Source organism: Sus scrofa, chromosome 18 (genome assembly GCF_000003025.6).
Source record: "Sus scrofa isolate TJ Tabasco breed Duroc chromosome 18, Sscrofa11.1, whole genome shotgun sequence".
In the NCBI taxonomy this organism is placed as follows: domain Eukaryota; kingdom Metazoa; phylum Chordata; class Mammalia; order Artiodactyla; family Suidae; genus Sus; species Sus scrofa.
The window spans coordinates 32,925,554-32,985,466 of NC_010460.4; the positions used below are offsets into that span (position 1 = coordinate 32,925,554).

General features: G+C 36.0%; 1 protein-coding gene and 1 pseudogene across 2 annotated transcripts; both read left to right on the forward strand.

Moving 5' to 3' along the window:
• Positions 2,551–35,331, forward strand: TMEM168 (transmembrane protein 168). Of its 2 annotated transcripts, none has more exons than XM_005673235.3 (5): positions 2,551–2,684; positions 7,135–8,387; positions 19,588–19,730; positions 22,127–22,401; positions 31,779–32,409. In XM_005673235.3, exons 2-5 carry the CDS (start codon positions 7,260–7,262, stop codon positions 32,324–32,326), a joined length of 2,094 nt encoding a protein of 697 aa, XP_005673292.1. In that variant the 5' UTR covers positions 2,551–2,684; positions 7,135–7,259; the 3' UTR covers positions 32,327–32,409. The 2 variants fall into 2 exon arrangements, with proteins under 2 accessions (XP_005673292.1, XP_003134813.3); XM_003134765.6 differs by lacking the exon at positions 2,551–2,684 and adding an exon at positions 2,788–3,012 and having other exon boundaries at positions 31,779–35,331.
• LOC100737268 lies at positions 45,727–59,388 on the forward strand (annotated as a pseudogene).

Sequence of the window (59,913 nt, forward strand, 5' to 3'; positions counted from 1 at the left end):
TCAGTCGGGGTCCCATGTGATAGATTAGGCTGGGGTGAGGTGACATCCGTGACCGGTATAGAAGTTTCTGATGTAATTCAGGGTCAGGACCACAACTAGGGTAGAAACAATGGAAGTTGACAGGAAATCACAAATCTGAGAAATACAGTGAATGAAAATAAACATTTGGCCTTTACATTTGTCAGGTCCTTTTAGTAAATACTGGTAGGCTTCAACAACTAAGGATTGATGAGCACTACCCATCTCTTCCCTTGGTACTAGGTAGTGTCCTAGAGTGAAAGCAAGTCTCCGACGTAATGCTAATCAAGAAGCAGGCACAAAAAAAAAAAAAAAAAGTACACAAATAATATTTTGTGACAGAGTACTAAACAGCAGTCTAGTTTCTTGATAGGAGTCAGTCTGCTAGACCCAGCAGATATATTTATTCAAGGACAGAAGTGCCTCTTCAATATTCTAGCCAGACATTTATCGTGATCACCAGTTATTTCCACAATGAAAAATTCTGATCTTTTATGCTAATTAATATACCCCTAGTGCACTTGTGCATCCAGCTCTGTAGTGACGATTCCTGATTAATGTCTTTCAAATGCTAATTACCTACCCTAGAGTGTGCAGATGAAAGTTAACTGTGAAACATATACACATCTCACTTAAGTATTCTAAAATATACCGACAAGATAACAAGCATTGAAAATGGTTTCAAGGTCACACGGCAGAGGATATCATGTTTGAGGAAGACAAAAAGCTTTTTCAATGAGGGGTCTTTGTGGTAAGGAACAGAAAATAGCTATGGCTGATTTAAATGGGAAATAAGTTGATTAGAAAATATCCGGTAGCTCAAAGACTGTTGGAGCTTGAGGCTTAGGCCTGCATGGCCAAGCCTACAACTAATAACAGATAACAGAACTGATGGGAGAAAGCTCTGGGGTTGCCCTCACTACGCACAGGCATCTTGAATCAATGACCACTCATACTGAATGCCTCTGCTAGAGCCACTCTCACTACTGCCCCAGGAGCTTACCTTGCTACACTCCAGCAGTTACTCAGGGAGTGGAGTTTCGTGCCTGCTTTTTTGAGTCAATAGCTGCCAGCTGGTGCACATGATTAACTGAGTAAGTATTTGGCATTTCAGTTTCAGCTACTAGACTCCTAAGGTGGGGTGTGTGTGTGTGTGTGTGTGTGTGTGTGTGCGTGTGTAGAATTCCCAAGTGGTGGAATGCAGAAAATAAGTAGATAAATGTCCATTAAAGGCAAGTTGAATTAGAAATGAATGACAATATATTCAAGTAGAAACATCTAGCAGGTGGGGTGGAAATGTGACACTATTCCCCAGAGAGCTAGAGTTACAGATTTGGGAGTTGGGTACTGATTGAATTGTGAGTTGGGAGTCTGGAGAGATTCAAACACAAACTTTTCATTTGCATATGAGGAATCTGCATCTGAGAGTGCTTTATCACTATAAATGTGCTGCCCACCCCAACCCCCCAACATTTATTAACTGAAAAATTAAAAAATTCATATTAGAGGAAATAGGATAAGAATATAGACAACACTAATAGAAAATTAGTGGAAGAAGAGAACCAGTGATTGTTGGGGACCTATTGTGCTTTTTATTTTTAAATGAAGATTTAAGTGCCAACTATATGTCAGGCACTATGCTAGGCCAACTTAATGGTAAGCAAAACTGGACGTGTCCTGCAGCTGGAGAAACTGAAACAGGCTGGAGTGCACAGAGTTGGGGAAATGTGGCGAGAGGTCAAGTTAAGCTAAAGGTAAAAAGGAAGTAGAAGACACAGCAATTTGTCTGTACTTGTATAAAGATTTTGAGCTTTATGCCAAAGGGGTTAAGCTATGTAAAGGTTATATGGCAATTTTTACATTCATCATCTCATTTAATCCCTACACAACTCTGTAAGGCAGTATTAGCATTCTATTTTCATATGCAGAGACTGGAGTTCAGAAAGACTGACCTCCTAAATGCTATAAATAGTAGGAAATGATAGTGGGGGCAGACGGCTGGCAGGCAGGAAAGGGCTTCTCGGAGAGGGAGGGAGAATTCATACTTTTTAATGATGCCAGAAAAACAAAAAAAACAACAGTGTGTCACCAAATATTCACAACTTTGCAAGCAAGGTTTCATTACTATTTTTTAGATGGAGAAATTTTGGTCGCCCTTAGAAAGCGGAGAAACTGCCTTTCAAATCCCAAGACCATCAGCTCCACAGCTGCTGTGAAACGCTGCTTCCGAAAAACATCCCCTGACGTTCATTCGGTAGGTTTTAGATACAAATGAGAATCACCCCGGCATCTGAAGGACCCTCAGGAAGCGGGGCCAGTGAGTGGGTAAAAGTCAAGACCGGGAGGTGTATTAAAGGGAGTCTTAATAAGAAAAGGAGGCATGAAGGGCTCTGAAGGAGAGCCTAAGGAGCTTGAGCTTTAGCCAGACCGCGGACACAAAGGCATAGATTATGCGATACATATTAAAGAGCAGCAACGCCTCCTGCAGTATTTACAGTACTCAAGTAGCCCGCCCGTCCTGTCCCAGTTTCGGTCCAGCCCGAGGCGGCGGCCTAGATGCTTGATGGACACGGTCGGCCAGATCGTTTGCGGTTTTCCAGCTCCCGCTTTCCCGCGGAATTCAGGTCTCGCCAGGGCTCGGAACACCGGCTCAGCTGGCGCCGTAGGTAAGGCCAGAAGCGTTCGCTCAGCGTCCCGCGCCCCTGGGTCCGCCGCGGGGGCGGGGAGGGGGCCGGGCCTGGGCCGGGTCTCCGGGAGGAAGCGCGTCGCGCGGCTTGACCCCGGCGGCGTTCCGTACCGTCGCGGCTTCGGCGGCGGAAACATGGCGGCCGTGGCCGGGCCGGTCGTGGAGAAAGTTTCCGACGAGAGGGGCCTGTGCTAGAACGTGCAGCCTCGGGCCGTCGCCTCCCCTGGCGTGTCGCCTCCCTGCTCCGAGTAGCGGGCTCAGCCCTAAATCTCTCCCTTTTCCGTGTTGGCCCCAGAGACGACTCCGAGGTAGGAGAGAGTGTTGGTGGCGGCGGTCGAGTCAGGAAGGGGGCCCAAGGGGGTCATCGGCAGGTTGGCGAGACCTGGGCACAGATACTGCCCAGGGCTCCGCGTGGTGCAGGTCCCAAGCTCCGCCCAGCCGGCCTCCCGAGGCGGGGATAGGGATACCGGCCCGAGGAGATGTCGATGGTGAGGGGTGGAGAATGGAAGGCTGGGCGCCTCTCGTTAGCTGCGAGTGGTTCCCCAGTCAGCTGAGCGCCCAGTTTTGGTTGCCTTCTCCCAAAGTAGAAGACAGCCAGGCTCCTTCTTGGGCCTTCCACATCTTGTTAGGAGGAGGCAGAATGGAAGAAGAATTGCAGTTGCTGCCCTATTGCTGAGGAATTTAATGTTCACGGAGCCATTCTTCTTGTCTGAGATGAGTCCAAAGAGTTATTATCATGAATTCATAGAAGCAAAGCACTGGAGTTCCTCGACTCCGTGCACAGTAGCTTCTTTCAACTTTTGGCACTCCGCATAGATGGGACGGAAATCGTTTCAGAGTCAAAAAATGTTGCACGTGATAGAGTGTGTCTCGGACTCAGTAAACCCTTCTCCCGAAGTAGGACAGAAAGAGAACTTGTTGGTTTGGGGGAAGTTGGATGAGTTAAGTGAAGGCTGGAGTAAGGCGGACAGAGAAACAAAACATTGATGGAAACTCCCTTAGCTCTGTCACTTCTTAACTGTGGGGTATTAGAAAACTTGTTTATTCTCTCCTTATTAATATGTGTTCTATAGCTGGCACTGTTATGAAATAGTTATTTCTGTATAAGTCCCTATTTCTTCAACAGATACTTGGTACCAAACTTTCTGCTTAACAGTGGATGTACAGTATTGAAGACAGACTTTCAGAGACCAAGTACAGGGATCAAATAAATGGGTTTAGGGTGATCACCCTAAGAAAATGGTTTAGGCGGAGACTTGAAGGGAGGAAAGAGCCAGGTGTGAGGAATGGGGTGGGGCCAGGAGGAGGGAAAGGAGTGCACCTGGAAGGGAATAGCATTAGTGCAGTTCACAACTGAAAGGTCAGTATGGCTGTAATACAGAGTTCAAGAAGAAAAGTGTTAAGAAATAAGTAAGGTCAGCTATAATGGAAAAAAATAAAAATCATTATTAAAAAATAAAAAAAAAACAAAAAGAAATGAGGCAGGAGAGTTACTCACATCCAACAAGGAGAGCCTTGTAAGGCATTTTAAGTTTAGACTTTTTTGCTTAGAGTGATGAGAAGCGGTTGAAGGGTTTTATGTAGCAGAATGATGTGACAAATTGTTATAAAAAAGGATATTTCTTGGAGAAGGGCAAGAGTGAATACAGGAAGACATTCAAGCATGAGATGATGACGGCCAAAATTGGAATTGTGACTCTGGTAATGGAAAGAAGTTGAAACATATAGGAGGTGTGTAGGAAGACGAGTGGACGGGACTTGGTGAGAATTAAATGTAGGTGGGGAAGGAGAGGAGAGTTGGAGTAGGATAGAGGATTTTATAAAACAGACTCTGGCAGTTACTAAGTGTATAGTGAGAAAAGCCTGGGCTTTGGATTGAACATCCTAAGGATAGATTCAGAATGAAGAACCTGTGAGGTGATGGAGAAGGAGAGACCACTGAGTTAGGGAAAGAAATCTGGAGACTGGTCTTTGGAAGCTAAAGAAAGAGCAGGTTTCAGAAGGTGAGAGGAGTCAAAAATGTTAGAGGTTGTTTGAAAAATGTGCAGGATAGTAAGTGGAAAGTACCCACTGGATTTAGGAATTTACAGGTTATTTAAGAACTTGGCAGGGCAGTTTGTTGTTGTGTGGTTTAAAACCCTGGTTTAGTTGGTTTGGTATGAGAAGTAAAGCCATCAGATATTGGCTGTCAAGAGGTCAGAGGATTAAACCTGGAAGAGGAGATGAGGATTAGTGAGGATTGTTTTAGTTTTGCTGTTTCTGTGTTTTGGGTATAGTTTTTAAAAAGAGCTTTGTAATTGTTTAAGTGCTAATGGGTAAGAGAAGAATGAAAGTTGGAAGAGAGAGGAAAGAGTGTGAAGTTCTGGAAGAGGCAGAGGGGAAGAGATATGCCTATGGCATAGAGTTAGCCTTTGGAGTTCCCTTCGTGGCTCCGCAGTTAATGAACCCAACTAGGATTCATGAAGATGCAGGGTCGATCCCTGGCCTCATTCAATGGGTTAAGGATCCAGCATTGCTGTGAGTTGTGTGTGTGTGTGTGTAGGTTGAAGACGAGGCTCAGATACCATGTTGCTCTGGCTGTGGTGTAGGCTGGCACCCGTAGCTCCAATTCGACTCCGAGCCTGGGAACTTCCATATGCCTTTGGGTGTAGCCCTAAAAAGCAAAAAAATAAAAAAAGAGTTAGCCTTAGGGAAGGGAAGCTTTTCTTTCCTTGAATCAGGAGATGTATTAAGAGGTGGGTTTGTAGTGTTGAAAACTCAAGTAACCCCTGTTTTGATGACTCCATTGGAGGCAAAGTCATCTGGTGAGAATTTGGTGGGAAGTGGGTGTCAAAGATTTGAGGATAGGTAAGAGATGTTTGGACAGTCACAGAGAATAAGAGAACGTTGACCAGAGAATCACAGAAGTATGTCTCATGAATTAAGTGGCAAGCATTTAGCCAGGGGTGTGTTTGTGTGTTTTCTCCAACAGTGTTCAGTCATCTGAGCCCAAACTGTACTATCAATTCTTGGAGGATATATATTCCAACATATTTGTTGAATGATTATATAACCCATAGAAGTGATGTTTTAAAAAATGCAGTGCACCCTAGATACTATCAGTTTCTTATATGTAAGTGAAAAGATAAAACCTAAATATACTGAAGGAAGGTATTTTCTTCAGTGGTGTGTGGTATCCTCAAGTAAGAGATGATTGAATGAAAATGTAATTGAGGAAAATTAGCATTCCAAGTTAGTTAATAAACAGCTATAGAAAATATACTTTCTGAACATGTAAAATTAGTAATAATACTTGGAACCTCTCAGAGACCCTAAAGTTGTCACCCAGTGCCATTTTTCTCCAGCCAAATAGGTAATTAAGGGTTAATTTCAGGTTATCTCATGTTTCTGTTGGGTCTGTCTTTTAGTGTCCTGCTATTAGAAAGTATAAATAAGCTAATCACAAACCAGTTACTTTCTGAGTTTTTATCTGATAGTTCTCTATGGATATTCAGTGTAACCATGAGCTTTTGCATGGATCATTTCTTCTGAAATAGCACACTAGAAAATTTGAAGAATTACACAGTATATTTAAATTGTTTTTTGACTGTCATGTTTGAATTGCAACTTGAAAGGGCACTTAAGGTTGAAATAATTATCTGGGTCCTTTAACAAATAATTGTTGTGGTAACTTTTTAAAAGTTAAAGTTATAGTTTTTAATTTACTTTATAATAAATACTGGTCTGCATTCCAGCTTTACAGTTTTGACTAGAAACATCCAGAATTGGTTTGCTGCAGAGATTGTATTTAGATTTAGGAAGTAGGTTTGATCGTCAAAGTAATTTAGTAGAGATAAAAGCTCATGGAGGATTAATACATCAACCTTAATGGCTAACTTTAATACAGTTAAACTTCTAGTCAGTTTATTAAACAATGGCAAGACTAAGATTTTTTAGCATTTTAGAAGTGACTTGTGAAAAGATGTATGGGATTTTTGGCAGGAAGTAATGGTGCTATTATTGGATACTGATGCTTTACAAATTAGAAGTGATGATGAAGTCCCTCATTTCATTTAAGCGTTGAATAGCTTTCTATTGTGACAAACCCATCAGCTACAGCTCCGCTAACTTGAATATCCCATCTTTCCCTGTTACTGAAAAACCAGATAATTGGAATTAAAATGGATTAGGTGAATCCCTCACTATCTCTGGAGGAACACTTTCATTGATGCTTAGTCATAAAATTCTAGTGTATGATGGTAGAAAGCACTGCCATTTTGTTCAGCTAAACTGCAGAGTTTTTAAGCCAGAGACAGAGATAGTTACCATTAAGGTACATGCAAATCAGAACAAACCTTATTTCTCACTTACTCATTATTTTGTATAAAGAAGACATATGTGAAAGGTAAATTACATAAAATTAACAATGAAATATTTTTTCTTCTTTTTAGATCGCTATAAACAAATCCCACCCAAGAAAATGCTGAAATAGGAGTTCAGATACATTGGATTTGCTGGATGAAATACAAGCAGTTAATTTTTGTAAAGTGGGGAGAAAGCCCAAATTAACAGATTAATGTGTAAATCACTGCGTTATTGCTTTAGTCATTGTCTCTATTTAGCAATGACAAGACTGGGAGAAGTAAACAAAGAAGTAAACATGCATTCTTCAGTGCGTTATCTTGGCTATTTAGCCAGAATCAATTTACTGGTTGCCATATGCCTAGGTCTTTATGTAAGATGGGAAAAAATAGCAAATTCTTTAATTTTGGTCATTTTTATTCTTGGTCTTTTTGTTCTTGGAATTGCCAGCATACTCTATTATTATTTTTCAATGGAAGCAGCAAGTTTAAGTCTCTCCAATCTTTGGTTTGGATTCTTGCTTGGCCTCTTATGTTTTCTTGATAATTCGTCCTTTAAAAATGACGTGAAAGAAGAATCAACCAAATATTTGCTTCTAACATCCATAGTATTAAGGATACTCTGCTCTTTGGTGGAGAGAATTTCTGGTTATGTCCGTCATCGACCCACCTTACTAACCACAGTTGAATTTCTGGAACTTGTTGGCTTTGCCATTGCCAGCACAACGATGTTGGTGGAAAAGTCTCTGAGTGTCATTTTACTTGTTGTAGCTTTGGCCATGCTGATTATTGACCTGAGAATGAAGTCTTTTCTAGCTATTCCAAACTTAGTTATTTTTTCAGTCTTGTTGTTTTTCTCTTCATTGGAAACTCCCAAAAATCCGGTTGCTTTTGCATGTTTTTTTATTTGCCTGATAACTGATCCTTTCCTTGACATTTATTTTAGTGGACTTTCAGTAACTGAAAGGTGGAAACCCTTTTTGTACCGTGGAAGAATTTGCAGAAGACTTTCAGTTGTTTTCACTGGGATGATTGAGCTTACATTTTTTATTCTCTCAGCATTTAAACTTAGAGACACTCATCTCTGGTATTTTGTAATACCAGGCTTTTCCATTTTTGGAATTTTCTGGATGATTTGCCATATTATTTTCCTTTTAACTCTTTGGGGATTCCACACTAAATTAAATGACTGCCATAAAGTATATTTTACCCATAGGATAGATAATAATAGCCTCGACAGAATCATGGCATCCAAAGGGATGCGTCATTTTTGCTTAATTTCAGAGCAGTTAGTTTTTTTCAGTCTTCTTGCAACAGCAATTTTGGGAGCAGTTTCCTGGCAGGTAAGCTTATAGTTTGTTTATTATGTGAATGTATATGATATGTGATTAAATGCTTGCTTCAGTGGTTGAATTATTAGAATCGGAAGATTGATGTTCCTGATTTCAGAAGTTTTTTTTTTTTTTTTTTTTTTTGGCACTTATTTAATTTCGTTCCTGGAATTGAAGTACTTAATGAATATGAATATTGACAGGATAATTTCATTTGATCTCTAGCAAGAGATACCAAAATGTTGGGATTACCCAGCATGTGACATGCCTCCTACTTTCTGATTATTCATTAATGAAATGTTCATAGATTAAAGATCCTTAGAATATTAACATTTGAAGAGTTCTTAGAGATTGCACTTTAATTTTACACGAGGAAATTGAAAGCCAGGGTCACTGGTACTAGCCAGAACTAGGTTACCTAGCTTCTATCTAGTTATCGGTCTTCTCGCTGCATTTCTTTCATACAGCCATCTCCTCAGAAATTTTATATAAAACGTGATTAGATATATAATAACAAATCAGGTTCTTAATTACAGATTAGAACCTCTCCTAAGATAAGAAAATAACTTTTACAATGTATTTGCTGCTCACAATATGTTTTTTATAAAGTCTTTTATAGACAAAGACTTTCAGATACTATGGTTGGAGTTTGTAGTTTATATTCCATTCTCTGAACATTTATTGACTATACTGTGTATCAGGTATTGTTCAGATGCTGAAGATCTCAAGATGAATAGTAAAATGTCTGTCATTAAAGAAGGCACAATCTCTAATGGGAAGCAAAAAAGACATGCATGTAAACAAACATTATTTACAGCGTGGCAAATGCTATATGTGATTTGGGTACATCAGGGCAAAATGGAGAAGAATGTTGCTTGGTGCACGTCTCTGCTTTGCCCAAGTTGCAGCAAAGTGATTTCTAGATGTGAGTGTTTGAAAAGGAGATGTGCCTGGGCATGGTGCTTTTTTTGTGGGCTAGGCATGGAGCCTGTGTGGGAGTCAACATCCTGGGTTGTTGCCTAAGTATGTACTGTGCTTGCCTCTGGTAGGTCCTGTCAGAATGATGATGATGGATGAAGTTGGAAACTCTTTACCAAGGGTTCTCCTTCCTCTTCCTCACCTCGCTCCTTCCTGTTAGCTCCTTTCCCAGCTGTGCTTTTTTTCATTTCCAGATCATCCTCATTCATGCTCCATACCTTTCCAGATCGTCAAATCCTATTAACTAAGTATTTTGAAAGTCACCAATTTCTGGTTTTCTTATATAAGTGGTCTTCAAACATGGTTTGTGTACCACTGGAGGTACACAGGAGCTTTCCAGTGGATATGTCAGCGCAGATAATTTTAAGTCGATCAGTTTCTAGATTCTCACCTTTCACTCTACTCTTTCTTAAAGTTTATCTACTTGAGAATGCCTCTCAATTTAGGCGTGGAGTGGTATCTTACTGTGGTTTTAATTTGCATGTCTCTAATGACTAACAATGTTGAACATCTTTTAATACGTGTATTAGTCATTCACTTATCTTTGTTATCTATGAAAATCTTTTTTTGATCTAAATTGTGTTACTCGTCTTACAGTTGAATTATAAGGGTTCTTTTTATATTCTGAATACAAGCATTTTATCAGATACATGACTTGGAAATGTTTTCTCCTAGTCTGTAGCTTATCTTTTTTCTTAATAATACCTTTTACAAGTTTTTAGCTTTATGAAGTCCAGTTTATCAACTTTTTCTTTTATGGACTGTGCTTTTAGGTTCATATCTAAGAAATCTTTGCTCAACCCTAGGTCACAGAGATTTTTCTCCTATAGTTTTTCTTCTGGTAGTTTTATCATTTTTTTTGCTTTTACATTTAGGTATGTAATTGAGTCAATTTTTGTTTGGGATAAAGTAAGGATTTTTTTTTTTAATTTGGCTTTCTAATCATTCCAATAACCATTCGTTGAAAAGACTATTCTTTCCCTTGTTGAGTTGCCTTGGTACTTTTGTCCAAAATCAGTTTCTGAGTTCTCTTTTTTGTTCCAAATAACTGTGCTGTCTCACAAGATATTTTCTAATTTCTCTTGAAATTTCTTCTTTGACTTATGCAATATTTACAAGTTTGTTGTGTGGTATTGTAATATTTGGAGGATTTCCCACATTTCTTTATGTTATTAATTTCTAATTCCATGTAATCAGAGAACATAGTTTGTATGATTTTAGTCTTTTATTAAGCCTTTTTTTTTTGTGGCCTAGCATGTTTTACTCTGGAGTTGAATATCATATTTACTTGGAAAGAATGAGTATTCTGCTGTTGTTGAATGACAGTGTTCTATATAAAGATCAGCTAGTTTGGTTGGTTGGTGTTGGTCATGTGTCTATATGCTTGGTGATTTTCTAATTCTGAGAGAGTGATATTGAAAATCTCCACTAAAATTACTAAATTGTATATTTCTCCTTTCAATTCTGTCATTTTCTTGCCTCATGCATTTGGGGCTCTGTTCCTGTGTGTATATACCTCTTCGGTTACACCTTCTGAATATATCAACCTTTTTATTATTATGATCAGCAACATAGTTGAATAGTTACAATAGAGATGTAATGGCTTGCAAAGCCTTACATTTTAACTCTCTGGCTCTAAGTGTGCCAACTTCTGTTTTAGACCAGTGCTTCTCAAACTTTATTATGCATAGGAATCATGTGGGGATCTTGTTAAAATTCTGAAGACTAGAATTAAGTAATTGTGGGAAGATCCTGAAACTCTGCATTTCCAGAAATCTTAAAGGTGATGCGGAAAGTCCTAGTCAGAGGTACACCCGTTGAGTGGTAAGGTTTTAAGTTACCTATTCAAGACTAATGTGTATCTACCAGAGTTTTGTCTGCATTAGTTGCTATTTGGTAACTGCTGCCTGTGGTATAGGCATTATGTCTTTGATGCAATTTTTGCTTAACATTCCTAAATGATATTGATACTGATTAGCTTTTTTTTTTTTTCCTTTGTCTCTTTTTAGGCCACACCCATGGTCTATGGAGGTTCCCAGGCTAAGGGTTGAATCGGAGCTGTAGCCACTGGCCTATGCCACAGCCATGCCAGATCCAAGTCACATCTGCAACCTACACCACAGCTTATAGCAACACTGGATCCTTAACCCACTGAGTGAGACCAGGGATTGAACCTGTGTCCTAATGGATTCTAGTCAGATTTTTTCTCCTGAGCCACAACAGTAACTCCCCTGGTTAGCTTTTTAATAATATAATCTAGATTCATGTTTCACATTTCTGTAAGAGTAATACTAAAATGTTAAACTGATCTTCCCCATTGTCCCATTAAAATATCCTTCAGTGTATGGATGCCCACTGGAAAAAGTACAATTCATCAATTTTTTTTTCTTATATGAATCATCTTTTGATGTCATATCTAAGAAATCTTTGACCTCATTTGAGAAGAATCTCTGGCTAACCCCACATGGATAGCTTTGGTTTTTGTTAGTTTTACTGAGTTTAATAACATTTTCAGAATGAGTAAGTTGTTATCATTCCAAGTTATTTACACTAAAAAGCTCGAATTTTACCATTAACTTCTGTAGTGTTTTGTTCATAATCTCATTTCAGTTTTAAAATGCAACATTACAGCTGCTGTGTCCTGCAGTTTGTATGGTGTTCACTGAATATGCTTTTTGCTTTTGTCTTTAGTACTTTTTTCCTTAAATAAGTCAATAAGAAGTACTTACCCAGTACCATAGCCATTTGGTGCTAGTTTTATTTCTTAACTACAGGGTTTTCTGAAATTGATACTTGACTATTCACATAAGGATAAAAAGAGAGGAGAATGTCTAAATACCCAAGGAGGCATACCCATAGCTTGCCTCTTAGGTGTAGTGATTTTCTCTGAAATCTTTGATTTGAGATTTTATATGCCTTTCCTTGCCACCCACTGTCATTTGCAGATTCCCTGGGGCTTTGATGCAACAGCTTTTTGGAGGACCCCTTTGACTCAAACCAAAAAAACCATAATTACATTTAATTTCTCTGTAGGGGAAGCCATAGTAATCACTGGATTTGACAGAACAAGATCAACCTCACATCCAAGGAAGGGAGGGAATCCACAGATACTGCATGATTTCATTTCTAGCAAGATGGCTGAATCAGCCTTATTATTTCACGTGGCATGGGGAGTAGGGGTTTTCAAAACTTTTGCCAAAACTAGAAGTACACATTTCGTAATTTTTGGTTTTGTTTCATTTGTCTTCCTAAAGTTTTGAGATATTTTAGATTAGTTGGGAGACACTAAGTCTTTTTATTTTTATTTTTTATTTTATTTTTTTTTTCTTTTTAGGGCCACACCCATGGCATGTGGAAGTACCCAGGCTAGGGGCAAATTGGAACTGCAGCTGCTGGCCTACACCACAGCCACAGCAACACAGGACCCAAGCCACACCTGTGACCTATGCCACAGCTTATGGCAACAACAGATCCCTAATCCACTGAGCAAGGCTGGGGATTGAACTCACATCCTCATGGAACCAGTTGGATTCTTAGCCTGCTGAGCCACAACAGGAACTCCTAAGACACTGTCTTGTTAGCTTGAAGGTGTACTTTTAATTTCTTATCTATTCTGCCAGAACACTATGAAATGTTTTTTTTTCCCCTAAAACAGCAACAGTGATCTGAATATTTATTCATGAAATAAGAACGTGAATTTTTTCTTTACCCTGACTTTCTAGCTTTTAAAAATTAAAACATTTAATGACGAGATTTTTATTTTAATAATAAGACAACATTTATTTGTTTTTCGATGTGTTAGGTACAATTCTGTGTACTTTGTGTGTTTAATCCTCATGACACTCTGAAATAGGTACCATTATTATTCTCATTTTGTAGAGAAGAAACATGCTTGAGAGACTACATGACTGGTGTGCATCCAGGCAGTCTGCCTTCATGGCATTCACTCTTAATCATTTTTCTTAAGTCCTTGTTTTAGAGTTGGAAATGCACATCGAGATTTAATGTAAACTCTTTATTTTGCCCATGGGGAAAAGTAAGTTTCAATAGACTGTCCAAGTTTGATTTCCATGTCAGTGTTTCACCTTTATCAGGATTGTGGTCTAAAGAAAATTCTAATTTTGCTATCTCAGTTAAGACTACTAAAAAAAGAAATTTGTTTTCTAATGCATATTTTAGGTCTTCACTCTACAACAAGGTCTTCTAAATAGCTGTAATCACTTACACTGCCAACTGGAGATTGGCACTTGCCGTCTCCCTCTACAGGGATTAAATCATGAGCTGCTGCAGCTGCTGACCTTCAACACCCCTGAAAAAGTCGAGGTTGGAGATCAGGAGTGAGGTACTCTTTGCTCTGGGAAATTAGAACAGGTCTCAAGATATTTTCAGATTTTTATGAGCATAATTCTTACACCTCATATCTAGAAAAGCACTAAAATCCTTCATGGTAATGTCTGCTCTTCATGACTAGCAGCAACCTTTTGCAAAATGTGTGCTTAATTGCATGTATATCCCCTTCACCAAAATCGCATATATACTGACCTTCCTTCCCCCTACCTCTTTGGAGCAGTTTCTCAGAGCCAGCTGAAATGCTGCCCTCTGGGCTGTAATCCTCATTTTATCCCAAATGACAACTCTCATGTAGTGCATTTTTTTCTTTCAGTTGACAATATAAAAAATTAACCATCATTTAAATTTTGTCATTCTGCTCATAATATCTCATTTTGATTTAAAAATGCTTCATTGTAAACTACCATTTTACTGTTAGACATATTTCTAATCTATGGAATAAGCTTGTAAAATATCCCTCTTTTATAGATTTGGACTCAAAAGCTTAATTTGTTCATGTACACACAGATGGTAAGTGGCTAAGTTAGGAATGAACCAAAGTCTAACTCCAAAGCTTGAGTCCTTTCCTCTGCATCCTATTGGCTACATAAGGAAATCCATGCTTTAAAACTAAAGTAGCTTTTCTAATGTTCTTAAATTTCTTGAACTAAGCAAAGTTTTGGAAGTTGCCTGTTTCTCAGATATGGGTTTCTTATGTTGAAGAGCATAATATCCACATTTATGTATTGCTTTAAAACATACATTTATATATTCTGTTTCTTAGACTTCTATGTATAATGTTTCCTAAACCTGGCTTACTTAAGGTGACTCATACAGAAATATTTCTATACAAGCAATATTCGTATCTCTTATGTAAGAGCTAGGTTTTTAAAACAATGAGATTCCAATGTTAGGTAAACAGATTTTGTTCCTATTACCTGAGAAATTTTTAGGGTATGAAAATAATATCTTGACCATGAGTTGAAAGCCCAGCTGAATAGACATTAACTAATAACTACTTTTATGCAGTGAATATTAAAGTTGTTTATTAGTCTGCTATTATGTTCAGCTTATATCTGCTTTGAAATTTGAACCATATCTTAAAGTTTGATAGTGAGCTTAGAGTGATTTATAGAAGCAAAGGAAGAAAAGTACCATACTTAACTAGTTTTGATCAAGTAAGTTGATCTCATTTGTTATAGGGAGTTGCTTGAACTGTAAGTTATACTCCAACGTCATAAATGACTTTTAGGTTGAAGTTTTGAATAAAGGGTTGCAGGCCAGTAAAATTGAAGCTTTCTGAATGTAGTGAATGGATAAAACATCATAAATTTATTTTGGCTTCCCTTGGACATACTTGCCGTCAGTTAACAATGCAAATTTTTTGTATAGTTAAACCGTCCACTTCTGTCTGTGTGTTTTCTTGATAGTATATTTAATGTTGTTTCTTTAAACTCACTAAAAGTAGTTGTATTTAATGATTTTGTTCCTGATACATTTGCTTTTTAAAATTAATTAGACTTACTACTTGAGTTATCTGCAGGTTGATTAGAAATTAACTTTATCGTTTAGGCAGTTCACTGCGAAGTTATAAACTGTTTAATACCCTTTTCTAATGGTAGAAACTGTATTTTAATTTCACAACAAAAATCTTAGTACTTGTAGCTTTATAAGATTCTTTAATGCAGAAGTCAGTAATAATCATTGGTATTCTATACATATGAATATAGAAAGGCTAGTCTCTATAATTGACCTATTTAGATAAATAGATCCAAGTTTAAAATAAATATTTCTAGGCCTGCTTTCAGGAATGAGAATTTTCATTCTCATTTCTGTATGAAATAAGAAAAATCGATAGGTAGCAAATTAATAAGTTTTAAAGATGGGTTGACTAAACAAAACAAAAATAATATATTTTGATGGTACAGCATTCTAATCTTTTACCATTTACATGGTAAATTTAGTTCCCACTTTAAGTAGAATATCAAATTCCTTAATATTTATAAATTTTGTTTGATATATACATTCTTTCCTGTCATGAAATTTCCTGATCACTCTTGTACAAAAGGCTATTTATAAACCTGAATTTCTCATTCTTGCTTCTAAAAACTATCCTATTTAAGGATTAATGTGCAGAGTTTTTTTGTTTGTTTGTTTTTAAGGATGGTATTTCCTTGTTTCTGCTTTTTTTTTTTAATCTTGTAATTATGTCCTCATACCACAGTAAACAGGCATGACTGTAAGATTATTGAGTAGACACATTTTTATTTGTCCAGAACATTTTTTTAAATGAACTGTTTACTTTTAGGTAGCAATGCATTTGCCTTTACAATCCTTACCACTGCTTGTTACTTCTACAGCTGCTTCACATATTTGCTTTTCTAACTCCTGAAAGCTTTTGTGACCCTTGCTATAAATTATAACACAGTGAATTACTTAGTTTTTTATATTGCTTATATTGCTACCTGGATCAGAGAAACACTAGTTATGTAAAATTGTAGGTAGAAGTATTGGTGATGTTATTTAGTGATTATTTTTTATAAATGGCTGATGTAATTTGAAAGTACAGCTCTTCCTCAGTATCTCCAGGAGATTGCTTCCAGTACCCCCTGTGAATAACAAAATTTGCAGTCCTTTCTATTCATGGTGTAGTACAGTTGGCCATCAATATAGGAGAGTTCCCTGTCCACTGAAATACTTTAATATAAACAAAGGTTTAATTGGTCAAAGCATTTTCTTTTAAAGCAGAACAACATAGACAATAGAAGTTTTAGAAATTGAAAAGAAAGTAATGAAATTATCAATATTTATAGATAAGATGATTACCTGGTAAGCCTAAGGGTTAACTGAAAAACCCTTGAAGTTGCTATAGTAATAATTATGAGAATTGTTGCATCTTGAAAGTTGTAAACTATGTTATAAAAGGGTGATTTTGCTCATTGATACATTTATCATTAACCCAACCAGTATAAAAACTATATAAATTCTCTTGAACTTACATAAGTTGAATATGAGGAAAGAAGTGATAACGGAAATATATTTTAATACCATTTAGGTGGCAAATGATAACATGTAAATTTACACAAATCAGTATCTTGGAAATCAATAATCAGTTAGAAAATGTAAGGAAATAATTCTACTCATAGAACAACAGAAACATAAAATGGCTATAAATTGGTTTAAAAGAAATTTAGGAAATTTTTATGAAGACTGTAAAACTCCACTGAAAGAAGATGTGTGAAAAAATGATACTGTCCCTTTTGGGATACGAAACTCAATACCATGCTTTACAGACATTGTTATAGAGGAAACAGTTTTCACACTGATCTGTACTTATGCTGCTGTCAAGAGGAGCAAAAATCAAGAGGAGCTTCAGAGGTAGGGTCCCTGGTAACTTACCTCCCAATTTAAGATGGCACATTAAAGGAAAAGGATGGAGCCATGTACACGACATCAGTCATGAATTTACATCCTAACATTGGATCATCCTAGTGATCTAACCTGGAGTAAGTGGTCAAATCTGGAGTAAGATATCTAGACTGGTAATGCCCCCAGCACCCTTTAAGAAACAAAAATCCTCTTGGAGGAGGTATAATTATCCTAGGTCTGAAATTAGTATATAACTTTTTTTGCATATGGTGTTCAGCTAATAAATGTAACCGTACACACACACATAGAATTAAGAGCCAGGAGTAGCAGAACCAAAAGAAAATAGACTGAAAAGTCTTGAGATACTGGAATTATCAAACACAGAGAAAGCCATCATACTTGGTAAGTGGAAGAAAAATAAAAGCAGAGATACTGCATAATGATAGGAAGTTGGAAAGTATAAAAAAGTTACAAAGCAGATTTGAAAAAGAACTAGAGGAAAGTTGTGGAATAAGAAAATAAAATACCTGAAATGCATTTACTGTACAAATTTAACAGATTAGACAAATGAGAAATGAGCATTAGTTAACTGGAAAATATAGTTCAGAAGAAGCAATGGAAGAAGCTCAAAGAAGGAAAAAATAGGGAAAACACAGAAGAAAAGGGTAAGATTCAAAGAGGGTAATACCTTGTGATCTCATGTGAGTTTTACTGAAGTCCTAGAAAGAAAACAAGAAATGAAGCACAAGGAAATATTTGAAAGGATAGATAGGTCAGTGAAACAGTACAGTACAAAAACAAATATCAGAATTCCTGATTTATGACAGAGATGGTACAGTAAGGTAGAATGGTTGAGATTTTCAGTTACTGGTAATTAGACAATTGGACGTTCATATAAAAGACTTAATTTGGACCATTAGCATAAAAATCAGTTCAGTTTGTGTTGATTCAAATGCAAAGTGCAAAACAGTAAAGCCTTTTGAGGGTAATATAAAATACTTTCTTGACCTTTGGATGGAGGAAGATTTAACAAGGCACAAAATGACTACATTACACTTAAGAAGCAGTAACAGCATTAACAAAGTCAGAGTGGGGAAGGTATTTACGTTGCAATGAACTCAATGAACTGTGGAACCAACAGTGCAATGAAACTCAAATCAATGATGGAAAGGCAGCCGCATGGCAAAATATTTAATACTTAACCAAAGACAAAACCCAAATGATCAATGATATTTAACATAATAATCAGAGAACTTGATATTTATACTGGTTTTATCATAGAGGAAAATTAAAAGGAATCTAAATACAAACAGTGGGGAATCAGCTAATTAAAGTATTATAAATATGTTAAGAACACCATTTGGTCTGAACAAATAATTTAGGATTTAGTAGGCTTATAATATATTTAAAAGTTTGCAGAACATTATGTAATCCCACTTTGATAAAAATAAGTATTTGTGAATATAAATTGCATGACGTCTGGACACATTTTTAAAAGTTCACTGTGTATGGATAATGCTACTTGGAATCATTCTAATCATATCTTTTTACTTATTTTGTTTCTAAATTGAGCATATAATGTATAATTTATATATTTGGTAACACAAAATGTACTCTAAATTGGGCATTATATCCATATTTCCATTTGGGGAGTTATCTTTTTTATTGAAATGCTGATCAAATGAACCACTTCTTACTCATGCACATAGGCACATAACTGTGTAGTATGTGCAGTAGCAATACAAAGAATGTGGAATATTAATCTGAACTGTAAAAATATAGATTAGGACTGAATGACTCTAATCCTTTCGTTTTTGGTTTTTTTTTTTTTTCATTTAAGTGAGTTCTTTTTGTTTGTTTCTTTTCATTGCAAATACTACCTAATGCTGTTAAAATATTTCTCCTGCCTCTTTCCATTCTGTTTTTAGTTTTCTTAAATATCCTTAATTTTTTTTTATAGTTTTGAATTTACTCTAGAGAAAGTCTAAAACTTGTCAAAGGAAAACTGTTATAAATTTAATATGAGTGGAATTCATTTTGATAGCTTTAGGATTTGAAGGTTTTTAATTTCTAGACTTTTCACAGGGAAAAAGAAAACCCTTCTAAAATATATTTTCTCATAAGTAATTGTGTTATTTGAAAAACAATTTAGAGCATGTCGGTTTTAACAGGAAAGGATTTGTTTCTGGCTTTTTCTCTGTCATTCAAGAATGGTTGTATTTTTATTTTGTCTTCTTTGGGTGGGATGTCATTTGACAAATTTAAAAAAGCATGATATGCTCTATTTGTTTTGCCACGACTTCCAAAGAGCTTAGAGATAAATTTAGGGTTTGTTTTTATCCATGTATTCTTTGCTCTTTCAACTTATAATGGTTTTTAGGTCATTGTCCTTTTATCCTTTTTGGAAGTATGGGCAAAAGATAAATAAATATACATGTATGTAATATAATATATATATATATGTATATAACACACACATACATACATAAGTTCAGTCACATACTTTGTAAACATGCTATTTTAAACTTTTTTTTAGCCAACAAATGGAATCTTCTTGAGCATGTTTCTAATTGTTTTACCATTGGAATCCATGGCTCATGGTCTCTTCCATGAATTGGGTAACTGTTTAGGAGGAACATCTGTTGGATATGCTATTGTGATTCCCACCAACTTCTGCAGGTACAGTAACCTAGTTTATTTAGTAATAGCTACTTGACTCTTAAATACTTGTATGAATATAAGATGATAGCTCATTTTTTCAAAACTGTAATATTCTCAAAATATAATCTCTTGCATTTTTTAATTTATTCCAAATGTTTAAAAACTTATCTATTCTGAGTAACAATATAATCTTAAACATTCAATTAAACTTTTTGATAAATGTGATTAGCTTGTATTTTAACTAAAAATCAGAAAATATACTTTGTTTTTAGAGAAGGATATCTTGTTTAAGAAAATGTCCTATGAAACAACATGGTGAAGTATTATAGAATGTACACTGGCCCTGAGCATCCTAAATTCTAGTTCTGTGTTACCTTGGGTAAACCATAACTTCTCTGAACTTTAGTGTCTTTATCTAAAATGCAAACAATAGGAGTTCGCATCAGGGAGCAATGGAAACAAATCTGAATAGGAACCATGAGGTTGCTGGTTCGATCCTTGGCCTCACTCAGTGGGTTAAGGATCCCGTGTTGCCACGAGCTCTGTGTAGGTCTCAGACGCAGCTTGGATCTGGCGTTGCTGTGGTTGTGGCACAGGCCGGCCATTGTAGTTCTGATTAGACCCCTAGCCTGGGAACCTCCATATGCTGCGGATGTGGCCCTAAAAAGCAAAAATGAAATAAAATACAAACTATCATTCTGCCCATAGCAGAGGAATGGTATGAAGAGCTAATGAGAATATGAATTTAAAAACACTGTCCACTAGAAAATGTCATATAAATACTAGGAATTCAGAAACAATGGCAATGAAGTTACATGTTCAATTCCAGTTTTATTTCATAATAATTTTGAACCCAAATGTATGGCAAATCTTTTGAATCTGTAAGTATTGCCAAATTTTTACTTTTATTTTATATTAAGTACCTTTGAAATAGAAAAAAATAATTCCTTGCCATTAATGAATTCTGATGACCAAATAAGTATTCATTGTGATTTCCTTGGCGGGGTGGGGGAAGACTTGAAATCAAGTTTTTATATGATTTCAAATATTTGACATAAAAATACGAAATAGACTATTTGTAGTAAATATTTTCTTCCATATTAAAGGCTTGATTAAAAAGTTGAAGATTCTCATGAGAAGTAAAAGAAATACATTTAAAAGTATCCCATAGAGTAAGATGTGATAACTCTGCAGAAAGAACATGTGGAAATAGTAATTTGCACAGTTAGATTTTTATTCCATTATAATTTTTGATTATGTGTTGTTTATTCTTTTGCTTTTTTGTAGCTATCAAATGACACAAATATGGGACAAAATGTTTTATTCTTTTGATGAAAATTTTATAGTATTGATAATATATGAAACAAAATTTTCAAACTTCCTAGCAGAAATCTTGTTTCTGGATAGAAGTATTGATTTTTTTCTTCCTCAAAATTGATTTGGTTCTGTAGTTTAAGACTTGATTTATCATCTTGACTAGACTACTGTTTTGCATTTTTGCATGTGTTCTGGGATCAGGTCTAAGTCTACAATTAGTATTTAGTACATAGTATAAAGCAAGAGACCTAAATTTTAACAATTGTTTTAAACTATCATTTATTAAAAGGTAAGTTCTTTTATCAGTTAGTAAAACCTGAACACAACTTTTTTATTTATTTACTTATTTATTTCTTTGCTTTTTAGGGCCACACCCGCAGCATATAGGGGTTCTCAGGCTAGGGGTCAAATCAGAGCAACAGCTGCCGACCTACACCATAGCCACAGCAACACCTGATCCAAGCCGCATCTGCAGCCTACATCACAGCTCACGGCAATGCCAGATCCTTAACCCATGAGTGAAGCCAGGGATCAAACTTGCATCCTCATGGATCCTAGTCAGATTCGTTTCCGATGAGCCACAATGGGAACTCCTAAATACAGCTTTATAAAGATTGTCTTTTTCAGTGCAAAATTAAATATAATTTAAAATATTGCTTCCATACTTTGCAAATTTTTTTTCTCAAGGACAAAGTAATTATGATTCCCATCCAAGATGTTCTTGAAACACTTTTGGGGTAAAATTAATACAGTCTTGCTTTTTAAAGTCTTGGTTAATATCTGTCATGTGGAAAGAAGATATGAATAAAGAATGAAGAATAGTACTACCTATATTTGGAGATACTCCTCCAGCTTTCAGTTGCTTATTATTTTTTTATCAATAAGAAACATAATTTTTAGAAATGAGGCTTTGATTTTCCAAGCTTAATTCTTGGCACTACAGGAAATTTAGGAAAGATTTTTTTTTAAATCCTGCCATTTAGTTTGCAGCAACTTAGAATTCTTAGATAATTTATTATAAACGAAGAATGGGAATGTGACATAGAATGTATACTTCTTAAATATCAAAATAATCTTTTTTTCCCCTCCTTCTTCAGTCCTGATGGTCAGCCAACACTTCTTCCACCAGAACATGTACAAGAGTTAAATTTGAGGTCTACTGGAATGCTGAATGCTATCCAAAGATTTTTTGCATATCACATGATTGAGACATATGGATGTGACTATTCCACAAGTGGACTGTCTTTTGATACTCTGCATTCCAAACTGAAAGCTTTCCTTGAACTTCGGACTGTGGATGGCCCTAGACACGATACATACATTTTGTATTACAGTGGACATACCCATGGTACAGGAGAGTGGGCTCTTGCAGGTAAGTCCACTTGCAGGCAGTTTCACTATTGTGAAGATATACCTATTCATGGAACTCTGTCCGTCACACTGAAACTTTAAGTTTCCAGAATTCTCAATTCCTACTTCACAGTTTACCAAGTATACAAATGACTGTTTTGTTTTCCTTTTCTCTAGCATACTTGTTTAGCATAATTTTAGTAATTGCTAAAGGTTTTCAGAATTATGTTTTGTATTAGAAGGCTTGACTGCTTGACATGAGACTTATAAGTAATTTCCCTTTAAACTATTTTCAGAATTATTAAATATAGTTACATTTTTCAGAAGCTGATTGACTTGCCAGACTAAACTTCTAAGGCTTTAAATCTTGAGGATGTTGATTTCAGTAGTTCCTCACATGTGCAGTTTTATTTATGTTAGAAAACTCACCATGATTTTAAGCAGTAAGTGATATGTTATGGTCGGAGTAGTGCTTAGGACAGGAGAACTTGGTTCTCGCCCTAATTTGCCCCAACAGTGTTTTAAGCAAATTTCTTCTCAGTTTCAGTTCTTTCATCTGCATTTAGAGGGAGTAATATTAAACCTCCCTGCTAAGGGAAAGATGAAATTTATATATAAGTTGTTTTGTTGGTCTTCCAAACTAGAATAGAGAGCCTGTAAGTCAAAGGCTTTATTTTATGAATTACTTGCGGTGCCTACAGGAAAGCCTGGCATGTAATAGGAGATACTTAAGTAATAGATAGATGGAATGAATCATTGAATCATGAAAAAAGGGGGGTAATTTTCTAGTTTAGATTAGAAATGCTTCTTTTAGGAGTTCCATGCGGCTCAGCAGTAATGAACCCAGCTAGTATCCATGAGGATGCGGGTTCCAATCCCTGGCCTTGCTCAGTGGATTGATGCAGGTTCAATCCCTGGCCTCACTCAGTGGGTTAAGGATCTGGCGTTGCCATGAGCTGTGGTGTAGGTTACAGTCATGGCTCAGATCTGGCGTTGCTGTGGCTGTGGTGTAGGCCGGCGGCTGTGGCTCTTATTCGATCCTTAGCCTGGAACTTCCATGTGCCATGGGTGTAGCTCTAAAAATACTAAATAACAATTAAAAAAAAAATAGTTCTTTTAGACTTAATTATACTCTACTTTTTTTTCTTTAAGATAATTTAGATTTTTACACCACAAACACAAACAATAATCATAAAGTATAAGAAGATATTCATATCAAAGAAAAATATAAACAGAAGCATTACAGAGCACCAATATAAGAATTCCCAGAAAAGGAAACAAACTCCAGGATTAAAATAGAGATGATGTCAAACCATCATGGTCTCACTAATTTCATTCCAGATTGGTGATGAAGGTTTTGTCATAAAAATACTTTTATAATTTTTTGAATTTGCTAATAAGTATTGAGTAACTCAATGGCTGTCTAGAAGGAGTAAAGGCAAATTAGTACTTGGTACATTTGAAGCACAGCTACTCTGCTTGGTACTTTTTACACATTATTAGATTTAATTCTTTGAGGTAAATACTATCACTTCTATGTTCATTTTTCAAAGGATGAAATGAAAGCCAGTGGTCAGACTACTACTTAGTGATGAAACCATGATTCAAGCCCACATCAGCTTGACCCCTAAAATCCCATACATACATGAGTACACACGCACACACCCCCACACTGTGCCATGTTGCCACCAAAGGTGAAAACCATGGAGGTAAAGAAACGTTCTAGTTAAGTAGGTATTTTGTTAGCATGGTAAACCCATTTTTCAAATACTGTGGTGTAGAGGAAGCTAGTCAACATTAAATCTACTTCAACAGTTTGTAAAATCATTTACTTGACCTATAATTTTTTAATAACACCATGTATAAAATAACTTTTTAACCTTTAAAGATATTTTAATTCCAGGTGAAGTATAGCATTCTGTATACTTTAGAGCACAAGGGAAAAGTTCTAGTCAATTCAAAAATCTTTACAGAAATAAATATCAGACCTAAAGCAGGGAAAACTATGGCAGTGCTTATAATAATAAAATATTCCCAAATCAAATAGGGAGAAAAAAGGCTTAATTTTGATGGTCTTACATATATCCATAGTTTTCAGTTATATAAGAAAGTAATTTTATTTATTTATTTATTTATTTATTTTGTCTTTTTGCTATTTCTTGGGCCGCTCCCGCGGCATATGGAGGTTCCCAGGCTAGGGTCAAATTGGAGCTGTAATCTCTGGCCTATGCCAGAGCCACAGCAACGCGGGATCCGAGCCGCGTCTGCAACCTACACCACAGCTCACGGCAACACTGGATCGTTAACCCACTGAGCAAGGGCAGGGACCAAACCCGCAACCTCATGGTTCCTAGTCGGATTCGTTAACCACTGCGCCACGATGGGAACTCCAGAAAATAATTTTAAAAGCACCATTTTAAACATTTATTAACATAAATGTTTTTCTACAGGTGCATTTTCTTAAATCTTTTAAAACTTATTTCAACTATCTAAAGATAGCTTTGGAAATAAATTCTAGATGTTCAGATTTACTGATATTTTTATTAGATTTTTCTTTTCCTGGGAAAAGTAACAGACACCAAGATAAATAGCATATATGTTAGAGTTCCTAAATTTTTATTCACTATGAGTTAAGAATAATTTATGAAGACCTAAACTTTAAAGTAGCATTCTATTTTAAATATTTAGCAGTTACATTCTGCAGTGGTATCTTTATGACATTTTTGGAAGTATGTCATTAATAAGTTGACCATTATAGAATTCTTCTATTAGCCAGGAAGATTTGTTCCTGTATTATGTAACTTTTTTTGTGAGAGACTTTGTTGTAAAAGTAGAAAACAAACAAGAAAACAATGGAGAAAGGATAGCTTGACAAGCCTCCCCTTCCCAAGGGAATAGGTTTTCTCCCATAATTTAGCAACTATATACTCCCCCACAGCCTGAGGCACCTGGCCATTTGCAAGTTAAACCAGACCCATAGGCTGAGCCCTCTTTACAGTCAGTTCTTGGGCCTGCCTGAGATGGCCCTTGAAGGTTAATTCTATCTCAGAAATATTGTTAAGCACCCCTGCTCTGAAGAAAATGCTTTAATTCATTACAATCCAAGGACAGAACTCTAAGCTCTAAAAATGTATTAGTAAGTATCTTTCTAAAAACCTCTTAAATAGAAACATCATGACTGGATTTTTGTGAGCTAGAAAGTTAAGAGCAGGTCCAGAACTTATTGAGAAAGAGAATCTGTATGTGCCCTTTATCCCATACTTTTACTCACAGTACTTCTTAGAATATGTAGTCTTCTTACATATATGAGGTTTCATAATATAGAACCTGATAATTTTGCCTCTTTTCTTGAAGGTAAAAAACAATTATGGTAATAACAAGAGAGAAATAAATGAAAAAATGGAGATGAACCTTTAAAGCAGTTTATCACAGATAAACAAAGCCGTTAAAAAGCAGTCTCAAACTCTTGAACTGCATCAGATGGCTGTTATCTGAGATAAATGTAAGTACTTTGCACCTGGGCCAAAAGCCAAGTGCAACATAGAATCTATTCATAGGAGAAAGTGGAGCAAAACAAAACAAGAGAAGAGAAATAGTGTAAAAGACTTTAATGCTGCTTTAAGTCTCCAGTTGATATCTAAAGAGCATGTATATAAGAGAATTAGTATAGAGGGGTAAAGAATATTTATTTAAACAGTTGTGGAAGGCAAGTTAGACAATGATGTTATGTGACAGATGGAATTTGTATAACTCTTGTAATCTATGTCATCCTCTCATGTCCAGAGAAGTTTAATAAAACTGGCAGTAATGAAAAGTGAGCTTGATGTCTTTAAAAAGATATCTCTGGAGGTCTTTGTGAAGCAATACATTAGTAATATGTGAAGAACATTAAAATAGTGCCTCTGAGATTATATGCACGTTACGAGCAATTCATGAAACAAATTTTTCATTGTCACAATCTTAAGATCTAGCAGGCTGATGAATAAAAGAGTACTAATTATTCATAAAGAATGTGATACACCTGGCTTCAGAGGTCATATTATTTAATGACCTAAAGATTCTAAAGGATTCTTTCTCTCCAAATTGTCAGTTTGATAGTTTAACAAAGAGAATGACTGCTTTTGATAGAAATATATATTTTGAAGCCAGATTATTGGAGCTTGTATTAATAAATTGTAGCATATTTTTTTTTTTAGTTATAAAAGCAAAATATACTCAATGCAAAAATTTTGGAAAATAATAAAGTATAACAAAAACCACCTGAAATCCAAACACCCAGAAATAACTATTGCTATTACATTACAAATGTAAAATTCATTGTTAGTTCTCAGGCCTTTGCAAAAACAGGTGGCAGACTGGATTTGACTCCAAGCCATAATATCCTGCCCCTGATGTAGAGCAGCTTTGCTGTATAATTTTAATTTTGTTCACTAAATTTAATTTTGTTCACTAAATTTAATTTTATAAAATAATAATGTGATTGACAGGATGATTAGGGGTTCAGGGTTTTCTGTTTGTTTTTTACCTGAAGCTGAAAGTGTTTTCTGGTTTTAAAAATTCTTCTAAAAAGATATTTTGAAAGGCAGGCTCCTTCTATGTTTTTGTTTTTGGGGGGGTTGTTTTGCTTACATATTTAATTTTAAGAATTTAAAGAAAATACACTTAAAAAAAGAAAGAAGAAAGGAGAAACATAGAATCAACTGGAAAACAAGGTTTAAAATGGCAAGAAATATGTATTTATCTATAAGTACCTTAAATGTCAATGGACAGAATGCTCCAATCAAAAGACATAGAGTGGCAGACTGGATTAAAAAACAAGACCCTGAAATACGCTGCCTATGAGAGACTCACCTTAGGGCAAGGACATACATACATTGAAAGGGAGGGAATGGAAAAAGATGTTTCATGTGAATGGAAAAGACAGGAAAGCAGGAATTGTAATACTCATATCACACAAAATAGACTTAAAACAAAGGCCATAAAGAAAGATAAAGACACCATTTAATGATAAAAATCAAAATTCAAGAAGAGGATATTACACTCATCAATATACATGCCCCTAATATAGGAGCACCCAAATACATACTAACAAACATAAAAGGAGAAAGCATGGAATACAGTAATAAGTAGGAGACTTTAACACCCACTCACATCAGTGGACAGATCCTCTAGACAGAAAATCAGTAAGGTGACAGAGACCCTAAATGACACAATAGAAAAATTAGACTTAATTGACATTTTCAGGACATTACAGCCAAAAAAAATCAGAATATACATTGTTTTCAAGTGCGCATGGAACGTTCTCAGGATTGATGACATACTGGGACACAAAAATAACCTCAACAAATTTAAGAGTAGAGAAATTATTTCAAGTATCTTCTCATGAAACTAGAAACCAACCCCAGGAAAAGAAATGAGAAAAAACTGACTGATAAAGACTAAACAACATGCTACTAAAAACCAATACATCAACAAGGAAATCAAATGGGAAATTTAAAAGTACGCCAAGACAAATGATGAAAACACAACCATTTAAAATCTATGGGATGCCACAAAAACAGTGCTTAGAGGGAATTTCATAGCAACACAAGCCTTCCTCAAAAAAGAAGAAAAATCTCAAGTGAACAACTTAACCCACCACCTAATTAGAAAAAAAGAAGAACAAACAAAACCTAAAATCAGCAGAAGAAGGAAATCATAAAGATCAGAGAGGAAATCAATAAAATAGAGATTCCAAAAATAGGAAAAAAAATCAGTAAAACCAAGAGCTGTTCTTTGAAAGGGTAAACAAAATTGACGGGAAACTTCTGGCAGACTCACCAAGAAGAGGAAAGAAAGAACTCGACATAATAAATGAAAAAGGATAAATCTCAATGGATACTGCAGAAATACCAAAAAAAAAAAAAAAAAAAAAAAAAAACAGAGAATACTGTGAATAATTTTATGCCAACAAATTTGACAACCGAGAAGAAATGGACAACTTTCTAGAGACATTCATCCCACCAAAACTTAATCAAGAAGAAGTAGATCAGAAGTTCCCACTCTGGCTCAATGGTTAACAAATCCAACTAGGAACCATGAGGTTGCAGGTTCAATTCCTGGCCTTGCTCAGTGGGTTAAGGATCTGGCAATGCCGTGAGCTGTGGTGTAGGTCACAGACAAGGCTCGGATCCCGAGTTGCTGTGGCTCTGGCATAGGCCAGTGGCTACAGCTCCGATTTGACCCCTAGCCTGAGAACCTCCATATGTTGCGGGAGTGGCCCTAGAAAAAGCGAAAAGACAAAAACAAAAAAAGAAGTAGATCAATTGGACAGACCAGTCACTAGAAATGAAATTGAATATGTTATACAAAACAACACTCCCCACAAACAAAAGTCAAGGACCAGATCACAGGTGAATTCTGCCAAACATACAAAGAAGAACTAATACTCATCCTTCCTAAACTTTTCCAAAAGTTGAAGAAGAAGGAATAATCCCAAAGACATTTTATGAAGCCACCATCAATCTAATACCAAAATCAAAGTTACTACCACAAAAGAAAATTATAGGCCAAAATCCTTGATGAATATAGATTCAAAATTTCTCAACAAAATTTTAGCCAGCCGAATCCAGCAACACATAAAAAAGATCATATACCACGACAAGTGGGATTCATCCCAAGTTTACAAGGATGGTTCAACATATGCAGATCAATCAATGCCATACACCACATTAACAAAAGAAAAGAATAGACTTGGAGGAAAGACTTGTGGTTTCCAGGGGAGACGGGGAGGAGTGGGATGGACTGGGAATTGGGGTTAATAGAGGCAAACTATTGCCTTTGGAATGGATAAGCAATGAGATCCTGCTGTGTAGCACTGGTAACTATATCTAGTCACTTATGATGGAGCATGATATGAGAAAAAGAATGTATATATGTGTGTGTGACTGGGTCACCTTGCTGTACAGTAGAAAATTGGCAGAACACTGTAAACCAGCTATGATGAAAAAAATAAAAATCATTAAAACCCTCAGAAGTCAAAAGCCACATGATCATCTGAATAGACGCAGAAAAAGCATTTGACAAAAAAAATCCAACGTCCATTCATAAAAACTCTTACCAAAGTGGGTATAACATAATAAAAGCCATTTATGACAAACCCACAGCCAGTATGCTACTCAACAGAGAAAAGCTGAAAGCCTTCCCACTAAAATCTGGAACAAGATAAGGATGCCCACTCTCACCACGTTCATTCAACACAGTATTGTTAATCCTAGCCACAGCAATCAGACAAACGAAAGAAATAAAAGGTATCCAAATAGGAAAAGAAGTGGTAAAATTGCCACTCTATGCAGATGACAGATACTATATATAAAATAGAAAACTCTAAGGACTCCACACAGAAACTGCTGCAGCTGATCAATGAATTCAGCAGAGTAGCAGTACACAAGATTAACATTGAGAAATCAGTTGGATTTCTGTATTAGAAAAGGAATATAAAAATACCTTTTAAAATTGCATCCCAAAAAATCAAATACCTAGGAATAAACCTAACTAAGGCGGTAAAAGACTTACATGCTGAGAACTATAAAACACTTATCAAGGAACTTAAAGAGGATGTAAAGAAATGGAAAGATATTCCATGCTCCTGGATTGCAAAAATTAATATTGTAAAAATGGTCATACTACCCAAAGCAATCTATAGATTCAATGTAATCCCTATCAAATTACCCATGTCATTTTTCACAGAACTAGAACAAACAATCCAAAAGTTTATATGTAACCATGAAAGACCAGAATTGCCAAAGCAATCCTGAGGAACAAAAACCAAGCAGGCGGCATAACTCTCTCAGACTTCACACGATATTACACAGCTACAGTGTAAGACAGTGTGGTACTGGTACCAAACAGACATACCAACCAACAGACCCGAATAGGGAACCCAGAAATAAACCCAGATACCTATGGTCAATTAATCTTTGAAAATGAGGCAAGAATATAAAATGGGCAAAAGACAGTCTCTTCAGCAAGTGGTGCTGGGAAAACTGGACAGCCACATGTAAATCAATGAAACTAGAATACACTCTCATACCATGCACAAAAATAAACTCAAAATGGCTTAAAGACTTAAGATGAGACAAGACACCATAAAACCCATAGAAGAGAACATAGGCAAAACATTCTCTGACATCAACCTTAGAGATGTTTTCTCAGGTCAGTCTCCCAAAGCAACAGAAATAAAAGCAAAAATAAACCAATGAGACCTAATCAAACTGACAAGCTTTTGCATAGCAAAGAAAACAATTTTAAAAAAAAGCCTACAAATGGGAGAAAATAGTTTCAAATGATGCAACTGATAGGGCTTAATCTCCAAAATATACAAACAACTCATACAACTCAACAGCAAAAAAAGAAACAATGCAGTTGAAAAAAGGGCAGAGGACCTGAATAGACATTTCTCCAAAGAAGATACACAGATGGCCAACAGATACTGAAAAAATGATCAGCATCACAAATTATTAGAGAAATGCAAATCAAAACTACAATAAGGTGCCACTTCACCCTGGTCAGAATGCTCATCATTAGTAAGTCTACTAATAACAAATGCTGGAGAGGGAGTGAAGAAAAGGGTACCCTCTCACTGTTGATGGCAATGTAAATTGGTATAACCGCTATGGAAAACAGTATGAGGTATCTTGGAAAACTAAAAACACAACTACCATATGACCCAGCAATCCCACTCTGGGGCATATGTCCAGACAACACTTTCATTGAAAAAGATACAACATGCCCCTTTTGTTCATAGCAGCACTATTCACAATAGTCAAGGTAGGGAAACAACCTAAATGTCCACTGACAGATGAATGGATTAAGAAGATGTGGTATATATACACAATGAAATACTACTCAGCCATAAAAAAGAACAAAAGAATGCCATTTGCAGCAACATAGATGGAACTAGAAACAGTAATTATACTAAGTGAGGTAAGTCAGAGGGGAAAGACAAAAACCATATGATATCACTTATATCTGGAATTTAATATATGACACAAATGAACCTTTCTATCGTAAAAGAAACTAACTCATGGAGAACAGACTTGTGGTTGCCAAGGGGAATGGGGAGGGAATGGGAAGGCCTGGGAGTTTGAGGTTAGTAGATGCAAACTATTACTTTTGTAGTGGATGAGCAATGAGATCCTGCTGTATATTACAGGGAACTATATCTAATTACTTGTTATGGAACATGATGGAAGATAGAAAAAGAATGTGTATATATATATATGATTGGGTCACTTTGCTCTACAGCAGAAATTTACGGACATTGTAAATCAACTGTAATTTTAAAAAAGTACACAAAAGAGTCTTCTTAGTAAGAGATGTCAGAAATTCTTGCTGTACTGAATTTTCTTTTCTTCTCAGGTGGAGACATACTACGCCTTGACACACTTTTAGAATGGTGGCGAGAAAAGAATGGTTCCTTCTGTTCCCGACTCATTATCATATTAGACAGTGAGAATTCAATTCCTTGGGTGAAAGAAGTGAGAAAAATCAATGACCAGTATATCGCAGTGCAAGGAGCAGAGTTGACAAAGCCAGTAGATATTGAAGAAGCTGACCCGCCACAGCTGGGTGACTTTACAAAGGACTGGGTAGAATATAACTGCAACTCCAGTAATAACATCTGCTGGACTGAAAAGGGACGCACAGTGAAAGCAGTGTATGGCGTGTCAAAACGGTGGAGTGATTACACCCTGCATTTGCCAACAGGAAGTGATGTGGCCAAACACTGGATGTTACACTTTCCTCGTATTACATATCCACTAGTGCATTTGGCAAATTGGTTGTGTGGTCTGAACCTCTTTTGGATCTGCAAAACTTGTTTTAGGTGCTTGAAAAGATTAAAAATGAGTTGGTTTCTTCCTACTGTGCTGGACACAGGACAAGGCTTCAAACTTGTTAAATCTTAATTTGGAACCCAGAGTGGAATATTACTGAGAGTACGTACTACCAGTTATCGCTAACTTGCCATTTTTTTGTATATTTTTATTTGTAAAAAAAAAAAAAAAAAAAAAATCTTGCTACTTCTGTTGTGTTCTCATTTTATCTTTTCTCAAGTAATTATGGTGTATGTAAGGTGTTGGAAATAAGCATTATTTTGTACTAAAAGTATGTAGGGAGTCACAGATGCTGACTTTGTACATGTATAAGAGATGTTAAAAATAATTACAATGCACTTTGAGGAATGTTTGCATATGCCTCTGATTAGAAAGGAGACCCTTGTCTCTGCTCTGCAGTGGCCAATGAAGAATTACTGATGCCTTATTTTCTAGGCATAGATTAGAGAATGTAAACCGGACAATTTGTTTACTGTTATATAAGAAAACTACCAATTTGCTTATAGAAGATTATTTTTTGTGAACAGTAGGTTTGGGTCCAAGACCATTTGAAGCATTACAGACTCTTTCATAGAAAAGGAAAAAAGGAAGAAGTCTGCTTAAAATGAATGCAAAATTTGCTTATAGTCCATCACATTTAGATTCTTGGATGTGACCTGTTACCGGTATCACAGAGAAGCCCAAATCACTATTTAGGTCAAAACATTCTTCATGTGGGTAACTGTAAGAAGCTAGAGCCTACACATTGCTCCTTCAAGCCTTGTTGGGGGCCTCTGAAAGCACTGGCAAAGAGTCTTTCTCAGGGTAACAATGTTTTCAGCTACAAATTCGTTCCAGATAAATTGTCTTCCCTTCTAAAATTAGTCTTAGGAAAGAAATCTAGCACGTTGTCATTGATTTAGGCTATTTTCTGTATTCAGAAGCGATTTTAATCTTTTCAGAGTTAATGCTCTGCCATGAAAACTATTTTTCAAATCCTCTTTAGTGGTAACATTTTTTTCAACTGAAGGTCAAAGGATTGGAAACAGGTCATTTTTTTTTTTTCTTGTATACATGTATTATGTAAAAAAAAGTATTCGTATTGATGATTTTAGTTCAGCAGAATGGTGTGGTTGAAATTTTTAAAACTTGATTCAGTGTTTTATCTGATTAAAGCAAGCAAGGATCAGAGTATCTCCTAAGAGGTAATTTACCTTCTGTTCCCTTCCAGTAATCCTTCCATTCTAAGTTTTCATCTCTGAGAAATAACAAGAAGGGAGAAAAATTACATTAGGGGATAATCTAATCTTTGTTGTTTAAATGGTGTGACTTCTCACCATCAAAAGCCATTTTTCTAGCCTCAGAGAGAGGAAATAATGCCTCTACCATTTTCTACCTGGTGACTTGAAAATTGAAGTTTTAGTTAGGAAGTCACTTAGCGTCAGGGAACTTGTATACCACTATCTATGCAGCATTGTTATATAGTCTGATTATTTCTATGTTTTGAGTATGATTTTCCTAATGTTCTGAATAAAATTTTGTCAAAAATTAATTTTTGACATATAATGTGCAAATAAATAACAGTTGTTCACTATCTGTACTGACAGGGATGGTCACAAAAGTGTTCATGAACTAGAGTTCATGTTTAGTAAGTAGCAGGTTGATTTTTCCAATATTTGGTTACATGTTTATATTAACATCAACCAAATCAAACAGTATAGTGTTTCATTACTATTCATAAATAGTGTAGCAGAAAAGCCAAGTGTTAAAATTATGAGCTTACAGCTACAAGATGTGGTTAAATTAAAATCTCATTTAAATTCCTGAGCAAATTCACTCGAACAAAAGCTTATATCTCTTTACTGAGAAAGCCAAATATAAAAGTATAGCTTACATTCTTTATAAAGTGGTATTAAAATTTTACTAAAAGGCATAATCAAAAGGTAGCAGGACATTTTTTACACTCACAAAGCTAATGGTTTGATGTATATTTTGTATGAAAGTACAGCTGAAAAAGATCTGGATTAAAAATGTGATATGAGCCAATTTACTAAATTTGACAAATTCTCCTACCCAAACAAAAAAGAAACTATAAATAAATGACTCTTAGGAGATGGCATCCTAAATTAAAGATGCCAGTTTTAAAACATGAAAGTAAATGTATATAGAGAAAAATATTATAAGAAGGACAGATTGGTTACTTTTACTAAAGATTAAAAAACAGTTCTGGTAATTAATGAGATTAATTTTCTATGGCTTCCATTTTATATATCATATATTAGGAAGGAGTTACTTGAAGTGATAGAAATTATGTTAGGGCAAAATTTTATCATTCCACTAAAAAGAAATAGATAACATAGAGATGTTTTTCAACGTAATGTTGACTTTGTTTCCTTATATGATACCTTACTAAAACCACAGAAGCAGTCCTGTTTGAAAAATCTTTTTAAGGGAGTTCCCATGTGGCTCAGCAGTTACAAACCCAACCACTATCCACGAGGATGCAGGTTCAATCCCTGGCCTCTCTGAGTGGGTTAAGGATATGACATTGTCATGAGCTGTGGTATAGGTCGCAGATACGGCTTGGATCCTGTGTGGCTGTGGTATAGAGGCAGCTGCAGCTCCAATTTGACCCCTAGCCTGGGAACTTCCATATGCTGTGTGTGTGGCCCTAAAAAGAAAAAAAAAAAAAAAACCCAAGACAAAAAAGTGCACATTGTTACATGATAAATTAAGGAGCCAAGTTTTATTCATAACTTTCCAATTATGCTATTATTTCATTCAAATTTTGTTTTAATTTGCTCTGACTAAACTCTTCCTGAGATATTTAGTGTTATCTTTGCATAGTTTTCTATCTCACTCTTAATAAATTTATAGAAAATCCTATAGAAAAGAACTTTTTCAGAACACCATTTTTATGATGAGTGTTTTCATAAGTTATATGCTTTTAAAAAGTTACATTGCTAGTAAAATGCATTTATATTTAATTCATTTGTGAGTACATTTTTTTTTGGAGTAAAACTTCATTACAATCTATTTGTAACTGTACATTTTGTTTATAAATTTCAGTTTAAATATATTTGCTGTTTTGGATACTACCTTTTTATAGTATTATTTCACACTTAGAGCTTAGTCTCTTTCAAAGTAATGTTTTACATTACCACTCCACAGGTGACATAAAGTTAATATGTATGCCAGATGAAAATAGCTTAATTTAAACATGTGGTCAGGCATATTGATGGTAAATGCTCAAAGAGGTTTGGTTTGGCGGTACTTTTTAATGTTTCTCCATTGCAAGTTACTAGACTGTCATCTCTTTTCAGGCAGAGCCTTACACATCCTGGTATTTCAGGTACACAATTACTCAGAAGAGTGCCTTGCTCCTAAGAGGTATGTAAAACAGTATTTTTGACTGAGTGAATGAATTTAGAACCCTAAAGAGAAATTGGAATAACTTGATTGTAAATTATTATATTTCTTGACAGTTTAAGTGGCTATCATTTCAATATCCTCATTAAGAATTACCAAAGACTATCACAGAATTAGTGAAAGGAAAACAAATCTCACATTTGTAGTTAAAGAGCAATAAAGGTCAAGATTAGGGAAGGGAAAACTTTTGAGATAGGTTGGAATGAAAACAGCTGATACCACCAAAAAGTGGCTTTCAGTGGGTTGAGTCCCATTATATCATGTCTCTGATATAATTAAGATTTAATCTTTGATTTCCCACTGGAAACATACAGACAGATTGGAGATTTATCACAAATGAAAATTATTAAAAGAAATTTTTATTGATAAAGAAGAAATTTGGCTGTGCATATCAGTGACAATTAGGTTGTAAAATCAGAAGAAAAGAAAAGGGGCATGTAAACATGTGTAGGTTCAGGACAAGCTAGGGAAAACAAAGTATCTTTGAAGTGTCCTCACTAGCTGCAATACATAGGGATAAAGTATCAAGCAATTAAATTTAAGCAGTAATTGTTTTGAGCAACTATTATGTTGATAAAGTAATTTACATTTTTTTATTAGGAAATATTTAGACCAAACCTGATTTGAATTGAAAACTGTAGGCTAATCACTAAAAACTTTTTTTTTTTTTTTTTGTCTTTTTGCTATTTCTTGGGCCGCTCCCGCGGCATATGGAGGTTCCCAGGCTAGGGGTCAAATCGGAGCTGTAGTCTCCAGCCTACGCCAGAGCCACAGCAACGCAGGATCCGAGCTGCGTCTGCAACCTACAACACAGCTTACAGCAATGCTGGATCCTTAACCCACTGAGCAAGGCCAGGGATTGAACCCGAAACCTCATGGTTCCTAGTCAGATTCGTTAACCACTGGGCTACGACGGGAACTCCCACTAAAAACCATTTTGATTGACAAGCCAATTGGCTAGTCATCTGTGATGACAGGAGAATATAAGTATGAACTTAGAATAAGTGGACAATTTTATCAAACTTTTGTTGTTACTATTTGGTCTGGACCTAAAAATATTGATCTATCCTAAATCAATGTGGAAGGAATAAGTGAGGAAAATGGCACATCTTCCTAGACCAGCAATGTTTACTCCATATGAAATAAAAATATTTTTATATTAAAACATACCAATGTATTGATAAGCAATATTTGCGGTAATTTTTACTGTAAATTATAAGACTTTAAAGCAGTTTTAATCTTGCAGTGGATCCTTTAGTCTCTCCTCACCCCAGAACACTGAAGGTTTGGGTGACAATTTGGGGATGTTAATGACACCCTATACAGAATATTAAAAAAAAAAAAAAAAGAATAAAGAAAGCCTTTGTCTTATGTCTTGGAAGTGCATATAATGCCATGAATTTTCTCTAAACAAATACTTTTGTCTGAATATATATAGAAATTCATATGGATGACATTTTAATGCAGTTTTATAATAGATATTTCTAGGATCTTTGGAGTCGTTATACATACTGCTTTCTTGTTATACACAGCTAGATATTGGTAAGAAAAGTAGGTGGGGAATTTTTGGGGGGGATTTTGATTTATAATCTATATTCATGTGAACTGATACCCATTCTCACCTACTTCTACCTGGTGAAAAGAGATAGTATGCTTTCTTTCCAAAACTTAAACTTGGGATCCTTTCTTCCTTTCCACATAAAACAACTCATCAATGACAATAAAAATCACAATGGCTATTATCTATTGAATGTTTATTATATTCTAGGCACTGTCCTAAGCACTTCTGTATTCATGACTGTGTACACGATTTCATTAAATCATCAACCAACTTTTAAGATAGGTATACTTTTACTGCATAAGTGAGGAAACAAAGCAGTGAACTTAACTTTCCCCATTGGCAAAGCTACGGCTGAGAAATTGCATCTCAAACTCAGCCCTGAACCATATTTTATGCTGTGGGAACACCTATATACCAGGAAAAGTTAGGGTATAAATATCTGCATGCCCTCTAGAGAAATGTTTGGGTGTTTTGTCAAAGGGATAAACGCCTGCCTATGAGCATAGGGAAGAGGGACAATTGGTCAAATATAAAGACCTGCAATTACTTATTGCACCAATAGCCCCACTTCTCAGCTCCTTCCTTGATATTCCAGCAACCTCTGATGCTAGAGCCTTTCTGGGGTTGTGTTGGACTGCTTAGACAGTCCTTCCTAGAAGCATCTTCTGCCAGGCATGTTACTTGTTTTTCTCTGCTCCCCAGTTCATACTCTTCTATTCATTTTATCTTCTGGATATGTGTTGAAATCTCTGGTCTGAGGATAAGTCCTCCCATTCCCTACATCTTGATGGCATAGTCACTTGTTAATTCCTTTACTATTAGTATAATGGGAATTGGAGAAGATATAAAGGAATATGTTAACTATCTTAAACTCAAAGCCAACATAAATTCCTTTTAAAAAAAATGATGAAATGACTTTTGGGTAGAATATAAAATACAAAATAACTTTAAGTGGAAACATTAGAAAAATTCCAAATAAAATAAATATATTCTTTATTGGAGCTGTTGCAGGGTGGTTTATACTAGCAAGTCCAGATGAAATAAATCCCAGATAGCAATGTTCTTTATAAATAAGCAGAAACTGCAGTAGCATCTGTACCTGGGGCAAATGCCTATCTGGGTGCTAGTGGGTTAAAACTGGAGCTGCCACAGATTGGGAAATTTGGCAGGAAAGGGGAAATCAGCCAAACTTTTGACAGCATTGTGGGCTGGTGAGATGGGTCTGCAAGGGCATTAAGTTCTTGACCCCAAATTGTGCCCCCTTTCCTTGGAATTTTGCCAAGAAATTGGCAGTGGATGAGGACCTAGTCAACAGAGAATTCATGCAGCCTTGCACATCTGACTTAATTGCCAGACTTGGAACCAAACTGGAGTCCCAACTATCTAAAATAGACATATTTCAGTTCAAACACTAAAATGATCAAATTGCAGATAAGGTATGGGGAGGTGAGGGACAGGACTAACTGAAGATGAACTCAATCTAAAGCTTCAACCCAGCTCTAACTCAGATGTAAATATGTGTAAGGATATGTGTATTTATTTTTATACATATAATCCCTAGCTTTGTTTACTAAGAAGGTCTGAGATTATTAGTGCCCCAATAGCAATGAACACACCTACATCCCAGATCATGGCGGCTTCTGAATATTATTCTCTACTGAAAGTACCAAGGGCTTTTTGTAGAAATAACTGATTATTTCTGACTGCTTTTGCTGGAGCATCAAAAGAACAAGGTGAGCCTGGGATGTATGCTAGTTTCAGAAGGCAAACAATGCTTAAGAATAATAGGGACAAGGGGTTCCCATCATGGCCTAGCAGAAACAAATCTAACTAGCATCCATGAGGACGCAGTTTGATCCCTGGCCTCACTCAGCAGGTTAAGGATATGGTGTTGCTTGAGCTGTGGTGTAGGCCACAGGTGTGCTCAGATCCTGCATTGCCTTGGCTGTGGTGTAGGCCACAGATGTGCTCAGATCCTGCATTGCTTTGGCTGTGGTGTAGCTGGCAGCTATAGCTCCAATTTGACCCCTAGCCTGTGAACCTCCATATGCCATGGGTGCAGGCCTAAAAAAAAAAATGGGGACAAGTCAAAAAGGCACAAAAATCAGCTTGAAGCAACCTCCAATGACCAGAGCTTGGACAATCTGAACATTAAGAAACTAAGTACCCATAGAGATTGAAACACACACACACACACACCCACGGTTAATGACTTTGATTAACAAGATAGTTACATTAAAGAGGCATAATTTAAAAAATCTATAGAGGAGATAAAATTTGAACCCATAAGACACATAGAAAACAAATAGCAAGTTGCCATAGTTAAAATTAACCTTATTGTTAATTATATTGAATGTAAATCAGCTAATGGCTTCAATTAAAGTCAGAGATTGTCAGATTAGATCAGTTTCTAAACCTCAGCACTATTCACATTTTGGGTCACATATTTATTTGTTACAGGAGGCTGTCCTGTGCAATGCAGGGTATTTAACAGCATCTGTGGTGTCTACCCACTAGATACCAGTAATGCCATCCTTTTCCCTTCAATTATGACAACCAAAATTACCTCCAGGTATTTCAAAATGTGCCCTACAGGACAAAATAACCCCTAATTGAGAACCATTTGACTAGATGAAAATCAAGATCTAACAATATGCTGCTTACCAACAAATACATGTTAAATATAAACACTGATACTTTTAAAGGGAAAAGGATGCAAATATTAATTATAAGAAAGCTAGTATGACTTTTAATATCAAATAATGCAGATTTAAAGACAAAGTGCATTTTCAGATAAAGAGATACTTCATAATAATAAAAAGATCTACCTATCAACAGGGCTTAAATGTGCATGAGCTTCAAAATACATAAAGCATGGATTGACAGAAACAAAACAGACAAATCTATAATCATATTTGGAGACTAAATACTGCTTTTTCAGTAATTGATGGAATAACTTAAATGAAAATCAGTAAGGTTATAGAAGATGTGAACTACACTTTTAACCAACTTGACCTAAATGATACTTTTAGAATATCACATTCAACAATTGCAAAGTAAACAATTCTTTTCAAGTGCACCTGGAATGTTCACCAAGATAGACCATATTCTGGGACAAAATAAAAGTCTTATTAAATTACAAATGATGGAGTTCCTGTTGTGGCATAGTGGAAATGAATCCGACTAGGAACCATGAGGTTGTAGGTTGGATCCCTGGCCTCACTCAGTGGGTTAAGGATCCAGCATTGCTGTGAGCTGTGATGTAGGTCACAGACGCAGCTTGAATCCTGTGTTGCTATGGCTGTGGCGTAGACTGGTGGCTATAGCTCCATTCAACCCCTAGCCTGGGAACCTCCATATGCCATGGGTGTGGCCCTAAAAAGTGGGGGGGGAGGGGGAGGGAGGGGAGAAAGGAAAAGAAAAAGAAATTACAGATGACTGCAATCAAACAAAATATTTTCTATGACAAATAAATTAAAAATCAATTATGGTGATGAGGGATGATATGAGAAAAGAACATGTATACATGTATGGCTGGGTCACTCTGCTGCACAGCAAAAATTGGCACAACAGGAGTTCCCGTCATGGCTCAGTGGTTAATGAATCGACTAGAACCATGCTGTTGCAGGTTCGATTCCTGGCCTCGCTTGGTGGGTTAAGTATCCGATGTTGCTGTGAGCTGTGGTGTAGGTCACAGACGGGTCTCCGATCTTGCATGGCTGTGGCTGCTGCTGTGGCCGGCAGCCATAGCTCTGATTCGACCCCTAGCCTTGGAACCTCCATATGCTGTGGGTATGGCCCTAAAAAGACAAAAAAAAAAAAAAAAGGCACAACAATGTAAATTAACTATACTCTAATAAAAAAATCAAAAAAATCAATGATGAAAACAATCTACAAAAATTCCCAAATATTGTAAAGTAACATACTTCTAAACATATGCTGGGTCAAAGATAAAGTACAGGGTAATTTTAAAATTTTTTAAATTAAACATCAAAATTCTTCAAAATAATTTGTTTTCAAACCCACCCACCCCCTTCTCAAGACCAGTTGACTTGGAAGTTCAAAAGAAGTTTCACTAAAACCATTCAATTGCCTTCCTTGAATACTTGGGCAGTCACTTACCCTTCATTTTTAACCTCATACTTAGAGGAATGGAAAGCTAAAAAAAAAAAAAGTAATCTGTTATATTCACAGTTTGTTATTCAGAAAGAGGTGGAAAATAAATAAAAATACTTTTTGTTCTCTTATGTTATAAGTCCAGAAATAATTGTTTTCTTTGAGTGTAGAGTGTGTTAGGATTGTAGAAATTATGCTTACAACTAGCTTTTTGCAAGTAAAGTGTTTCCAAGTAGGAATGATCTTATAACTTTAACTATGATGTGAAAAGGAATTATTTTAGTGGTGGATTTTGATCAAGATATTTTTTTAAAAAATCTACAACTAGATATATAGTGAAATTCCAGGGGAAAAAATATAAAGCCACTACATCTTTCTTTAAGAAAAGGATCAATTATCTTCAAAGAGGCAAAATGTATACTGACAACTCTACTTAAGCACTGCAGCAAGAAAAACAAAAAAAATCCCAAAAAACAAAAAACAAAAGAATTATACAATCAATATTCTGAAAGAAAATAATGACCAACATTGAATTCTATACCCAGCAAAAACAGCCTTCAGGAATGAAGATGAAACAAATTCATTGTTGAGCAAAAAAAATAGGGAATTTACTACCCAACAATAGGAAACTTCAGGAAGGAAATAAATATATTCTTTGGGCAGAAGGTAAATGATCCTGGTTGGAAGGTTAGCTATGTAGGAAGGAAAGAATTCCAAAGAAAGTCATCAATGCATGGTAAATTTAAATGAACATTGACTACGTAAAGTTGTAATAATATTAAAGTGGGATTTAAAGTATAGAGAGAATTAGAGTATATGTAAATAATAGCATATTGGTTATATTTTCCTTTTGGAGGGTTAAAGTACTAATTAGCTTATAATTATTTAGGGTAAAAAATTGCACAACTTTCAGACTAACAGAGGAAAAGTAGAGTTAAAAAGAATGATTCCATAAAAGGCACAAAATGGTGGAGTACCCATTGTGACTCAGCAGTAATGAACCTGATTAGTATCCATGAGAATATGGGTTTGATTCCCCAGTCCTTCTCAATGGGTTAACAAGTTTACCAAACTTAGCCTAGGATCTGGTGTTGCCATGATCTGTGGTGTAGGTCCCAGATGTCACTCAGATCTGGCATTGCTGTGGTATAGGCTGGCAGCTATGGCTCTGATTCAACCCCTAACCTGGGAAATTCCATATGCTGCAGGTGAAGCAAAAAAAAAAAAAAAAAAAAAAAGCAAGAAAGGGAAAAAAACCAGAACATAGAACTGGCAGGATAAATAGAAAGTGCAGTAAGATGGTAGATTTAAACTCACATTTACTGATTTAAGACTTTTTGAGGATAGTACATGGGAGTGTGATAGAAAAGAAAGTAAATGACCTAGTTAATTATTTTACCTTTAATAAGTTCCCATAAATGGAAGTTTAAAAATTTCTCATTCCCACTGTGATGCAAGGAATCAGGGGCATCTCTGCAGGGCCAGGACTCAGGTTCAGTCCCCAGTCTGGCACAGTGGGTTAAAGGATCCACCATTGCTGCAGCTGTGGAGTAGATCACTGTGATTCTGATCTGATCCCTGGCCCAGGAATTTCATATGCCTCAGCGTGGCCAAAAAAGAAAAAAACAAAAAATTGCTACTTCTTGAATATTTCAGATACCTTCAGCACCAGCGAAACACTGCATCCATCCTGACTTTTTATCCTCACAATGAACCTGCAAGGTAGGTTTTGTACACCCAATTTAGAGGTGAGAATTACCTAAGGATGCTCAGACAGTAAGTGACCAAACAGGATTCAAGACAGTTCAAACTCATCCATCATGATACAATTTCGACCATTTAATAAACACAGTTTAGTCATGTTGTTTAAATATATCTTAAGTTCTTAATGCCCAGAAGAAACAGATGGACAAATGTTTTGCAACAAACCTAACTTTTAAAAAGTAAAATTCCTGAGACTCCTCGAGTTAAATAAACAGATCTTTAAAACAAGTTTACCAAACTTAGCCTATAATCCTGTGCACAGCTACTCGTATTCAAAGCAAGCATTTATGGAGATGTTATGCATCTTATATTTTTCCATTCCGTGGCCCACACTGCATATGCATTTCAGTTTCTACTTTAATCTCCATTTAATTCTTCTAAGAATATGCATTCATTTCTTGTTAAAAGTAGAGTTTTCATTTCTGAAATGATTTATACCGGAGGACAATTTAATTACATTAGAAGACATTTTAATTTGCAAATTCATTTCCAGCCAAGATTTGTGCAAAATAAAATCTAATTTATGCCAAAGAATATCAAACCTGTTAATCAATTCTTTTTTAATGACTTCCCAGGAAGAAACTGGTGTTGGTTATGATTCTTTACACAGCACTTTTATCTTCCAACCACATTACTTTTTAAAAGTGTTCAATCTATTTTTATACTCTTTCAGAAATGAGAATTGCATTATCTATTTACCACAAAATGAGAACTTTGTGGCTCAAATGATAAAAAAAAGGAAGACTTTGATTGTTTTCCTTCAAGTCATTATCTCCAGGTATATTCACTTTTATTTATTTATAACTTTTATTTCCATCACCTTTTTTACTGTTTGATCCCTAATGACTTCTATACTGATTTGTTAACTATGTTTTAATAGTATACAATATAATACTGAGGTGAATGTGGCTTGTCCCAAGACCATTGCAAGAGAACAATTTGGAAAAAAAAAAAAAAATCACTAAAAAAGAAAAATAAATGATACCCTGGACCTTAAACTCCATTTCTAAAGGAAATTCCTATGCAATAGATTAAAAAGTTGTCAGAAAACATGAACTGCCTCATTAACTTTGTGCCTAAGTTCTATCAGTGATTGGTTTTTTCTGTTTGTTTGTCTGCGCTTCCCTGTGGAAGTTCCTGGCTAGGGGCAGAACCAATGCCACAGCAGCGAGTCAAGTCCTCATAGTGACAACACAAGATCCTTAACTTGCTGTGCCACAAGGGAATGCCATTGATGGACTTTTAATGCCTATGTTCATCATTTATGAGCTCTTTTTATACATTTAAGTTAAGCTTTATAAAAGTGAATTAGTTACATTGTGACGCTTACTGCACCATCTATACAACACATCTTCAAGAATAATTCAAAGAGAAGAAACAAAGTTGTTGAGTTAGTACTGTTTTGTGAAGCATATAACTAATTATTAGATGTTTAATGTAGCAGCTATAATTGCTCCTCTAAATGACCTTAAAAATCACCAACATGTCATGAGATTCTTTTGGAAAAGCACAGTAACATTGCTTTCTTTTTTTATATATTCATGGCATCTTTCAGCCAAGGTTTCTGACATACTGCAATGAGGCCATACATATCACCAACATATTTGTCATTGACAGGTGACAGATTTAGAAACTGATGCACATCAAAACAAATCAGATTAAAGTGAGTGAAAGGCAGTTTCAAAGTGAGTTCTAAAATACCAATCCCACAGATGCAGTAAATAATCCTTTGAGCTTTCTTGAGTTGCTTGGAATCATTTTTTTTTTTCAATAGAGTCCCTTTTTAAAAATAAGTAGAAAACCTGATTTTATTTTTATTTATTTTTTATTACTCAATGGAATTTATTACATTTATAGTTGTACAATGATCATCACAATCCAAAATCTGACTTTAAACATGATTTCATTAGTGTGCTTACTTAGTCAGTGGTGAGAAAAAGCTGATAAGGCTAGCTTTGCTGTTACTGAAACTAAGATAAAAACAAATTTCCAGGCATTCATCTTGTGGCTCAGCAGTAACGAACCCACCTAATATCTATGAGGATGTGGGTTTGATCCCTGGCCTCTCTCAGTGGGTTAAGGATCCAGGGTTGAAGGAGCTATGGTGTAGGTTGCAGGTGTGACTGGGATCCTGCCTTGCGATGACTGTGATGTAGGCCCGCAGCTCTGGCTCCAATTAGACCCCCATGCTGGGAACTTCCATATGCTGCAGGCGTAGGCCTCCCCCCCACAAAAAAAAAAAAAAATTCCAGAAGCCAGGTTAACTTGGGACATATTTTGAATTTATTCCTAATATTGGCTAACACAACCAACCTCTGTTGTAAGCCTTGACATACATTAACTCATTTAATCCTTTCAACAACTCTGTGAAGGAGGTATTATTACTATAATATTTCAGGGATGAGAAAATGAGGCAGCGGGTAAAATAAGTCACCTGGATCACTGGGTAGGCAAGGGAAGGATGCCACCTGGGTGGTCTGGTTCTAAAGACTGATTCTAACCACTGCGCTCTCTCTTCGATTGAAGTGCTCGATTGAGTGAAAAATGTTTTCTTTCTTCAAAGGCAGAGAAGAATATTTCCAGGGATTCTAATATACGCAGGAATCCTCAAAGAATCTTCAAAATGGAGCCAGTCACTAACTGGCTTAGTGGATCATCAGTAGGTTCTTCCTTCTCCAAGAGAAGGCAGACCGGCAGACTTTCAGCCTCTGATATTTAAAGTCTTGCTCAGTGCACAGGATCTCTTTCAGTATCTCATCTAATCCTCACAACATCCACAGATGGCGATGGATTTATTATTTTCATTTAAATTGACACATGACATGGACTTTTGTGAAAATGAGGGCAGAGGACACTACAAATATTCCAAAAGGGTTTAATATAGTTCTACAACACGTTCATATATTTGCGAAAAAAGTTTTGCTTTACAAATTTGAGACCACAAATATCAACAGTTATTCTTATAGTCTGGTCCTCTATAACAAAGCTTTTCTTCTTTCTTTTCTTTTTTTTAATTGAAGTATAGCTGGTTTACAATATTGTATTAGTTTCAGGTATACAGCAAAGCGAATCGCTTATATTTTTTTTCAGATTCTTTTACATTATAGGTCATTATGAGATATTGAATATAGTTTCCTGTGATTACAGTTAACTCCTTGTTATTCATCTACTCTATATGTAGAGGTGTGTATCTACTAATCCCATACTCCTAATTCACTCTTCCCCCACCCCGTTCCCCTTTGGTAACCATAAATTTGTTTTCTAGGTCTGTAATACTATTTTTGTTTTGTAAATAAATTCATTTGTAATTTTTTTAGCTATCACATATAAGTGATAAATATGCTATTTGTCTTCCTGTCTGACTTAGCTTACTCAGTATGATAATCTCTAGGTCTATCCATTAAACAGTTTTTCTAACATAGGAAAGTTAATACAGTTAATATGGGGTACTGATGTTCAGATAATGTGGAATCTGAGTTGGTTCAAGGCTGTTTTTTTCAGGTCAAGGGATTTGAAATTGCAGAAATAGAAAAAGGAAGAGAAAAAGACCTCAGCTGGGCTGGTGACCTGGCAACAGGAATTTTTAGCTGTATTTCAAAAAATTTTGCAACAAAGTCTATACCTACCACTATCTCCCCAGAGAGGCACCCCAGCCTGGGCATTTCTTGGCTTCTGGCAGGTCCAGTGCCTCCTGTGTCTGTTGTGAGGGCAGCTCCAAAGGCTCTGATTTCTTTGTCTTAGCCAAGACTACTCCTTGCTTAATTAAATTTTGTCCTCATTCCTAGTCTATTGTTTTGTGCAATCTAATATTCCTTGTGGCAGATTCCAGCCACACTGAGCTGCCTTCCTTGATGGGCCATTTAATCTCATTAAGAATAAGGATTTTTTTTTTTTTTTTTTTTTGGTAGTGGTGCAGTTGTTAGTGCTCTGGTTATCATGATGTACACTAGCTTATAATGTAAAGCAATAAAATAATCATAAACAATCATGTGGAAAATATTTTTTTAAATGTAACATGTTTTCAGATATTGCAATTCTCTACCTCCATGTTTGCCTTTTCCCCAGGTTCTAAAGCTGGCGTGCGAGAAGGGAGAATATCAGTCACCAAGGAAAAGTTTTAAACAACTCATACCGTCTACCCTTCCCCTTTGTAAGACTATGTTGTGTTGAAAATCACCATTCTTGGCAGAAAAAAAAAAATGGATTCTAAACTACGTTTCCCTATTTCCTCGAAACTTTTAAACTCAAACAAGAGTTTCTGGATCATTAGGAATTTATAGACTTTTTTTTTTTAATGGAAGGGAGGGTTCTATGTTTAAATGCACTTATGTAACAAACTTTCCTTAGAGAAAGTAAAAGCATCCTGTTTTATGTTAAGTACTATCACATGAGCTGTATCCGTATGTATTTTTTGCAGCAATTTTCTTCTTTTTTAATCTTTTGTCTTTTGAGGGCCGCACCCATGGCATATGGAGGTTCCCAGGCTAGGGTCTAATTAGAGCTGTTGCTGCTGGCATATGCCAGAGCCATAGCAGTGCCAGATTCAAGCCACGTCTGCGACCTACACTACAGCTCACGGCAATGCCAGACCCTTAACCCAGTAAGCAAGGCCAGGGATCCAACCCACAACCTCTGGTTCCTGGTTGGATTCGTTTCTGCTGCGTGGGCCAAGATGGGAAACTCCTGCAGCAATTTTCAAGATTCATATCTAAATTGACAAAGATGCTGTTAATTTTTAAAATCTGAAAAGAAGTAAATTTCCTCCTAATTCTCTGAAGGTTTTCAGAGTAAAATTATTTCCATTTTGCTTTTAAAGAAATCTTAGCTCTCTTAGTTTAAATATGTATGTACTCTGTCGACAATTTTCTATGTCTCCCAAGCAGTTTTTTCATCCCCAAACTGGAAGGCACGCTCTTAGGTGGGTGACCCTCAGGTGAATGAGAAATGCAGTTGAGACTGAGGAAATGTTGTGTCTGATCAAACTGCTCTGTCTTCCACCAAGTCCTGCTATCTAGCTTGAAAGGTCAGCTATTAAAACTTCACTCCTCTTCTCAGGTTAGAAAACTGAGGAATTGCTGGGAATCTGTTTTATTAGTTGGCACAACTGAGTTTTATTAGTTGGCACAACAATTTATACTCCATGTATTGCCAACATTTGAGGTGGTCAACAATAAAACTATGTCCATAATAAGAAGTATAATAATAAATTTTTTAAAAATTCCCCTCTTTTGTACTAATCCATCCCAATAATAAAAAAAGTAAAAGTCAACTTTGAATCAACATTTGTCGAAATTCTAGGAAACCAGAGGCCACACTAACTTTTGTTTGTTTCGTATCAGAACATTCTGGTGCTGTCAGACAAAGGGAAACCGGATAGGTAGGGAAAGATTTTATTTGGGATTAAAGGAATGTGCCAGTTACTAAGTTTTTGTCTCTCAGCATCAGATCTACCTTATCAATCATGTTGCCTGATACTGGAGTGAGGACTTAGCAAACCTTAGTTCTGCTTTGCCAGCTGGCTCTCCATTAAGCTCTGCTAATCGTGGTGTGTGTATAAATGAGAGACAGAAATTGACAGAACACTGTAAACCAACTACAATAGAAAAAATAAAAATCATTTTTTAAAAAAAGAAAAGCAAAAAGAGAGAGAGAGAGATTGTGTGTGGGGGGAATTAATAGAGGGAGAGAGCAAAGTAGAAGACAGAAGAAGGAGCTACTTGCTTTCTGTCTGTTTCCTGGGAGTTTCGACCTCAAACACTTCATCGCACCCCAAGACAGCAAATCCTACCCAGTAAGTACACTTGTAGAACCAGCCTTTTCGCACTTCCTCAGAGACACTGAAACTGAGCAGGGCCCTACGGCTTTCTGTGTCCTCCAATTCTTGTTTTTAAGAATAAGTTTCAGCCTCCATGACCTTCCCTGAGTTCCAAAGGGCAGGTTCAAACAGTTGCTAATAAAGGAAGAGTGGGGATGCAGAGACCAGGGAGGAACAGGCAAGAGAAAAGTGTGCAGCCTTGGGGCAGGGTCCTGGTTCCTACTCAAGGAATATGGATAACAATATCTTTTGAGATCTTCCGCAGAACTAAAACCCCCAACAAATGGGAGATGTTAATGAAGCATTCTTCATTCGTGAAAGAAGGATTGCCAGCTTTGAAAAACAATGAAAGCTTGCATCTACCCCGATCCTTATCTGTAGCCCTACTTTTCACTTCTAAACTATAAAACCTCCCAAACTCTCTGAAGGGGGTTCACTTATTATGGCACTAGCCTGCTGTGGCCCCCTTTGCCTGACAAAGCAATAAAAGCTGTCTTTGTCTCCTTCACCAAAAACTCTGTCTTGGCATTTCTATTCAGTACTGGTGGATAGAGGCTGAGTTTCAGCAACAACACCATACCAGCTGCCTGGACACTCCTCTTCAGAAAAGTTTCAGTTCCATGAGGCTTCTTAATCAAGCCTTTAAGTTTTATATATATCCAACATCTCTCCTTAATTCCTCCGGCCCTAGGGGAGGTAGTTACTTCCTTATTTTCTCTTTTTTTTTTTTTTTTTTTTTTGCCTTTGCAGTCACCAACCAACTTTATACCTAATTAAAAATTCTTTATGTTCCTTTTCTCTGTTAAATGACTAGTCTGACTGCTGTCTCTCAACTGTATCTTAATGGATACAGTGACTACCCGGCTGTGTTTCATAGCTTCACATACTTGAAGTGGTGTGCTTCCTAATGACAGTCACACACTCTTTCTGAGCTATTAATGGAAAAGCCTTCCAGGATACCCAATTTTTGTAAAATACAATTTTTATTAAGGAAGCTTATGAAGCATTGTTTTATTCCCTTTTAATTTTTTTGTAAAATGCTACTGTAAAGCTTGTAATTTGTTTCCTTTGAATGTGTAAATGAACCAAATTAGTCACATCCCTGATGGTATGATTCACATCTGGTTTAGAAAAGCCCCACACCAGGGCTTTTTTCTATATGTGATAGCTTGGTAAATAAAATAAGGATGGTGGTCCTAGCAGCTTAAAAACTAAACCCAAATGGAAATCTGGTTTCTTTAATGATTTGCTCTCAGAATATTTAAAAACAAAATATTTAAAAGGTTGCTAGTGGAACTCCTGTCGTGGATCAGTGGTTAACAAACCCAACTAGCATCCATGAAGATGTGGGTTCGATCCCTGGCCTCGCTCAATGGGTTAAGGATAGGGTATTGCCGTTAGCTGTGGTGTAGGTTGCAGACTTGGCTCGGATTCTGTGTGGCTACGGCATGGGCAGATGACTACAGCTCCAATTGTACCCCTAGCCTGGGAAGCTCCATATGCCGCAAGTGCAGCCCTAAAAAGACACACACACACACACACACACACACACAAAAGTTGCTAGAAAGATGGCTAGTTCTATAAAGAAGGAAATGATTATATCAAGAGACAGTGATTATTTTTTACATGAAGTTTAACTTTTAGCAGCTTGCAAATCATGGTAATAGTATTGTTTTTATGGACAAGTAAAATAAAGCTCAATTTTTCTTCCGGAGATCAGTCCATTAATAGTAAGAAAACACAATCACAAAGGCTTACGGGTTTTCAGGAGATAAGGAAATATATGGCCAAGAGAGTCCAAAAAAGGACAAAATAAATGCCAAGATTATGAGGCAGAAAGGACTTGGATTTTGAGTTCAAAAAGAAGGTAGGAGCCAAACTTACGTAGAATTACCTTAACTGTGGAGAGCAGAGGACATAGGAATAGCATATTTAAAATGCTGGAGAAGAAACTATCAACCAAGAATTCCATACCCTGCAAATTCTGAGAGAACTTACATCTGCCTAACAAGAAATTTTAAAGAAACTCCTTCAGACAAGTAGGAAATGACTCAGGATGGTAATTTGAATCCACAGGAAGAAAGGAAGAAACACTAGAAATGGTGAATATATGGGTAACTACCCCCCCAAAATGTATAAATGTTCCTTTTCTTTTCTTCTTATATTGCTTTAAGAGACATAAGATTGTATAAAGCAGTATATAACATTGTATTATTGGGTTTATAATATAAATTGATAATATATTAGTACAAAGAAGAAGGGAGGGAAAAAGCCATATTGGGGTAAAGCTGCTATATTTTATCAGAATTAAATCTGTATTAACCTGATGTAAATTGTGATACATTGTGATGCATATAATACCTAGCACAACCACTAAGAAAGTAACTCAAAAAGTATATTTAAAATTTTGACAGAGGAATTAAAATAATACAGTTTAACAAAAAGAAGGCTGTAAAAGAGGAACAGATAAACAGGAATATGTCATTCATACAATAGTCAGAATGGCTAGTATCAAAAAGATAAAAAATAACAAAAAGTGTTAGTGAGAATGTGGAAAAAAGGGAACCCTCATATACTGCTGGTGGAATGTAAATTGGTTCAGCCACTATAGAAGAGAGTTTGGAGGGTTCTGCAAAAGTTAAAAATAGAACTACCATATGATCCAGCAATTGCACTTCTGGATATTTATCAGTAAAAAGTAAAAACTTTAACTTGAAATGAGATATGCATCCCTATATTCACTGCAGCATTATTTACAGTACCCAAGATATGGAAGCAAACTACATGTCCAATAGATGAATGAATAAAGAAGATGTGCTATATATATACAATGAAATATATTCTTTGACCAGAAAAAAGAAGGAAATCTTGCCATTTGTAACAACATGGATAGATGATCCTTAAGGGCATTACACTAAGTGCAATAAGTCAGAAACAACATGTGATCTCACTTATATGTGGAGTATTAAAAACTAAAAAAAAAACAAAAAAAAAACAAACATCTTTATAGATGAAGAGAACAGATTGGTGTTTGACAGAGGTGGGATAGGGAAGGCAAATTAGATGAAGGGGGTCAAAAGGTACAAACTTCCAATTATAAAATAAATACATCATAGGATGTAATATACAACATGGGTGACTAAAGTTACTAAAACTGCATTGCATTTTTGAAAGTTGTTAAGAAAGTGGGTCTTTAAAGTTCTCATTACAGGAAAAAATTTTGTAACTATGGTGACAAATATTAACTATAAACTTGTGATCATTTCATAATAAATATAAATATTGAATGTTATACACCTGAAACTAATGTAATATTTATCCATTTTATCTCAAGTTAAAAAACATACATGTGACATCTAAAGGATAGATAACAAAATGCAGATATATCTTCAGTGAAATTAATACTTGCATTAACATTATTACCTTCTAATCAAAAGGCAGAGATTGTCAGACTGATAAAGAAGCGACATCAACTATATACTGTTTTTAAGAGACACAACACAGATTCTAAGACACACTGTTGAAAAATAAAAGAATATTAATATACTTGGAGAGGCTACATTATGACCAATAGACTTTTAGGCAAGAGACAGAGACATTTCATAGTGATGAGTCAACATATCATGAAGAGAAAGCAAATTTAATTTATACTAACAAAAGAGACTCAAATCATAAGAAAAAAACTTATAGAACCAAACTCAAAGGTGAAAAAGAATTAAACAAGTATAATTAGAGACTTCAATATTGGATAGAACAGACAAAATAGAAATGGGTAAAGAGGAATTAAACAATGCTATTAACCCATATAACCTAACTAGTGTAGGCTGTGATACATTAAGATGCATATAGCCACTTACATTTTATGCAGCACCAGTGAAATACATATTCATTTCAAGTACCTATGGAATATTCTCTAGGATAGACCATGAGTAAGCCATAAAGCAAAGCATGCCCTCTGACCAGAATGAATAAAATTACAAATTAATTGCAAAAGAAAATTTGAGAAATCCCAAAATACTTGGAAATTAAACAATATGCTTATGAAAATCTGTGAAACCAAGAAGAAATCATGGGGCAAATTAGAAAGTTTTGGACCTGAATTTAAAAAATCTGAAAAAATTTCAAAATAGAGAATGCAGCTAAAGCAGTAATTAAAAGAAAATGTACCTCTCCGAATACCATTATTTAAAAAGAAATGTCAAATCAATAATTTAACCTTCTACTTTACAAATGAAAAAAGAGCAAATTAAACCCAAAACAAGCAGGAGAAAAACAAAACAAACAAACAAACAAAAAACAATGAGGAGGAAAATAATGAGGAGAGAAAATGTCCCAACTCATTTTAAGAGGCTTGGCATCAAAATCAGACAGAAACTGCCAGAAAGGAGAAAAAGAGACCAGCATTAACATGGACACAAAATTCTTAACAAAATATAAGAGATTGAATCCAGCAACTGAAAAAGTGTTACAAACCATGGCAAAGTAGGAATTATCCCAGGAATGCAAACTTGGTTAACAAATGAAAATCAACTAATGTAAAACAGTGTATCAATAAAATAAATGCAAAAATCACATGATTATCTCAATTGACTTAGACAAATCATTCCACAAAATCCAACAATTCATAATTAAAAACTCTTAAACTGGAAAGAGATTGCTTTCTTAGCCTGATAAAAGAGTCTACAGAAATATATTAATTGCCTCCTATTTACCCCCTTGGTGAGGGAGGGATTCTTACCCTAGGGTTCTGGGGATGACTGATACACAACACTTGGTCCTTGGCAGATGTGAGCAACAGTAGTTTATTAGTCATATATGCTCACAGCCCAGGACACTACATGTCATGCAGGGCTATACAGTGGTTGCACTAGGGAACAGAGTGAACAACCAGGGACTGTAGGAGGCAGGCTTTGTAGTATCAAGAGAATGAGGTACCCTTGATGATGCAAGAAGATGGGGTGGCTTATTTGAATAATTCCATGGGCTGGAAGGGAACTGAAACCCCCTACTCAGAGATAAACAGGAATTTAATTGCACCTGGGCTGTTTGAGAAGGAGAATTGTTTGGCTATGTGACCTTCTTCATGGCAACAGATTGGGAGGGGAAGCTGTGGTTTGGCCATTTGAAGCCTTCCCATTTTTACCAGATGTCAAGATAGTCCATAATTCTGAGATATTTTAGGCTTTATACCACAAAAAACAAACAAACAAAAAAAAACCCCCAAAACAAACAAAAAACCCATACAGCTAATATAATCCTTCCTGGAGAAAAATGAATGCTTCCTCCCTAAATCAGGAAAAAGTCAAGGATATTCACTCTAATTACTTCTATTTCAATGTTTTATGAGCAGTTTAGCCAACATAATAAGATAAATTATAGTCAGGTAGATTAGAAAGAAAGATATAAAACTTTTTAGTTGCACAAAACATGATGTTATATGTGGAAAATCCTAAAGAATCTACAAAAAAAGAAATAAACCCTAATAAAACTAATCAGTTTAACAAGTTTTCAGGATATAAATAAAATTAATACACAAGAATCCATTATGTATCTGTATGAAAGCAATGAACATTCTGAAAATAAAATCAACCATTTCATTCACAATAGCTACAAAAGAAATAAAATAGGAACGAATTTAGCAAGAGAAACACAGTTTACCCCATGACCTTTGCTAAAAGTAAAGAAGATCTAATAAATGGAGAGACTTAGTTTTTTAGATTGGAAGACTCAGTATTGTTAAGATGGCAATTTCCCTCAAATTGATCTATAGAGTGAAGGTCAGCCCTATCAAAAACTTAGGAATTTTTTTGTAGAAATGGACAAGCCAATTCTAAACCTATGTAGAAATATGAAGAACCTAGAATGGTTTAAAAAACTTTTGAAGAACAAAAGTTAGAGGCCTTACACTTTATTTCAAAACACACTATAAAGCTTTAGTAATCAAGATATTGTAGTAGTGACATAAGAATAGACATATAATGAGTATGTATTAAGGTTAAGTGAGATAAAGTACAAATATATTTTTTAAAGAATTTAATGTATATATATATGTATATACATACACATGTATATGTTTTTTTAATTGGGAATTTATTTATTTATTTAATAATTTTTATTTTTTTCCATTACAGTTGGTTTACAGTGTTCTGTCAATTTCTGCTGTACAGCAAAGTAACCCAGTCACACACATATATACATCAACATATACAGAAATAAAATAGAATGTTAGTACTTCTTTAATCTTACTCTTTAAAAATGATCACTGTGAACTTTTTGTATATGTATTTCCATATTTTTTAATGTCTATATACAGAACTATCTAGATTTTTAAAAACAAAACAGAAATCACATAAGGGATTATGTTAACATTATGTATTTTAGTAGACATATATGGACAGATAGCATTCCATTATGCATTTTCCTAATCAATTATTTTTTCCAGAAATCATCCCTCAGTATGGTCTGTTAGCAAAATTAAAAATGAAATTTGAATATAAATTGTTTTTAAAATTAAAAAAAATAGGCATATATATCAATGCAATAGAAGAGCCTAGAAATAAACCTTTACATTTATGCTCAATTGATTTTTGACAAAATGTCAAGCAATTCAATAGAGAAAGGAAAATCTTTATAGAAAATGGTGCTAAAACAATTGGCAGAGTTCCCGTTGTGTCTCGGCAGAAACAAATCTGACTAATATCCATGAGGACGAAGGTTTGATCTCTGGCCTTGCTCAGTGGGTTAAGGATCCAGCATTGCCTTGAGCTGTGATGTAGGTAGCTGATGCAGCCTGGATCTGGCATTGCTGTGGCTGTAATGCAGGCTGGCAGCTACAGCTCTAATTTGACCCCTAGCCTGGGAACCTCCATGTGCCACGGGTATGGCCCTAAAAAGAAAAACAAACAAACAAAAATTGGCTTTCCATATTAAAAAAAAAAAAGAACTCAGATCCTCTTCTCATATGATAGAGGAAAATAAACTCAAAATGGATCATAGAAGTAAATATATGAGCTAAAAATGTAAAACTTCTAGAAGAAAACATAGAAAATCTTTGTGACACTGGGTTAGAAAAGATTTCTTAAACACCAAGAACATAATCCATAAAAGAAAAAATTAATAAATTCAACTTCATAAAATTAAAAATGTTTGCTCTTCAAAAGGCATCATTAATAAAAAGCCACAGATTAGCAGGAAACATTTGCAAATCACATGTCTGATAAAGACTTTAAATCCAAAATATATTTTTTCAAAGCTCTTAAAACTCCATTCTAAGATTTTAAGTAGCCCAATTTAAAAATGGGCAACAAACCAAGAGGATAGGGCGAGTGGGATGGACTGGGAGTTTGGGGTTAGTAAATGCAGACTATTACGTTTAGAATGGATAAGCAATGATGTCCTACTGTATAACACAGGGAACTATATCCAATCTCCTGGGATAGAATATGATGGAAGAAAATATGAGATAAAGAATGTGTGTGTGTGTATATATATATATATACATATACATATATATAGGACTGGGTCACTTTGCTCTATCGAAGAAATGGGCATGACACTGTAAACAACTAAAATAAAGCAAAGAAAAGAAAGAAAGGGAAGGAAGGAAGGAAAGAAAGAAAGAAAAAAGGAAAGAGAGGGAAGGAGGAAGGAAGAAGGGAAGAAAGAAAAATAAATTAAAAAAATGAAAATAAATTTGAACAGACATTTCACTGAAAAATATATGAGTGGCTAATAAGCCCCCAAAAAGGATGCTCATTAGAGAAATGCAGATTAAAATCACAGTGAGAAATACCACTCCAAACCAATCAGAATAACTATAATGAAACAGACTGTCAATAACCAAGTGTTGGCAAGTATGAGAAGACTCTGGAATCCTCATACATTGCTAATGGGAAACATTTTGGCAACCACCTCAAAAGTTAAACATTAACGTACTATTACCATAGTTGACTTACCATTATCTAGCAATTTCACCCTTACGTGTCTCCCTAAGAAAATGAAAACTTAGGTCCACATAAAGACTCACACATGATATTCACAACAGCATTATTCATGGTAGACAAAGATTGGAAACAATCCAAATGTCCATTGGCTAGTGGATGGATAAACAATGATACAGAATGTATTCATTATAAGGACACCTATGCTGCCTTTTGTAATCACACTCAACTCCCTTCCCCACTAAGCATCCACCTCTACTCCCCGCCCTGACTGCTGGCAACAACTGATGTCTCCTTGATTTTTATAATTTCATCATTTCAAGAATACTATATTATAGAAGTATACAGATAGTGTATAATTGTTTTGGATTGGCTTTTTTCACTCAGGATAATTCCCCAGAAGATTCATTCAAACCGTGTATCAATCTATTTCTTTTCATTACTGAGTAGTACTCCAGGATAGGAATTACAGTTTCTTTAGTCATTGACCACTGAAGAATATTTGCTCTTTTCCCCAGATTTTGGGGAATAAAGCTGTATAGACATTTGTTTAGAAGTTTTTGTGTGAGGATAAGTTTTATTTTTCTGGGATAAACACCAATAGTATAACTGCTGGGTCTTAGTGTAGTTGCATGTTTCATTTTTAACGACACTGCCAACTGTTTTCCCCAGTGGCTAGGAATTATCTTTTAGAAAAGTAGTTCTGGGCTGGGAACAGGTAGCAGATCAGGTCTATTGAGTGGAGTTCAGGCCAGGCTATGGAGAAGGTAAATGAGCTAAAAGGAAGGGCAGTAAGGCCCCTAGGCCATGGATGGTGCATTACAGAGCTGCTGTGAAGCAGTAATTTAGATACCCAGACCTAAGTATGAAGCCAAGAATGGAGGCCGCCAGGACGCTTTTGAGGATGCAAAACCGTTGACTTAAAGCCTGACTGAGACAAGGCCTATTCCTGAAGATATTTCACTTGAACCTATGGGGAGAGTTGAAAACAAGAAGCAAACAATTCTCAACCCCCAAAAAGCTTTTCAGAAAACGGAGCCCCAGTCTGAATAGAGAAAATCCATGAATCCTTTCAATGTACCCAGTCTGTTCCAGAAGTTGAAGCATGATCCTAGGACAAGGACACTGCTCGTTGATCCTACCTACCGGGAACTGATAGAGCAACAGGAAACAAGATGTCTGACCTGGGCAAGAACTGCAAAATCCCCAAACCATGACTACCCTCAGTGTCCCCCTCCAAGCCCATCTGGAGAGTATGGATAAGGAGCATGACGTTGAGACATCTTTGTCACCTTCTCCCAAAAGGAGACCAAGCCAGAGCCAATGGAAGAAGATCTTCCAGAGAATGAGCAGCAGGCACTGAAAGAAAAAGGGTTGTGGAATGATGCCTATAAAAAAAAAGATTTTGCAGCCTTGAAGCACTATGATAAAGCCAATGCCCAGGACCCCAACCAACATGACTTGACCAATCAAGCAGCCATGTACGTCACAAAAGGTGCTTAAGTGAATGCCAGGAGCTTTCTGTGAAGGCCATTGAAAGGTGGGTAGAAAACCAAGAAGATAATTAGCAACAGGTTCCAAAGCCTGTGTTGGAATTGGCAGCTCCTATTTCACAGAAGAAAAGTGCCAGGATGCCATCCATTTCTTCAAGTCCCTGCAGAACACCAATCCCAGATGTGCTCAAGAAATGCCAACAGCATCCCACTAACTATGGGGCATTTATTTAATCTGAGCCTCAGTTTACCTCTCTTTTAAATGGGGATGAACAATACCTATTTCAAGGATAGGTTGTGAGAATTAAGAGATTGTACATGTAACATGCTTTAGCACACTGCCTCACACAAAGTTAATGTTACATAAAGAGTAACAATTATTGTTATAATCAATAACAAAGATAATGATAAATTCCTGGGGAAAAAAGAAAGAAATGCTAATAGGCAGAGAAAATCCTCAAGGAGCCAGAGTGGCTGGCCTATATCCCTGGCCTGGCTTTGGAGAAGAACAAAGGCAATGCATGCTTTCAGAAAGGGGACTATTCCCAGACCAGGAAGTAGTATGCAGAAGCCATCAAATGAGAACCCAAGAGATGCCAAGTTGTACAGCAATGAAGCTGCCTGCTCCTTTGAACTCCTGGGGTTTCAGCTGCCACTCTGGGACTGTGAGGAATGTATCCAAGTAGAACCAAGCTTCACCAAGTGTTATACATGGAAATCAGCTGCCCTAACAATGAAGGACTATGCAAAGGCCACAGGTGTCTGCCAGGCAGTGGAGAGAGGTGTAAGGAGGTGGCAGAAGGTTACTATGGCTACATGATGGTCTAGTACAACCAATAAGACCTCCCCAAAGACGCATCCTAGGGTATAGCAGATGAGTGACCCAGTCATGCAGTTCATTCTGGAACAGATGCAGAAGGACCCCCCAGGTACTCGGCAGACACTTTAAGAATCCTATAATAGCACAGAAGATACAGAAACTAATGGATGTGGGTCTGACTGCAATTCACTGATGACTTGCTTATCATCTCCCTTCCCTTCACCCTTACTTGGAAAAAGGAGCTGGAACTGCAGCAAGCAGCATGGAACAGAAGGGAGAGAAGGGGAAAAGGCAAATAACTTCTCTCTATATATTTATACAGACCTATGTGGAAGAAATAGAGACTTGTTAGTACATGGTCTCTTCTGCCGCCTTGAGTTCCATCTCCTACTCCTGCCCCTCAGCAGCTTTCCCACCAATCAAAGTTGGTGATGTTTGCTTTGGGGCAGTGGGCATGTGTGGGGGAGGGAGGGTGTTCTTCCCAACCTCAGGCCCCAGCTGATTTACAACATGTCAATTTCTGTGTCAATGTTCATATTATTAACTCCATGTCCCCTTTACCAACGAAACAAGCAAGTCGGACATAGTTACACAATTTTTAAAAAAGAAAGAAAAGGTAGTTCTTATATGTGGAATGTAAAATATGGCACGAATGAACCTATCTTGAGAACAGAAACAGACTCATAGACATGGAGAACAGACTTGTGGTTGCCAACAGGGAGGTGGGAAGGAGTGGGCTGGA

Bases quoted from the DNA above. Each gene is read 5' to 3' on its own strand.
- TMEM168 (XM_005673235.3), top strand. From the start codon at position 7,260: ATGTGTAAATCACTGCGTTATTGCTTTAGTCATTGTCTCTATTTAGCA. The intron at 8,388-19,587 runs GTAAGCTTATAG...ACTTTTTTTTAG, and splicing joins TGGGAGCAGTTTCCTGGCAG to CCAACAAATGGAATCTTCTT. The intron at 19,731-22,126 runs GTACAGTAACCT...CTCCTTCTTCAG, and splicing joins ATTCCCACCAACTTCTGCAG to TCCTGATGGTCAGCCAACAC.